Source organism: Papaver somniferum, chromosome 1, assembly GCF_003573695.1.
Source record: "Papaver somniferum cultivar HN1 chromosome 1, ASM357369v1, whole genome shotgun sequence".
In the NCBI taxonomy this organism is placed as follows: Eukaryota; Viridiplantae; Streptophyta; class Magnoliopsida; order Ranunculales; family Papaveraceae; genus Papaver; species Papaver somniferum.
Genome location: NC_039358.1, coordinates 204,122,825 through 204,194,913, shown reverse-complemented (window position 1 = coordinate 204,194,913; position 72,089 = coordinate 204,122,825). Strand labels below are relative to the sequence as shown.

General features: G+C 36.5%; 6 protein-coding genes and 2 pseudogenes across 7 annotated transcripts in view; 1 reads left to right on the top strand and 7 right to left on the bottom strand.

Annotated features, from left to right (window-relative positions):
• Window positions 1-1,278, bottom strand: part of LOC113312914 (putative disease resistance protein RGA1) — a 4,324-nt gene extending 3,046 nt beyond the window's left edge. For both annotated transcript variants that reach the window (XM_026561652.1, XM_026561647.1), the window contains exon 1: window positions 1-1,278. This exon is cut by the window's left edge and continues 2,530 nt beyond it. In XM_026561652.1, coding sequence (XP_026417437.1) covers window positions 1-1,042 — 1,042 coding nt within the window. In that variant the 5' untranslated portion in view covers window positions 1,043-1,278.
• Window positions 1,279-17,984: 16,706 nt separating this feature from the next.
• Window positions 17,985-21,368, bottom strand: LOC113358595 (putative disease resistance protein RGA3). The gene has a single exon (XM_026602197.1). The coding sequence runs from the start codon at window positions 21,366-21,368 to the stop codon at window positions 17,985-17,987; it is 3,384 nt and encodes a 1,127-aa protein (XP_026457982.1).
• Window positions 21,369-23,621: 2,253 nt separating this feature from the next.
• Window positions 23,622-25,350, bottom strand: LOC113312893 (putative disease resistance protein At3g14460). The gene is made up of 2 exons (XM_026561625.1): window positions 24,041-25,350; window positions 23,622-23,896 (listed from the first exon to the last, which is right to left on the bottom strand). Exon 1 carries the CDS (start codon window positions 25,309-25,311, stop codon window positions 24,220-24,222), a length of 1,092 nt encoding a protein of 363 aa, XP_026417410.1. The 5' UTR covers window positions 25,312-25,350; the 3' UTR covers window positions 23,622-23,896; window positions 24,041-24,219.
• Window positions 23,622-27,524, bottom strand: LOC113312907 (putative disease resistance protein RGA4). The gene is made up of 2 exons (XM_026561641.1): window positions 27,186-27,524; window positions 23,622-23,992 (listed from the first exon to the last, which is right to left on the bottom strand). The coding sequence occupies exons 1-2, from the start codon at window positions 27,483-27,485 to the stop codon at window positions 23,945-23,947; spliced, it is 348 nt and encodes a 115-aa protein (XP_026417426.1). The 5' UTR covers window positions 27,486-27,524; the 3' UTR covers window positions 23,622-23,944.
• A 1,650-nt stretch (window positions 27,525-29,174) lies between these two features.
• Window positions 29,175-29,982, top strand: LOC113312900 (polyphenol oxidase, chloroplastic-like). Its single transcript, XM_026561633.1, has one exon. The coding sequence runs from the start codon at window positions 29,259-29,261 to the stop codon at window positions 29,715-29,717; it is 459 nt and encodes a 152-aa protein (XP_026417418.1). The 5' UTR covers window positions 29,175-29,258; the 3' UTR covers window positions 29,718-29,982.
• A 3,634-nt stretch (window positions 29,983-33,616) lies between these two features.
• Window positions 33,617-34,588, bottom strand: LOC113335627. Its single transcript, XM_026581657.1, has one exon. The coding sequence runs from the start codon at window positions 34,487-34,489 to the stop codon at window positions 33,887-33,889; it is 603 nt and encodes a 200-aa protein (XP_026437442.1). The 5' UTR covers window positions 34,490-34,588; the 3' UTR covers window positions 33,617-33,886.
• Window positions 34,589-43,756: 9,168 nt separating this feature from the next.
• LOC113312874 lies at window positions 43,757-45,941 on the bottom strand (annotated as a pseudogene).
• Window positions 45,942-47,777: 1,836 nt separating this feature from the next.
• Window positions 47,778-50,510, bottom strand: LOC113358585 (annotated as a pseudogene).
• Between the last annotated feature and the right edge of the window lie 21,579 nt (window positions 50,511-72,089).

The following is a 72,089-nucleotide window of genomic DNA, read 5'->3' as shown; positions in this document are numbered from 1 at the left end:
CGCCAGGAGAAAAAGCTCTATTCTTAATAATGAACCAGCATTCCCTATTACTTAAGGTTGTTAGATTGTATGGTGGAATTGTACCCCTAACAATAGATGCAACATTTTCTTTACGTGTAGTTACTAATATTTTACTCCCTTGAGCACCCCCACTTAAAAAACCCTTAAGTTTTTCCCAGTCTTCGGCATTCTCGTTCCACAGATCGTCTAGCACTAACAGGTATTTCTTCCCTCTAATCGTTTCATGAAATTTCCTTACTAGTAAATCGACGCTAGACACGTCACATTTTGTTTCTGTGAAGGACTCAATAATATTTTTAAGAATCAGAAAGATGTCAAAATTATCAGAAATACAGACCCAGGCTCTTGGCTCAAAGCTTCTCTCAATCGAGTTGTCTTTGTAAACCAGCTGAGCGAGAGTCGTTTTCCCAAGTCCCCCCATACCCACTATTGAAATAACAGAGATTTTTTCATGTGGAGTAAAACTGTCAGATGATGATGATGATGAAGGGTTCCTCATCATCAACATCTCTACTATACGAGATGTGTCTTTTTCCCTTCCAACAATTTTAGATTCACCTATAAAAGAATGTGTCACCCGGTCTAATGACTCAACATTTTGATCATCTACACTACGTACCAACTGAAACATAACGTTGTGCTTAGTAATTTCATCTAACTCCTGATTAATATTTGTGATTCTTTTCGCCATTTTCAAGCTAAGTTTAATTGTAGAAAGAATTGTTACCTTATTCCCATATTTTTGAGATTGACACATAGCTTCATAAGAAATTTCATCCAAAAGGTCGTCAACATCATATGCAACGTCTTGGAGCCTTCTCAACCATAGCCGCACAACTTTGTCTTTGACCTGCTTCTTTTCAGCATCAGATGTGACAGCAGCGATCATCTCCAGAGTATCCTTGAGCTTTTGGAGATCTTTATCTACAGCCCCAGCCTTTCCAATTTTTTTGGCAGCAACATGAACCAATTTTTTCATGAACCCTGTGGCACCGGTAACAAAGATCTCTTCTAACGCCATAATAACAAGTTTGAAGAACAGATAAGAATTGAACTGAATGGATGGAAAAACAAATGAAATATATATGATCTGTGATTAAATTGAAAAGTTGTGTATTTAATTAAGAGTAAGTGATTGCAGATATTGAAAAGTAGATGCATATAGAAATTAAACAAAATTGGAACTCAACAGCTAGCTGTACACATGGGCTCTTAATTGGAGGTTTAATTACATCATAATTGCATTCAGATGAGATCCCAGATCCAGATACCCACTCCTTCCCAGACAACAACATGTGATGTGAACATGTTAATGGGAGTGGAATATCGTGCTAAGATGTAAATTTCGTTTTAGTAAACTTAAGCGAGAGCAAGACCCGCTGTACTCGATGTAATAAACAACTTAATTCAAAGTTTAATCATCCAAGTTGAATATATTTAAGTCCATCAATTTGGATCAAGCACCTAAATGCATGCATGCCGTTGAACACGGCACCGACTCGATCAGGATTTGAAATCACTAAGAACCACGAGCAGCTACTATGCCAACATCGACTTCTACACGATTATTTTCTTCTAGTATCATAGGCCCGATCTCATCAGAGTGGATATATATGTCTGTCTATGGTGGGCACCATGAGTCATGACACAACAATTTTAGCAAGACTTTTGACTTATTTCTTGGTTAAATAAAGAAAAGGGTCGGGATCCCTCAGCAAAACGTTTTGACAACATTTGTAAACCGTGAGATTCCATATATCTAACGGCTTATGTTTTGATGACATGTCACTTAGTTATGTGTTTGTGTAGTTGCAGGAAATCCTACGACCACATTCCATATGAATTTAGATAAGATTCTAAGTAATCTTCATGAAAATTTTTTATTATTTATTAAGTTTTATAATTGGATACAAAATAATACAATGCCTTTACTTGCTCTCCAAATAAACTTTCTCTCTCCTAGTTTCTTGTCTAATACTCACCTTAGATCTCCCCTTAATACACAGATTCCTTCCCTTTATATAGGGTACTACATAGTGGATGACAACTAATAGATCCCCTATTTTCGGAATCACTATGCGTTACAATCGCTCATGTACATTCACTCAACTTCGCATACTTTACACCTTCGCACAGATTATCACACTTACTTGTGACTATGCTGACATCATTACATACATCATCCTAATTTTTACATGTGCGATGGTCTTCGCTTAAGGTAGATGACCTTTATTTCGCATACATAATGAATGTGCGATATCCCACTCCTACATTTTGCCTCTTCTCATTTCGTTCTCTTTATAAAGTGAGCGATATGAAGAAGCTCCATCTTATAATATCGCACATGCTCAACTTTTCATATTCTGATATGCCGACACATTTCCAGAATTTGAGTCTTCCTTACCTACACGTGTCTTTTTATCCACTCGTTATCTGACACGTCCTTATAACAGTCTATTCCTATCCATTCATTCTTCGCATTAATGAGATAAAATCTCGAAAACCGAGAGTAAATTTTCTTTATATATCTTCTTCCATCTCTTCTTTCTTCTTTTTACGTTCCTCTTTCTTTTCCCCTGTTTCTGCACTTTAACTGTAATTTTCGTCCTTGATCTGATTAAGATACATTTTTTTTTGTGATTTCATTCACCTATATATCCCTCATTCTCATTCTTATAATGGCTCCAGCCGGTAAAAAGATGGAAACTGAATTCACCAGGTTGAAAAGAGAATTTGCCACAAGAGGCTTTTCACTTTCTCTTCCTTCCCATTCTGATTATTCATCCAAACTCAATCTTGAGTTAATAAATTTTGAACAGTGGTCTAATCAAAAGATCATCATTTCATTAGGAAAACTTCTGAATAATCTTCCTATCCCATTGTATAATCCGGAAATTCCTTTATTCTATGAAATTTTATCTGATGAACGCAAGAGGCATATTTCAATTGAGTGGTGATGCTATTAGAATAGCTTTATAATACTCTCGTCGCGCAGCCGGATTAGGAACCTCTTATTCTTATGAAGTGTGAAATGTATCTTATCGTGATAAAGCCATCAACCCTTCAGAGTATACTGTTGATAATTTTTTTCAAAAATTACTATGTTGCGATAATGAAGAATGAATCAACAAAATGGGCCATTCGCTTAAGAAGGAAAGATGATATCACTGAAGATCCAAAAATTATGCGAGATGTTGATTGGAATGGTAATTCTAATAGTACTGCTCGCAGATCTAATGATTCATGCTGGCTTAATTGCCCTGTCATTTTAGTTGGTCCTTATGTATCTGGAAGAACTGTTGATGGTTCTGATCTTCCCCTTGCTGCAAATCTTTCTACTTATCAACCCTGGAAGTTTGTCTTATCTGATACTGAGAATAAGAAGATGGTATGAAATCTTCACATTATTTTTCATAATTTCACATAACCCCGTTTTCTATATTTCTTATCTTCTTACTCCTCTGATTTTAGGCTGCTGAGAAGGCCAAGACGTCTCATAATGCGTCATCTTCGCAGAATAATGAAGTAAGAAACATTCCCTCTTTTATCTTAAACAATATTGTTGCCCCTATTTCTTATCTTAATTATTTGCGTAGGTTGAAGCTTCGGGTGCTAAAGATACTGGGAAAACCAAGAAACGAACCAAAAAACTCGCATCCAAATCTGGGCCCAAAATTTCTTCTTCTGACCTTTCTAGGAAGCGTAAAGAATTCTACTCTTCTTCAAGTTCTGAATCCAGTGATGACGATATTCTTGCTTCCGAAGATCCATTAGTTTCCTCTTCCATGAAAGATTTATCCAGCCTTTTCTCTGATCTATGTCGGCTCTTAATGATGGTGATCTACAACACACTTTTAGTATGATCTCGAAAGTCTGTGATGCTCCTATTTTGGATGATCCATCTTTTCGCGGAGCTTCTTCTGCTATAGACCCAAGCTTCCAATATGCGATTGGTTCTTTGGTAATATCTATACCTTCTTTTATATTCTTTCTAATCTTCCTCTCCGACTCATAACATATTTCTTATAATTTTACAGGTATCTCGTTTATCATATGCGGTTTCTTCGGATTATCAAAGGAAACTTCTCAACTTGGGAAAAGAAAATACCAAACTTAAGGCTGATAATTCTACCAGCGTTGAATTACTTCGCAAGGCTCGAGAAAGAAATGATGAAATTATTGGTATGTAATCTTTGATTTTTTCATTCTCCTTGTTTTAAGTGATAATTAGCATTTCTCATTTCTTCATATTCGCAGATATTTATAACCTTTCCGATGAGGCGTCTAACTTTTCTGACGAGGAAACCCTTTTAGAACATCTTAATTCTTCTTTAAACAATTATCCAACCAAAGGATTTAAGAACCTCAGACTAGAAGAATTAAGGTTGAAGTATACTGCTCTTAGAATGGATCATAGACCCTTACTAACTACACTTAATAACTTCAAACGCCGTCTTCATGAAAATAAGGAGACAATTCAACTTTTGGAAGAAAAGAATAATAAACTCATTACTGAAAAAGATGAGGTCGCTCTCAAGGGTGCGAAAGCATTAGAAAAATTCCAAGAAACTATCCTTGAAGTTCAAAATGAACGTGATTTAGCTTTGAGCGAAATGAACGCACTCATTGAGGAAAGAAATTTAATCCGTCTCGACTTCTCATAGAAAGTGAAGATGAATTTAGTTGGGATGCTAGAGTTCTGAATGATGCTAGGGAAAATTTAGCCGTAAATTTGAGCCTTCAATCTGAACATTCTGCGCTGGTTAAGGATATTATTTCCAATCACGAAGGTTACTTGCCTTTTCTTTCATATTTGTCCCTTCTTGAAGATGACATATCTTTTAAGTCTAACCATTTTGTTTATATTTCGAAGATAAAGAAAATAATTATCTGGAGGAGATTGAAGAGTTAAAGACACAACTTGTTTCTAAAGAAAAGATACGTCTTGAAGAAACCGAGAAGTTATAAATGGAGTTATCTGCTCGCAACTCCAAGTATCAACAGCTAAAGAAGAATTATATCCTCATTGTTTCAAATAATGGTAAGGATGCCATTCGCGCTCGTGATGCAACAGTTAAGAGAGTCTGTGTTGATAATGGATTCCTCTCTCTAAATATAAATTCGCAGATGTTCCTCCCAACGAAGTTGTTCCTGATATTATTGATAGTGAAGAAGAATACGAAGAGTATGAAGAGTATGAAGAAGAAAATAACTCTGAGGACGAACATAATGATGAAGATAATTAGTTATTTTTCACTTGATGTAAATTCTTTTTCTGCCTCTTGTATATCTTCACCTCTTCTGGAATTTCTTCTTTAATATATACCTCTAAAATGTTAACTTTCGTCCCTTAATTATCAGTTCCCTTTAACTTATATTCGCATTCACAAATATCAAAATTCTATTTTTATCGCACATGCATAAGACTATCAAATGGGGCAAATAGCACTCTTTTTATGTTTGCATTCTCATTATTGCCTCTGCTAGTTGTCACAGATTGATAGGATGATGAATATAGTGTTGCTTTCTATTTCAATCACATTTTGTATCATGCGAATCACTTCGCAGGTAACTTATTTCTATCGACCCCTGCAAAACAAAATTAACTTATATCATATGTTCTCATGAGGTCTTATTTTTCCTTCCTAATTAAAGGTCTTATATTGCCCAAAATTTTCTTTGTTCTTGTGCGACGTAACCGCAGGAAGTCTTTATACTGTAGTATATCAACCCATTGATCTCGTCTTATCTTTTTCTTGTATTATTGCCTCTTCAGGTCTATCTTGTGCGTAAATATGACAAGCCTTAATACTCCTGTGAGTAAAAAGCGTCATGACATTTATGTCTTTTGACACAATTCATCTCCCTAAAGGAGGGTGCCGTCCTTATATTCCCCCTGGTTTCCCATTCAAGGAAGCTTACCTCTACCGGGTTAAGGTTGGCTCCTCCCATCCGGTAATACAAAAACCAGTTGATTTCGCAGCCTCTTATCCCTCCACCGATAAGGTTTATGGTTACGAGGCCGCACTCTAAGTGGGGTATCTTTGGACCGACTGTATCATAATCAGGACTTGACAATAATGGAAAAGTACGCTCCAACGCCCCCTGTATTCTTGACTCAACCGTGTACCTCGGCGCCCTGATCGAGTTTCTGCACTCCTTAGAAGAGACTTTTTTACCTTAGTCTCTCAATCTAAGGCAATGAGCTTAGATTCAAAATTTAAGGCACCTCTCCTGGATGGGATTTTTTTTTCTCACCCCAAATCTCCATAACTCAAGTTCCAGGGTCGATGTAGCTTTCCCTTGAGTTATGCTTATCAGGTTTTCCCAAATGTGACGTGTGATAGGTCTTACTTTTTGCCTCTTGCATTTATGCGAACTAGGATGCACGCCGAAGTTGGATACCTCTTTTCTTTGGTTATATACTCTGTTGCCTTATACTAAGGTCTTACATTTTCCTTTTCTTATGAAAATAGAATTTTTTTCATTCCATTCTTATTTGTGAGTTATATGACTCTAGTACATAGAATTCTTACTGATTTCTCATACATGAAGAAAGATATTCATATTACTCTTCTGCTCCTGTCATCTTTTGTATTTCTTTAAGTTCATTGATGATTTTCAGAACATTATTTCGCATGATATCTTCAATTTCCCCTGTGTAAGTAGCATCGCACATGGTACTTTTCTTCTGAGAACACAACTTCTACTTCTGTACTCGCTCTCCTTATTTAGAAGTAATCTTCCTGACTCGCTTGGTGTTATTATTCGCAGAAGATTCTGCTTCAATATCCTTCTTGCCTATCTTCCCAGATTTAGACACTACATCCACCATTAATCTTTCACCCCTTTGGCTATCCTTATCATGCTTCTTCCAATTTCTTCGTTTGTATTCTCGCTCTTCGCACTTATCAATATTTATTTCCTTACAATTTCTACCTTCATTTGTATCTCCTCTTATTATGCCTAGACCTTGAGGTAAAGGAAATTTTATGCATTGGTGAAATGTCGAAGCCACACCCAAGATACTATGCAACCATGGTCTCCCAATCAGAGCATTATATGGTGATTCAACATCAACAACACAAAATACGATTTCTGTTGGCAGACTTCGCAGGGGAATTCTCATTTTGACTTCTCCTTTTGGCTTGTTCGCAGCGCCATTGAATCCATAAATTTTGTAAGTTGAAGGAATTAACTCGTCATCCCTTCCTCCCATAGTCTTGTATGTATGATAAAAGAGAATATCAACAGAACTGCTAGGATCTATGAGTATTCTATTTATAGCCCAAGTATTCGCTTCATCTTCTTCTTCATTGTCATCATCTATTTTTTCTTTCGGATTAATTCCCAACTTCACCACTAATGGGCATTCATGTAATTCTCCTCCTCCCGATGTTTCTTCCGCACTGAACGAAATGGTCTGTTTTTGCCAATTCTTTAATGGCAATATCTTCGCAAGGTTAAGAATTTCTCTTCCATCATTATCTCTCGCATACACACGGCTTAAGATGTTTTCATGAAAATCTTCTATATTTTTGAAATAATGTATAATCGAATTGCAATATAGGTTCTTTTCCTTCACACCTACTTCAATTACAAATGTATTCTTTCCTTTTTCTTCACCATATGTATTTCCTCCTGGTGGTGGTGGCGGTAAATTTGGTGGTTGTTGTACTAAGAAATGGTTCAATTTTCCTTGCTCAATCATTCTCAATATGATTTTCCTCACATTTCTGCAATTATTTGTTGTGTGACCATGAAAGCGATGATATACACAAAGTTCTTTTCTCCTTCTGCCCGGTGGTGGTTCATCTCCTACATTATAAGGTTCAGGAATTTCTTCGATTAGTATAACAACTTCCTAGACTTTGTCTACTGTAGTATTCAACTTTGGCAAGCTTATTTGTTCTCAGATCACCTTTTCATTCCCTTGTCTTCTATTATTATATGGTTGTTGACCTCCATAACCTTCCATGGGGTTATCCATTCTTTGAATCTTGTTATTTTTTCCTCTAGCTTGGGATTGTGCTTCTTTATATTCTCTTTCAAACTCCTCATGATCTGCACTACCCATGGCTACCAGTTTTTGTTCCATCTCTGTATTCTTCTTTCCTTGATTTCCATGCGATGTACTTGCAACGGCATTTGTCATCCTTGGGAGTAACTTGCATTCCCAGTGTTCGCATTAGGCACTGCAACTGAATAAGTTTCCATGTCTCTCTGCTTCTCCTCAAGTACAATATACTCTTCTTGAAATTCACGCAACTTCGACATTGTGATGGTGTCTTTTATCCTGAAAATATGTGTATACAATAAATCTGTAGGAAAAAGAGCATTGACAAAGGCTAGTATAAGAAATCGTTCATCTACTCGTCTTGCCATTTCACTACACATGGTTCTCCAACGTGTTGTTAGATGACGCAAACTTTCATTGACCCTTCTGCGAAGTCCAAAGGCCGTCTCAATTCCTGGTCTTGACATATTATTACTGATATATTGTCCTAAGAAGACCTTTTGTAGATGACGAAATGATCTAATTGTTCCTACTGGTAATCCCTCAAACCACTGCAAGGCTTCTCCAGTCAAGCTCGCAGGAAAATATTTACATAACACCGCATCATTTTCTTCCCACTGCAATAAAGATCGGTTATAGGCTTTTATATATTGTACTGCACATGTACTACCATCAAATATGCTAGTGAATACAGGTAAATTGCATTTTGGTGGTATTATTGCAATTTGAATTTGCCCGCAAAAGGTGTTTTTCCAGCTTCCTCTACTGCTTCCTCTAACTGCTTTCTTCCACCATTTTCTCGCGTAGTCATCATTTGTCTCAATTCAGCCATTTCTCTGAGAATTTCTTCGCTCATAGTTTGGTCTAAATATTGTTGCATAGGTCTTTTTAATCTGGCTTGTCTTAATCTATTCTCATTATTATTCTGACGTATAGCCTTTTCAATCTCTCTTTCTTCAGTTTCTTCTCGTCTTCTTCTACGTCTTTCTCGTTCAAATCTCGCACGTTCGCGAACAGTGTTGTTTCTCTCTTCCTCTTGTTCGCGTGCATATTGATCCCTCAACATTTGTCTACTATGTAATAGAATTCTACCTTGTTCTGGATCATGATCTGCATCATTATCTGATGCGTAACGAGTATGATGACGTTCGGTTGCATCTTCGGTTCCTTTGATCTTCTTGTCTGCGACGACGCTCATGTGGTTGCTCGTATCAGTCATTTACTGTGCGTCTCTCGTCGCGTTGATCTTGTAAATTATCATCTTCTGGCAAATTATCATCAAAATTACCTAATGTTTGCTCTAGCCTGACATCTCTTCGATTTGATCGACTTTGTCTTGATGAACTTCTGCTAGTTCTTGATCTTCATCGTGTAGCGCTTCTTGATATTTGTTTGTGCAATCTGAGATTCTCTTCTCTTAAATCATCATTTTGTCGTATCAAATTCGCACGCTCTTCATCTTCTCTTTGTTGCTCTGCAATCAATCTTTGTCTAAGTTCTTCAAGTGTCATATTTTCTTCATTTCCTTCAATCCTTTCTTCATCTCTAGTTCTCTGTGTTTCATCTTCGGTAGAGTTGGTATGTGCAGTATGAATACTCACTCTATCATAATCAATATCATTATTCTGCTCTTGTGTACGCTGTAAGCCGTTAAGAACATCATTTCTTTGATTTGTTCTTTCTCCTTCCTCTAATTGCTCATGAATTTCTCTTTTTTTTCGTTCTACAATTCTTTTACTTCTTATGGCTCCTGCCGCTTTCTGAACAGTAGATCTAATTCTTACCATTTCCACTTTCTTGTATTATCAAATGAAAATCTCAAATGTTGAAAGAAAAATTCTAGGTTTTTTAATTCTGGAAACTTGATTTTTAAACAGATTCACCAACAGGATATACCACTCCTCCCTGTTTTTAGCGCCAAAATGTAGTTGCAGGAAATCCTACAACCACATCCCATATGAATTTAGACAAGATTCTAAGTAATCTTCATGGAAATCTTTTAGTATTTATTAAGTTTTATAATTGGATACAAGATAATACAATGACTTTACTTGCTCTCCAAATAAACTTTCTCTCTCCTAGTTTGTTGTCTAATACTCACCTTAGATCTCCCATCAATACACAGATTCCTTCCCTTTATATTGGGTACTACATAGTGGATGACAGCTAATAGATCCCCTATTTTCGGAATCACTGTGCATTATAATCGCTCATGTACATTCACTCAACTTCACACACTTTACACCTTCGCACAGATTATCACACTTTACTTATAACTATGCTGACATCATTACATACATCATCCTAATTTTTACATGTGTGATGGTCTCCGCTTAAGGTAGATGACCTTTATTTCCCATACATAATTAATGTGTGGTATTTCACTCCTACAGTTTGGGTAATTTTATCCAAAAGACAAGCTAAACGTGAACATAGGTGCAAATATACAGTTCGAGATTTTAGGAAGAAAAAACAAAATCAATTGTCTCTGAATTAAAGGTTTGATCATATTGTATATGCTAATGATTTTTTAAAGAGTAAATTTTGTTCTTGAAATCGCTGAGTGTAATTGAGTAAACATGTTAACTGACTTTACAATCGGAAAATGAGTCATTTGTCCAAATATATTTAAAACATGGTTCAAATGGACGAGTAAAAATTGGTATGGGTGAAATGGACACCAAAAAAATAGCAAGGATGAAACTGGATTCATCCTGACTTAAACTTAAAAAATAACAAGGATGAAACTGGATGCATCCTGATGTAAATTAAAAATAAGAAAAAGTATTTGAAAATGGGTAGGATGTAATTGTTTACATCCTCACTATTTTCAAATTTTTGTCCATTTAAACAGTATCAAAATCTAAATGTCCTTTTCACCCAGGAATTGTTGATTTTGGTCTTTTTAACCAATTTTGTGCTTTAGAATCATATATATGTATAAAACTAATGGAAAGAAAGACTTGAAAGAAAAAAATAATAATTAAGTAACCCTAGAAAACTACCAGAAAACTATCAGATCGATTGAAGTTCTACTACAATCTAAATCCTACTATAACAAGCTATATATGCTATTTACAAATTCATGAAATAGAGAAGAATTTCAATCTTTTGTACGACAAAACAATCAATCAAGGAGATGCACTTGATGTATTGTAGAGTACGAGAAGAAGATGATGTTCAATCCAATCAACTAGAAGGAGTATATTCATATATGGTCAAAAAAAAGAAAAATGAATCCCTTAAATTATATTAACAAAACGATAACTAAATATGGGTTATGAGATTTGATTTATTGAAACACCATAACTAATCTTTATCGGAACAAATTATATGAAGAGTACCCGAGTAAAATATTTATTGAGAGGCCTTTGATTAATTGAGATACCTTTCTACCATAGCACAGTAAGCTACAGTTTCTATAACATCCGGTGTTGCAAACATCTTGCAGGAGTTTAAACCCCAAGGTTAAAACACCGTTTCATCTAGCTGCAAAATTTGCACCGGTTTATAAAGTCTGCTCAATATGAAATATATAAGAATCCCACCACCGTGAGAAACACTGAAAATCCTATTTTGGGATGGTTTATATATATACCATGTTTAGGGTAAATTTAACAATTCGTCATTGTGGGTGGTCTAGGCATACCTTTTCTTGATTCCCACTCGTAGAGTTGCTGGTTCGGACCTTTGTCACGTACGGGTTAATAATTGTAGCTTCATTAGCATTTCATGCCCCTAGGCATTATCACACAATGTGTAGATTCATACAGTAAATGAAATGTCTCAGTTACACCCAGTTCTTGATTCATGCTGGAAACTTACATTTATCTCCAAGAAATGTTGTTGAAGAATAAACCAAGATACTATGAAGAAGACAGAAGGGATCAACAAGCGTTGTTGATACGGTAGTATGGATCAACTATGAGAGTTGACAGAATTTGGTTGGATCAACTGGTACAGTTGACACGATGTGAATGGATCATCAAGTATTGTTGACACGTAGTACGATATTTAGAAGTTAGCTTGGCTTGCAAGTATTACTAGTTTTAGAGTTTGTTTACGTAGGAATATATTCTAGAAGAATCTTTGTTAGAGTTTGATTAAGTTAGGAAAGTGTTTATTACTTGAGAGTCAAGTTTGTAAACATATAAATAGGCTGTTAAGCCGTGAGTTTTAATTACATCAATTAAGAGAAGTATTGTTTGAGTTTAGTTTTGTGTTCTTTCATTAAGTCTTTGATATCAGATTTTCCACATCTGGTATCAGAGCACTGGTATCAGGTTCTGAGGCTGTGGGTATGAGTGTTTGAGTTGAAAAAGATGACGAGTTTAAGTTCGATTAAGGTACCAGTGTTTGAAGGTAAAAACTTTGAACAATGGAGGTTGCAGATGGAGAATATTTTCATATACCAGGAGGTATGGGATATCGTAAAAGGTGGTTATGTAGAACCAGCATAAGGATTAGTACTTGAAGGAGTTGCGAAAACTCTGTTAACTGAAAACTGAAAGAAGAATTCCAAAGCTACATATATTTTTCATCAGGGTATTCATGAATCTCTCATGGATAGAGTTATCTACATCAAAGAAGTTAAAAGAGCATGTGATGGTTTGATAAGCTACTACGCGGGATCTGACAAGGTCAAGAAGGTTAGGTTACAAACCTTGAAAAGAAAATATGAATTATTACAGATGGAGACAACTGAAACAATTTCAGATTTTTTCTCAAAGACATTGAATCTTGTCAATGAGATGAAGGCCAATGGTGAACTATAGAAGATTCAGCCATTGTAGAGAATATTTTAAGAAGCTTGCCAGAGAAGTTTGAATCAAAGGTTACTGTTATAGAAGAATACAACACAGTTGCAACTATGACTCTTAATGAGTTGTTGGGTTCATTACAAGCTTATGAACAAAGATTGCTAGAGAAAAAAGCTGCTGCAAAACAAGTTGAGGAGGCACTTCTGAGTCAAGTTACTGGAGAAGCAATCAAGGAAAATCTAATGATGGAAGCTATCAAGGAAAATATAACAATGGAGGGAGATCTAACACTGGAGGTTATCAAGGAAGAAAACCAGTTGATAGATCAAAAGTTCAGTTTTACACAACTATGGAGATTTTGGGCACTTTGCTCCAGAATGTCCAAAACCTAGAAAGACTACTGAAAATAATTATAAATCAAATTTCAAAGCTAATATTGCTGAAAGTAAAGAAGCAGAAGACTGAAAACATACTATTAGCATGTCATACAGCAGAAGATCAACCTCAACTTAAGTGGTACTTAGATACAGGTTGCAGCAACCATATGTGTGGTAGAAAATATTTATTTGATAGTCTAGATGAGTCTGTAAGGTCTACAGTGAAGTTTGTGAATAGTTCTACAATTCCAGTTATTGGAAAAGGAAGAATAGGAATTGTTCTTAAGAATAGTTCTAAGGCTTACATCATGGATGTATTCTATGTTCCAGGTTTACATCAAATATTATTGAGTATGGGTCAGTTATCTGAAAGAGGATACTCTATGAATATTTACAATGGTTTGTGCTTCATCAGAGATAGAAGAAGAAAGTTGATAGCTAAAGTACAGATGACCAAAAACAGAATATTTCCTTTGAGCATTCAACATCAAAAGGAAAGTTGTTACAGTAGTAGTGTGTACAATGACTCTTGGTTATGGCATAAGAGGATGAGACATGTGAACTTTAATAGTTTACAAACCTTAGAAAAGAAGGAGATGGTGTCAGGATTACCTTTCAGTGAACTTACAGAATCAAGATGTGAAAATTGCATCTTTGGCAAGCAGCACATAGATCCATTCCCAGTCAACAAAGCAAGAAGAGTTGGTCAACAATTGGAGATTATTCACAGTGATCTGTGTGGTCCTATTGAAGTGAGTTCACATGGAGGTAATAATTATTTTGTAACTTTCATTGATGATTTTAGTAGAAAGGCATGGGTTTATTTTCTTAGGAGAAAGAGTGATGTTTTTCAAGCTTTTAGAAGTTTCAAAGCATATGCTGAGAAAAAGATTGGTAAGAGCATCAAGATATTAAGAACTGATAGAGGAAAAGAGTATACTGTAGTTGATAATTTCATGGAAGAACATGGAATTCAACATCAGTTAGCATCTAGATATACACCACAACAGAATAGTATAGCACAAATAAAGAATATAACTATAATGGAGATGGCAAGAACTATAAGAAGAACATAATATTTACCAAAGAATTTCTGGGGATATGCAGTTAATACATCAGTTTACTTACTCAACAGATGTCCTACAAATAGTTTGAATAATATGACACCATAAGAAGCTTGGAGAGGTTCAATACCAAGTGTAAGACATCTGAAAGTGTTTGGGTGCATTGCATATGCACATGTACCTAAAGAACTTAGAAAGAAGTTGGATGACAAGAGTGAAAGGTGTATTCTTGTTGGTTATGGATCAGTAACCAAAGGATATAAATTGTTTAATCCAGAGACAGGAAAAATAATTACAAGTAGAGATGTGATCTTTGATGAAGACTCACCGTGAAATTGGAATACTGGATCAACAAACAATGATGATCCAAATTCTGGGTCAACAAGGAATGTTGATCCACATACTGGGTCAACAAGGAATGTTGATCCACCTGCTTCTGTCAGAACAGTTCCAATTGTAGTTGAAGAAGAAGTGCAGATTCAAGACAATATTGAAGAACATCATGAAGAAGCAGGAACTGAAGCAGTACCACAATAAGAAACTACAAGACCAAGAAGAAAATATGTTATACCTGCTAGGTTGAATGATTATGTAATATCAAGAAATGATGAAGACATTGATGAGGATGTGGTAAATTTTTCATTATTTGGAGATTGTGATCTTGTAACCTATGAAGAAGTATCAAAAGAACAAGGTTGGATTAAAGCCATGAATGAAGAATTTAAGTCAATTGAGAAGAATGACACGTGGGAATTAACAAAACTTCCACAAGGATAGAAACCTATTGGTGTTAACTGGGTTTATAAAACAAAATACAAGTCAAATGGTGAAGTAGATAGACTAAAATCAAGGTTAGCTGCTAAGGGATATAAACAAAGACAGGGAGTAGATTACTCATAAGTATTTGCACCAGTTACAAGACTTGATACAGTAACAATGATAATTGCTTTAGCTGCACAAAAGCATTGGAAGATTTTTCAGATGGATGTTAAGACAGTATTCTTGAATGGAGTTTTGGAAGAAGAAGTTTATATTGAACAACCAGCAGGTTACATTATGGAAGGGAAGGATAATGAAGTTTACAAGCTAAACAAAGCTTTGTATGGTTTGAAACAAGCACCAAGATCTTGGTATACAAGAATAGATTCTTATTTCATTAAGAAAGGATTTACAAGATGTTCGTCCACATGAGCATACTTTATATTTGAAAGTTGATACTCTTGGAAATCATATTATAGTATGTTTGTATGTGGATGATCTTATCTTTACTGGAAATAGTTCTGAGATGATCAAGAAATTCAGGGAGGATATGGTGAAGGAGTTTGAGATGACAGATCTTGGTTTAATGTCATATTTTCTTGGTATTGAAGTACAACAAACTGAAAAAGTAATTTTTATTAATCAACAAAGATATGCAGAAGGTATATTAAAGCGTTTCAAGATGGATAATTGCAATCCAATCTTAACACCAGTAGAGGAGAGATTGAAGTTGACAAGAGAAGGGTCAGGAGAACTTGTGAATTCAACAGACTTTAAAGGTCTTGTTGGATGTCTTAGATATCTGACCGCTACAAGACCTGACATTATGTATGCAGTTGGTTTGGTTAGTAGATTTATGGAAGAACCCAGACAATCACATACAAGCTGCAAAACGTATTCTGAGATATGTTAGAGGAGCAACTAGTTTGGGAATTCTCTATAATGTTTCAGAAGATCCAAAATTAGTTGGATTTACTGATAGTGATTGGGATGGTGATACATAAGGAAGAAAGAGCACATCAGGTTATGGATTTCAATTAGGAACTGGTTTTTTCTCTTGGTCATCAAAGAAGCAACAAGTTGTTGCTTTATCTAAAACAGAAGCTGAATATATAGCTGCTAGCAACTGTGCTACACAAGTTGTATGGTTAAGAATGATGCTGAAGGCATTGTTCAAGAACAGAAGACACCAACAACAATAGTTTGTGATAACAAATATACAATTTCTTTAACTAAGAACCATGTGCTTCATTGGAAGGAGTAAGCACATTGATATTAAGTTTCATTACATCAGAGAGCTTATAAGTAACAAGGAGATAGCTGTGGAGTTTTGTGAAAGTCAGGAGTAAGTGGCAGATATTTTCACCAAGCCTTTAAAGTCTAACACTTTCATTTACTTGCGTGGAAAATTGGGAATGATTAGCAAAGAGTATCTTGGTTTAAGGGAGGATGTTGAAGAATAAACCAAGATACTATGAAGAAGACAGAAGGGATCAACAAGCGTTGTTGATACAGTAGTATGGATCAACTATGAGAGTTGACAGAATTTGGTTGGATCAACTGGTACAGTTGACACGATGTGAATGGATCAACAAGTATTGTTGACACATAGTACGGTATTTAGAAGTTAGCTTGGGTTGCAAGTATTATTGGTTTTAGAGTTTGTTTACGTAAGAATATTTTAGAAGAGTCAAGTTTGTAAACATATAAATAGGATGTTAAGCCGTGAGTTTAGTTTTGTGTTCTTTCAGTAAATTTTTGATATCAGATTTTCTATAAATGGCAACGATCTATATAACACAGCTGCAGAGGTTGCTAGTCAACGACTCGGTGATTCTGGATAGTATATCCGGAGTTACACGAGCATACGTATAAAGCTCCTAGCATGCTAGTACACGGAGCAAGACTATTAATTTTATTGCTCAAGTTGCAGACCGAATACGTCTTGCCTATTTATAGGCTGCACAGAGTTTTCTTATCTAGAATGCTCGCGTACAGCTGACTGAATAAACTAGTTCACATTATGACTGACTCGCTTAAGTTTTCTAGATTTTTCTTTTCTTTGTTTGGTTAAGCAAACTCCATCTGACTTAACCGACAGTCCAGAGAATCTTGTAGACAAACTTGTAGTTAGACTTGTCATAGACCAGTCCAGACAATTACAAATTATAAATCCAACATTTCTCAAAGATCCAGTTTCTTTGAGTTTTTTTTTTTTTTTAAATATTAGACTACTCATGTAGGATGAACATTTTCTATACCAGAAGGCGGCAGAGCTGAGTTCAAGTTGGTGCCTCGGATGCTTTAGAACAAATGGAGGAGATTGATTTTGTAAAACAATCACCACGACAAGAATAAATTACAACCGAAAGAGAGAGCAAATTTCCAAACATTCATCCCAACTAGGTTGGAACCACAGCCACCACAAATCATTTGCTTAGTTTTTTCTTTTTTTTTTTTTTTTTGCTGAGACAATTTTATATAGTATTAATTGTCAATAGACTCAATCACCCAAAACAAACACCATATATAATAACTGAAATTTAGCTTCAAAACGAGTCGCCCATCCTCCGCGGTGCACTGCTTTGAAATCCGTAATCATCTTCGACCTCTGACAAGTGCCAATCCCATTATATCATCCATAATTATTCTACCCGTGAGTTCTGAAAGCCCCTACCACGATCAATACCAAGAGTAGTAAGTGAACAAATACTGAATTGAGAAATTGGAAAACAAAACAAAAGTACAGAGAGATAATGAGAATTGAAGTGCATATTCAGATCTTTTAGTAATTTCTCAAGGAAAGGAAACGAATGTTAACTAGAACTTGTCCATTAAGTTTTTATTTAGTCGAAAAGAAAAAAAAAACATTGAATTAAGCTAAACCGAATCTTTACCTCGATGGCTTCATGGCTCGTGGTAAGAATTGTAGCAATGCAAGCAGATCTACCCCTCCTCCTCCATCTTGGTAGCAGAGAAAGCAGATCTACTCCTCCTCCTCCTCCACCATCAAATTTTGAAAACCATTAACACGAAGTATTTCAAGAAAGGTAAGGGATTCCCTGAGATCATAAGGTATTGACTCCTCCAACTTGTTGCACTCGGAGATTTCTAATTCTCGGAGAGTAGAAGACCATAATCGTAAATCCGGTATAGATATCAAATTGCTGCAGTAACGGATCCCTAATTCCTCAAGGCAAGGAAAGGAGTTTTGAGGTGGCGAAGGTACAAGCCATTCTTCTAAGGCATCCATCCCATAGATGACTAATTTGTTCAAGGAAGGGAATAATGTTGTCGTTGTATCTGCAGTACCTCCTTTGTTTCCTTCTTCTTCTTCTTGCTGGTAATAAAACTCCTTCCCCAAACACTTAACTGAATTCATACCAACAAGGACAAGACTCCGAAGGCATGGGAGCTGACCCAGGCCAACAATATTTCCACAGTTGCATCCAGAAATCGTTAGTTCCACTAAATTAGGAAGAGAGGAAGTTGAACCCAACCACTTCGGAAGCTTTAAACAGGGGAAACCCCTGATGTGCAATTCCTCCAAATTATGGTGAGGTTGGAGACCTTCCAGCACCATAGTGGCAGTAGCAGCAGAAGCAGCCAATTCCTCAAAATCTAGATGAGGTTGGAGACCTTCAAGTACCATAGAAGCATCGACAGCATCATCTGCGATTTCTTCTTCTTCGTCTTTGAATTTCCATCGCAGATCCAGCTCTTGAATGTTTTGCTTGTCTTTTAACTTTGCCGTCTCTGCCTCCGTTTTACCACCTCTCACATTCTCAAGATTTACAATCAGTAACCTCCGAAGGGAGTTTAGATCTGCTAATTCTCGGATAGAAGAACTTGGATTATTACTGATATCTTCTTCTTTGCTAACGATATAAGGGACTAATTCTTCAATGCAAGTTAGCTTTTCTATACCTCTAGGCATTCTTACACCATCTATCTTTCCCCAGTAAATGAGTTTTCTCAGTTCCACCCAATTCTTGATATCTTTGGGAAACTTAGTTTCTCTGTCAAAGTTCACTACCTCTAATTTGCAGAGGTTGCTAGTCAAAGACTCGGGCAATTCTGTTATTTTAGTAGCAGTAAAATCAAGTGACCTTAGTTGTGTCAAAGCTCCAAAGTTACGGGGTAGTGCTTTTAATTCAAAGCAAGCGATGATGCTTAACTTTTTTAAACTACAGATGAGAGAAATTGAGTCAGGTAAGTCTGTAATTTTAGTAGATGAAATATCAAGGGACGATAGATTTTGAAGAGACCCAATATTTGTGGGCAAGGCAATAACATCCCAACAATCACTGATATCTAGAGTCTTCAGATTAGTTAGCCTTGTAATGGAATCAGGTAAGGCTTTGGTATCTGAAACAGAGAGATCTAAATGTCGCAAATTAGTCAAAGAACCGATTTGGTTGAGAATGTTTTCAACATTTTGGGATAGATGAAGGTTGAGAGTTTGGAGATGGTAGAGGTGATGAATGGACTCAGAATGAACATCTTTAAGATCAGAATAACTGAGGTCAAGGTACCTCATGTGTTTAAACCTAAATCTGGAAGTTAAAGTTTCTAGTTTTTTTCTTAAATTAGAATCAACAAAAGGCGGCTCAAGCTGATTTACTACCCGCAGACACTTGTTACGAAGTGGACTCGTGTAAGAAAAGCTTTTTTCTTGGAAAAAAATTGTCCTTAGTTTTTCTGCATTTTTCAAGACATTGGAAAATATTTCTCCTTCTCCCCCTCCATCTTCTTTCACGGATAGTTGTAGACGACGAATTCGAGACACCTCATTTCCCGTTTCACTTGCGTTCAGAATCGTAACTTCATGACTGTCGACGACACTTAACGCAAGATCATGTACTAAATCATGCATTTTGAACGACGTAATGTCACCTAAGCCATCCTTTTGTACATCTTGAAAGAAAGAGCTAGACAACAAACTAAGGAAATAATAATTACCAATATCTTCGAGTGAGTTTCGATCAACTCCATTAGACGAATGAATGAACCCTTCAGCCATCCACAATCGAATCAATGTTTCTCTGTTGAATTCCCAATCTTTAGGAAATAAACAACAATATGAGAAGCATTGCTTCAAATGAGAGGATAAATTATCATAACTCAATTTCAATATTTGTATTACTCTGTTTGGAGTTTCTGGTGCACTGAAAATTTCATCATCTCTGATCGCCAACCAATCATACTCGTTCTTTTTCGAACGCATAAGACTCCCGAGAAAGTTAGCTGCAAGTGGTAAACCAGCACATTTCTTCGCGATATCCATACCTATATCTGACATACTTGGAGTCTCGAGTGCCCCACCGGGAGAAAAAGCTCTTCTCCTGATAATAGACCAGCATTCGTGTTCGGGTAAGGCTGTTAGATTATAAGGTGGAATCGTACCTCTAACAATAGATGCAACATCGGCTTTGCGTGTAGTTACTAAAATTTTGCTACCTTCCGCACCAACACTTAATATACTCTTGAGCTTCTCCCAGTCTTCGGCGCTCTCGTTCCACAGATCATCTAACACCAACAGATATTTCATCCCTCTAATCTCTTCATGAACTTTTCTTACCAATACATCCACATTAGACACTTCACATCTATTTTCAGTAATGGACTCTAGAATTTTTCTTAAAATTAGAAAGATATCAAAATGCTCTGAAATACAGACCCATGCTCTTGGCTCAAAGCTTCTCTCTATCGAGTTGTCTTTGTATACCATTTGAGCGAGGGTCGTTTTCCCTAATCCCCCCATACCCACTATTGAAATGACTGAGATTTTTTCCTGTGAACTATAATTATCAGATGATGTCGATGAAGGAATATTCTTCATCAATAACTTTTTTACTACTAGAGACTTATCTTTTTCTCTCCCTACAATGTATGAATCGACTACAAAGGATGCTGTCATTCGGTCTAGTTGCTCAGTATAAAAATCATCATCACTATGTTCTAACTGATACATTTGTTTCTGCTTGGCGATTTCATCTAATTCTTGATTAATGGTTTTGATTCTACCAGGCATTTTCAAACCGAATTTAATTTTGGATACGAGTGTTACCTTATCCGTGTTTCCATCTTCTTGGGATTGACGCATAACTTCGTAAGAAATTTCATCCAAAAGGTCGTCAACGTCATATGCAACGTCTTGGAGCCTTCTCAACCAGAGTTGCACGGATTTTTCTTTCACCTGCTTCTTTTCGGCATCAGATGTTACAGCCGCGATCTTCTCCAGAGTATCCTTGAGCTTTTGGAGATCTTTATCTACAGCCCTAGCATTTCCAATTTTTTTGGCCGCAACAGTAACCAATTTTTTCATGAACCCTGTGGCGCCGGTAACAAAGATCTCTTCCAACGCCATAACAAGAAGCAGATGATTTGAAGAAAAGAAAGAAAGAAATTAACTGAATGCAAATGGAAAATATACGATTTGAGTTTTGGTGTGTTGATGATTAAGATTTAAGAGTATGTGATTCCAGTAGTTGCAGGATATTAGCTACTAAAAGATGGAAAAATTTAAACTCAACAAACAAACATATGCACGAAAGTCAGACGTACACATGAGCTCTTAATTAGAAGCATAATTGCATTCAGATCCCAGATCCAGACAACCACTCCTTACCAGACAACAACATGGGAACATGTTATCAATAATCATAAATGTGGATCTCAAAATAATTCTGTGACTCACTGGCGATCGTCATTAAATTAAAGATGGCCAGTTCGTTATACGTAAATTAACAAACATTATAAGTACATCCTTAAACTAACGTCGTATCATTATCCCAATTAATTACATTAGTAATGAAATTCAATTATCTGACTAAGTTGCATTCAGACCCCCGATCCAGACGTCCACTCCATACCATTTGACTATGGTGGGCTTCACGAAATAATAGCTTTAGCAACGATTTGACTTCTGTTTTGCTTTAAAAATAAATCAGAATGGCAGCAGATCCATTAAGAAAAATTGGGTTACTGGATTTTTTGATTTATTCAGTAAATGCAGTACGTTTATTGAGCAAAGTAATGAATCTCTTAAACAAAGGCAGCAGTTTCATGACTGATCTTGATTATACAATATACATCTATACTGCAATACGTTAAGCAGATTTAATGAATCTTGTTAAATAAAGTATTTATGACTTAACTGCATTAAATTAATGAATCTCTCAAATGACATGCATCTACTATATAAGCAAGCAAATCTTGTATTATTTCATATCTTCATCCAACAGAGAAAGAATTAAAACTAGAAGTGCAATGGCAAGTCTTAAAGATATTTCAATGTTGGTGACAATCTTCACAATTGTTTCCGCAACAATATTGATCTCTAATGCAGTATTTGCAAGAGAGTTACAAGATTACAGCGGCTACGATGACTATAATTACTACGGGGATTACCCACCAGGACCACCACTTTCTAAAGCACCTCCAGCTGGACAACCACTTCCTGCTTACGTTAATTTTCCAGCAGCACCTCCATTACCAGACCAATGTCAGACGACTCAGATCTCAGAATCGTGTGGAGATAAATTGCGAAGGCTCATGTTGAGTAAGACCTTACCAGCAGCGGGAGATGCAGGTTGTTGCGGGGAAGTTGTTCAAGGAACCAAATATTGCTGGGATGCAGTAATCAAAACCTTTGAAAGTTTAAATCAAGAAGGATATACTAATCTTCATCCATGGGCAGATAATACATGGAACACATGTCTGAAGCTCACAGTAACCAATTGATATGAGAAATCGTGACGAGTTTACTTCTTTTTGTTTTACCACGGAATATAACATAAGATGAAACATTTCAGTTTCACCTTTTGTTGTCTTCATTTTTTTCACTATATGTGTTTCTTGTTTTCCTTTCTATCATAGAACAGTTATTGTTAATTTCTTGTTCCCAATTTTAGTTCCAAGTTTCCATATCTTTTAACTGCACCTACTCGACGTCCATTTTACCACACCTCTCACATGTGGGTAAAATAACTCGTCCATTTAGACTGTCATTGTTCTTCAATTGCTCCAAGATGATTTGTCCATCCTCCTATTGCACGGCTTTATTGGAATAATAACTTGTCGAAAACCTTGCTCTCAAAATCCATGGAATTTTGTATTGGTATTCCCAATTTAGTTCCAAAGTTTTGCTTGTCTTTGAACTGCTCCCTCTGGCCTCTGGACATCCATTTTACTACGCATCTCACATTTTGGAGATTTGTTTGTTGATTTCTAACACCTGAAGGGAGTCTAGGCATGCTAATCTTTGATTTCTACTCAAAGTCGCGGTTAATTCTGCAAATGCAGTACCTTTCAAATTAAGGGACCATAATTTTGTCAGAGCTCTAAGGTTACTAGGTAATGCTTTAAACCCGTAATTTAAGAGAAGCCAGTAACAAAATCACTTATATCTAAACTCTGCAAATCACCGTGCCCATGAATAGAATCAGGTAATCCCTTTACGTCCAAACCAGAGAGGTTGGGATGAATTTAATTTCTTTTGAGTATTTTCTCAACATTGGACCCCCTGTGAAGATCCATGCCTGTAAATTGTTGTGTAGCTGGCTTATGGACGCAGGATAGTATTTTTATAGGAAGAGCTGAGTTCAAGGTACCTCAGATGTTTAAAACAGAAGGTGTGATACTGATTACCAAGAGAATATATTACAGTTGAAAGAGAAAGCAAATTTCCACCCAACTTGGTTAGCACCACTGCAGCCACCACAATCATTTGCTGAGGCACAATAATACATTAATTGTCAGAACGAACACCATATACAAATACACAAAACTGATATTTAGACTGTCTCCGAGGCACCCTCATATTCGACCTCTGACAATCCCTCATCATCCATTTATTCTTTCGGTGAGTTCCGAATAATACCAAGTGAAGAGATCCTGGAAAAACATATACAGTGAAGAAACAAGTGTAGTAATGAAGAACTTTCACATAGTTGTGCTTGTAATCCAGGAATTTGGTATCTCTGCTGCAGACTGCAGAAAAATAGCAAAAGTTACAGAAATCATTACAGAAAAACGAACCTGTTGGCTGATATGAATTGCTCGAGAGCAAGCAGATGCAGAATATCTACTTCTCCTTGATCATATTATGGTAACAATCAACAGATAGGTATTCAAGAAAAGTGAGTGATAATTATACTGGGTGTTGTTGGCTGATATCAAATTACAGCAAAGAAGATCTACTCCTCCTCTATCAAACTTTAGAAACCATCAAAATAGAGTCTTGCAAGAAAGGTGAGGGATTTTTTGAGATCATAAGGAATTGACTCCTTCACCTTGCACCCTTCGATTTCTAAACGCTTGAGAGAAGAAGCCCATAACCGTAAATCTGGTATAGATGTCAAATTACTGCACCATTTGATCTCTAAATGCTCAAGGCAAGGGAAGGAACTATCAGGCCGCGAAGGTGCAACCCATTCTTCCAAGTTTTCCATATCATACAAGTACAAGCTGGTTAACGAAAGGAATAATGTTGTTGTGAAACCTTCATTTCCCTCTTCTTCCTGCTGGTGATAAAAATCCTTGCCCAAACACTTGACTGATTTCATACCAAACATATGTAGAATCTTAAGACATGGGAGTTGACCCAGGCCTACAGGACTTCCACAGTTGTGGCTGCTGAAAATCTTTAATGTCACTAAATTAGGAATACAAGAAGATGAACTCATCCACTTTGGAGGCTTTAAACCCGGGAAATAATATATAGACAATTTCTCCAAATTAGGATGAGGTTGGAGACCTTCCAACACCATAGTAGCAGTAGCAGCCAATTCGTCTCCTTCTTCTTCTTCCGATTTCCATCGTAGATCCAAATCTTGAATGTTTTGCTTGTCTATTAACTTTGCATTCGCGGCCTCTATTTTACCACCTCTCACATTCTCTAGATGTAGTATCCGCAACCACTGAAGAGAGTTTAGATCTGCTAATTCTTGGATAGAAGAAGAACTTGAATTATGACTGCAGGTATCGATGGAGACATCATCTTCTTTCCTCACGATGAAAGGATATAATACTTCGAGGCGAGTTAGCTTTTCTATACCTCTTGGCATTATTAAACCATCTGTTTTTCGGTCATAATAAGTGAGTTTTCTCAATTCCACCCAATTCCTGATATTTTTGGGAAACTTGCTGCCTCTGAAAAGAATCACAATCTCTAATTTGCACAGGTTGCTAGTCACTGACTCAGGCAGTTCTGTTACTTGTGTATCTGTCAGATCAAGTGACCTTAGTTGTGTTAAAGCTCCAAAGTTACAGGGTAGTGCTTTTAATTTCTTGCACAAGCCAAGTTCCATCCTCTTTTAGATTATAGATAAGAGAGATTGAATCGGGTAATTCTGTGATTCCTGTTCCTGAAATATCAAGGGACGACAGATTTTGGAGAGACCCAATATTTGTTGGTAAGGCAGTAATCCCCCTACAAAAACTAAGATCTGAAGTCTTCAAATTAGTCAGTCTTGTAATGGAATCAGGCACAACTTTGGCATCTGAAGAAGAGAGATCTATGTGTCGCAAGTTGATCAAAAAACCAATTCCTTGGAGAGTGTTGTCAACATTTTTGGATCCACGAAGGTTGAGGGTTTGCAGATTGTAGAGTTGACTAATGGACTCCGAATGAACATCTTTAAGATCGGAATAAATGAGGCCAAGGTACCTCATGTGTTTAAACTTCAAACTGGAAGATATACTTTTCAGACTTCTGTCAACACCAACTAGCCGATGTATTACACGCAGACGCTTGTTACTAGGTGCACCCTGATAAAAAGAACCTTCTTCTTGGAGAAATATTGTCCTCAGTTTTTCTGCTTTGTTTAATAATACATCAGATAATGTTCTTGACGTTCCTTCTTCCATGATTAACCGCAGACGACGTATACGAGACACATCAGCTTCCATCTCACTTGCTTTGAAAATCATGGATTCATGACTGCCAACGACACTTAACGCAAGATCATGTACTAAATCATGCATTTTGAACGTTTTGATCTCACCAAAGTCATCCTTTCGCGGAACAAATATAAGACCGCTAGGCAACAGCGTTTTGATGGCACCAAAGTCATCCTTTCGCCAAACTACGGAAATAATCATCACCAATATCTTCAAGTGAGTCTTGATTTCCTCCAGTAGATGGATGAAGGAATCCTTCAGCCATCCACAGTCGAATTAGTGTTTCTCTATCAAATTTATAATCTTTAGGAAATAAACTGCAATACCAGAAACACTTTTTCAAATGGGAAGATAAATTATCATAGCTCAATTTCAATACTAGTATGATTTTGTTTGGATTTTCAGGTGTATTAAAAACGTCATTGTCTCTGACCGCCAGCCAATCAGACTCCTTGCTTTTCAAGCGCAAGTGGTAAACCAGCACATTTTCTCGATATTTCCTCTCCTATTTTTGACATAGTTATAGTCTGGACTGCTCCACCAGGAGAAAAAACTCTATTCTTAATAATTAACCAGCATTCTTGATTACCTAAGGTTGTTAGATTGTACGGTGGAAGTGTACCCCTAACAATAGATGCAACATTTTCTTTACGTGTAGTTACTAATATTTTACTCCCTTGAGCACCCACGCTCAAACAACCCTTAAGCTTCTCCCAGTCTTCGGCATTCTCGTTCCAAAGATCGTCTAGTACCAACAGATATTTCTTCCCACTAATTTGTTCCCGAACTTTCCTTGCTAGTAAATCGACACTAGACACATCACATATTTTTTCTGTAATGGACTCGAGAATATTTTTTAAAATTAGAAAGATATCAAAATCGTCAGGAATACAGACCCACGCTCTTGGCTCAAAATTTCTCTCAACTGAGTGATCTTGTATACCAATTGAGCTAGGGTCGTTTTCCCAAGTCCCCCCATACCCACTATGAACACGACCGAAATTTTTTCTTGTGGGCTAAAACTATCAGATGATGATGACGAACCTTTCGTCATCAATAACATCTCTACTATGCTAGATCTATCTTTTTCTCTTCCAACAATTTTAGATTCACCTATAAAAGAATGTGTCATTCGGTTTAGTTGCTCAATATTTTCATCATCAACGCTATGTTCCGACTGAAACATAACGATGTGCTTAGCAATTCCATCTAGCTCTTGATTAATGATTTTGATTCTTTTTGCTACTTCTGAACCAAATTTAAATTTAGATAGGACTGTTACCTTATCCGAATCTCCACCTTCTTGGGATTGACGCATAGCTTCGTAAGAAATCTCATTCAAAAGGTCGTCAACATCATATGCAACGTCTTGGAGCCTTCTCAACCAGAGTAGCACGACTTTGTCTTTCACCTGCTTCTTTTCAGCATCACATGTGACAGCCGCGATCATTTCCAGAGTATCCTTTAGCTTTTGCAGATCTTTGTCTACAGCCCCAGTCTTACCAATTTTTTTGGCGGCAACTGAAACCAATTTTTTCATGAACCGGGTGGCACCGTTAACAAAGATCTCTTCCAACGCCATAACAATAAATGATTTGAAGAAAAGAAAAAAACAATTAACAGAACGGATGGAAAACAAAGGAAATGGAATATAAGATCTAGGTTTTGTGTGTTGGTGATTATGAGTAAGTGATTACAGTTGTGGGGAAGTAGCTATATTTACAGAAGATAGAGATTCATTAAACAATATTGAAACTCAACAGACATGTGTATTAAAGTCAAAAACGGCTAGCTGTACACATGACATGAGCTCTCTTAATTGCAGATTTAATAATGGCAGGTTCAAATCACTCTTTTTATTCCCAAGAGGATCATATATAATAAAATAAAATATCTGACTAAGTTGACCTCAAGCCCTGCAAATGAAGGTGCATTCAGATCCCAGATCCAGACATGAGACAACCAGTACTCTTTACCAGACAACAACATGTGCTGTTGGGAGCAAAATATCGTGTTAAGATGTAAATATGTGCAAGTAGATTTTGTTTTAGTACCCAACTAATTAAAGTTGATAAACAACTTAATTATTCAAAATTATTAAAAAGTTTCATGTTTTTCTCCAAATTTTCTACAAACTACAATATAACTTCTTTAAAATAATACTCGATAATATGATATACTCGTTAAAATAATAAAATTTCCAGATCCCGACTCGGACCCTTAGTACTAAAATAATAAATTCGATAAAATCATAAAATAATACATTTCAAAAGCTCGCCTTAAGGATTAATAGGTCCCAGTTAATATATAAAATAATAATGCTACCAGAAAACTAACAAATAATTTTCATAATATTGAATTTCCTCAAAATATGATTTAATAATGGTTGTATTTCGTCCCTAATAGTTCATAGTGCACCCAAAAAACTTGGAGTCATGTTGTTGTAATAAAAAGTGTTGAAGTGTGATTGATACTTAGAATGCTTGTATTTGTATCGTAAGTAGTCAATCATATAATACCTCTACATAATTAGTCCATATTGTACTTGCGACGATAATTATTATTCAACCTCCAGACTAAGAATAATTCTCCAAAATAATAATATATTACTTAGTAATAAAATAATAATTTATTATATTATCGATAATATAATATCTCTTTAATATAATAAATTTTTTTGGTCCCAAACCTATTATTTTATAAAAGTTATATTGTAAATTTTAACTACTGTTCCAATAATAGGGGTATCACTAGTGTTCCTGGGGGCATACACAAGAAGAGCCTTTAATAATCCAAGTTGAAATTTTTTAAGTTAATTGGTTTGAATCAGGGTAGCTAATTGCGTCTGTTTAACAAGGCACCGACCCAACAAATTGCATCCGTTAATTAATTTGAATTTTTTTCAATCACTGATAGCAACAAATTTTGTTATGAATTACTTTGTAGTTAGTACCCAACAAACGCATTTTTTTTTCTTTCTAATTTAAAATTCCAAGCATTGCCTGTTTGATAAATAAATAAACTAAAAAATATTTTTAGCGGATCCTTAGAAGCTATAACCACCGCCTACGAGGCCTAATAATGTCCAACTATGTGCCGACATCATATACCTAATATAATCTTCTTTTACAAAAGACAAAAAGATTAGGTCCCAGGTTTTGTTCAGAATTTGCATCAAAGTCGCACATCCACCAACTAACTTTTAGTTTAGGACTGTTAGGTACGACCTTGTCACTAATAATCTATTGACAATTTGTACGTTTAGAGATTGTTTGAAACAAGAAATCTAAGGTATAAGTATGACGATGTGGTAATTTTATGGATACAAGCAAAACCCAAAACTTCTAAAGCAAGGATGGCCGAGAGGAAAACACTAACAGCAAAGAAGAAATCAGTGGGCGTCACAGAATTCCCGATCATACTCGATAAGACAGTAAAAGTTTTGGTTAAAAGGCCGAACACAAAATCACGAAGCAAGGAAGAAAAGGAAGAGAAAGAAGAAATACTGGTAATAAACGGGATCGAGCTCGAAACTGGCGCTCTTGTCAAATTCGACGTCTTTATCAATGATGAAGACGAAGTTGGTCCAGAATCAAGTGAATTTGCAGGTAGTTTTACAAATATGCCACATATCCATAGAAGGAAAGACGAGAAAATGAAGACTTGTTTGAAGTTAGGAATAACTGATCTTCTTGAAGATTTAGATGCTGAAGATGATGATGATGTTTTAGTTACTATAGTACCAAGAGATTCAGGAAGAGGAAAAGGTAAAGATGTTGTTACAATTGAAAGTATCCAAATCGAGTTTGATTAATGAATCGAGATTGATTAATTATAAGATGTTTGGATTTTCTCTGTTTATTTCCCAGCTACCTGGCTTGTACGTAGAAGACTTCTTCCAGTAAAAGAGGTCTTAAAATAAAATAATAGAAATTTACTTCTGTTTATTAGCTAAATTATCTTTCATCGAAGAAGTGTGTTGTTGTAATAAAATTATTAGTCAAGATGATGTTGCTAGCCTAACTATTTACAAGATGTATAAATCACTTGATCCATGGGTCTATCTTCAACACCTTAAATGTGTTTTTGTGTCTAATAAAATCAATAAGATGTATATTTCTATGTTAAGTGTCTGACTATTTAACTAAAGATCATCTAGAACTTCTTATGAGGTTCAATAAACTACTGAACAGAAGCAATTACTGGGAGTCAGGGACAGACATATGGTGGATAAGGTGCATGAAATTTCCTAACAGGATCAAAAGAGTATGCCAGATCTGACTGTACCGTAACTTCCACAAACTCACAGATTTATACTAGTTCTAATCCACAAACTCACAGATTTATACTAGTTCTAATTAATAGGAAGCCTTTCGCTATAATTTTTTCAAGAATGACGAGTTATGGAATTTTTACGCTATAATATGGACAAAATCAAGTAATCAATTAAATTTCACTAGGTCAATGGGGGCACGTCACATTCATATTTACCGAAATCAAAACTAGAATGAAAGACTTACCTATTGAAACATCATCCCTCGAGCTCACATCTGATGCTATCACAACACGTCAACATTGATTGTCCCCGATGAACAGCCACCGCTATTATTGCATCTCACTCCTTCTAAGGCATGTCTCCATGCCCTGAAAACAGTGAGAGGCTATAGCTAAACATCTTCTCAGTTAGATACCTGCAAGTCATGTTCAAAGACTTAGTAGTATGGAAGCTGACAGAACAACCATATGCTACAACAATTTGTTGCTCAAGAGTAAAAATACCATGTCCTCGTTCCATCTGAAATGTACGCCTATTAGAAATGTTGGGTAAATGCTTGTCACTGGATAATTACTAGGGAAGGAAAAAAGTTCGTTATTAAGAAAAATTGGAAGGCGACTATCATTTGTCTATCCCATAAACCGTGACTGATGTCTCGAATCAAAAGATTGCCCTCATAATGGCAGCTCTATAACTGTTATTCCATCTGAACTACCCCAAGTAAGATCAAACTTAGAATAACCAGATACCCTACTCTAAATGACATTTTATACTAAATGGGATTTGGTCCATTTGAATTCTAGTTTACCCATCACCACGCAGCCGAGGATATAAACTATTCACAATAGCACCATCGCCACACAGCAGATCTTGTGAAGCTAATTTATTCATTATGATGGGTTGACATTTTTTTAAGGGAAACCGTAAGCATTATGTATGACATTTTAAAAATATGTGTCATGTAGAATGCATATATAATGCCCAACGAAGAATTAGAGAGAAACCGTCCAATAGATATCATGTAAATGATGTCTTATTGTCAGTGCACATATGTGTAACAGCTAAAATGGGTATTACTTTCCACCGAAAAAGCCCTAATAACACATGTAAATAAGAGTAGTGTATATGGAGGCCAATCTTAGGCATGATATCCAATTTTGATAGAGCTAGATATCATTAATGGGCCAAAACAATACGAATTAGGTAAACCATGCTCTGACAACATAAAGGACTCCTCAACACCCTAGATTGTATTTTTCATCTATCTGTAAGAAGTCCAAAGGTTTAAATGAAACAAGGTATGCGTGCATAGATCCTCCAGCTTATCTATTCTGGTTTCTATGATTCAGGGTCTAACTGTTTAACCAAGGATCATCAGGAGCTTCTGAGATTCATTAAACTACGAGACGGAAACAATTACCGAGCGTCCGGGACAAAACGAGTGGTGGATAAGGTGCATGAAATCTCCTTCCTAATTGGAGTACAGGAATTTCAACAACAAACGTTCAAACAAAATTACCAATTTTACCATTTTCTAGACAGTACCAGTGGATATTAGATGCCCGACAACAAAATGAAAAAAGTGAGATAAATGGAATACTCAATTTCTCACAATAATGATACTTCATAACAGCTAGGTGTTGAAGTATAAATACTGTAAAATAATTCAGTATTCTATTAATCTCAACTTTTTCATTTTGTTGAGACTAGTGTAGGGCATTTATTTGTTGTAGAAATTCATAAGGTTAATAGTTTGACTAAATTCTCTCATGAGTGACTCAACCTTTTCAACTTCCTCGATCCTGAACGTGTCTATATATAATCCTCAAAGAACCACACTAACCCTACAACTCACACTCAAAGTTCTCAGTAAAAAGGAAATGGAGGAGGACTTTTGATGCAAATAAAGTCCAGTGATCATGCCAGGACAAACAGTACTTGAACCAGCTCGTCAAAAGAATTAGAAAAACACACTCATAGGTAAACTCCATATAACTGAGTTGAAATCCATTAAACTGTACCATGTTATTAAAGACATTAACAGAGCAAGGACTAATAACACTATCTCTAAATTTATAATCATGGAGGTAGGTGACGGTATGTTTGTTTTTGAAAGAGATATGAAATGGGTTATGAATTATGCCAGGGTCTAAGTGTCATACTCCCAAAATTATACTAGTTCGGGAACACCTTCATTACGAGTTATAGAAAGTAATACTATAATGCGGACAAAAGTAAATAATCAATAAAATTTCATTAGGTCGTTGGGTATGTCAAATTCAGATTTACAGACACCTAAACTGGGCCGAAAGACTTACTTGTAGAGCATCATTCCTTCGAGCTCACATCTGTAGCTATCACAACAGGGGTTGTCCTGGATCTGAATTCCATCACCACCACTACTGCATCTCACTCCTCTCCATGCACTGGAGAGACTGTGAGGTACACATCTTCTAAGTTAAGTATCTATCCAATTAACCTGCAGCTGACAGCGAAATGAAATCAGAATATAATAAACTTTTTTTTGTTGTTGAGCATCAACTTTAGCAGTAAGGAAGCAGACAGAACCGCCCAATGTTGCAACTCTTTGTAGCTTACCTTGTCTTATGACTGTTATACCATCTGAGGTGTACGTCGATTCGAGTTGTTGGGTAAATCTGAGTCACTGGATAGTAGTAAAAGAGAAAGTTAGACATTAAGATTCGTTAAATAGCAAAGAAGAAATAACATAACAACAATGTAGATGTGAACTTACAAGTACTGATAAATTCGTTGCCCGAGTTCATAACGTCCTTCTCTCGTTCATATCACAAATTCTGTGTGGTAGTCCAGAAACAACATGAACTCCATTCTCTAACTTTCTCATATTTCACCAACACTTTTACCTCTTACCCATATAGCAAACCCATCCAGAACCAGTAGCCGAAAAGTAGCAATCAAACTCATAAACTGAGTTCAGCAACTGAAGACGACGAACAGTAACATCTGCAGTGAATATGGTGTCCGTCGTGTGTAGCTAATGGGAGTTAATGGGAACGTAAAATGAGGATATACTGATGAGTAGTTAGAAACGAGTATTTCATCATCCATCAGAATAAAAGAGTACGTTACCAACCAATCAGCTAGTACAGGAAATATATGTTAAAAACACGTCTTCAGTAGGCAACAATCATTTGCATATCCCATAAACTGCAATTAGATGTTTCAAACAAAAAATTTGTCCACTTAATGGCAGCTCGATGACTGGTATTTCATCCAAACTACCGCAGGTAAGGTCAAACTAAAAATAACAACATAATACCCTACTCTACTCTAACTGACATTTTACACTAAAAGGGATTTGGTCCATATGGGTTCAAGTTTCCCCATCACCACACACTCTATTCACAATGACACCAAATCAAACAAAAATTCAACTATAATGAAACAATTGTAGGTTCATAGTAACATCTTATAAGTTAAATTTCATAAATTAAGCAACCAAAACAAGTTTCCACAAACTCGAATCCTTCTTCATTTGTCATTGAAATAAAAACTACAAATTTTATACCCTCAAAATCACAAAAGAGCTACAAATTCTTATCAGAACAAACCCCTAATTTGATCCAAGCTAACAACACTACTTAAAAATCAAAACAAAACATAAAAATGTGAACCTGAAATTGAAATTGAAACTGAGCCACTCACTAGCTGAAATTGACCTCTCATCAAGTCCCCCATCTGGTTCCCTTCTTCTCAATCTCACCTTTACTCTTCAAGAACGCTCTTAAACCCAGCAATTTGACATTCTTCCTCTTCATCAACAACTCTTTCAATGTCTTCTTCGGCCTCTGAAGTCTCCCACCTTTCCCTTTCCCCCCTCCTTTATCACCACCACCACCACCTTTCTTCCCTTTCTCATTCCCACCTTTGATAGTATGCCCATGAAAAGTTCTTGTTGGTGCAAATTCCCCCAATTTATGACCAACCATTCTTTCATTAATAGACCTAATTATATGATCTTTACCGTTATGAATAGCCACTGTCATTCCAACCATACATGGTATGATTGTTGTAGCCCTTGCCCATGTTACAATCACTGCTCGTACATTATTATCTTCTCCTCCTCCTCCTTGTTTGTTTGGGACATTACTGGTTGAAAATCCTCTTTGATGAAGAAACCCTGAAATGGGTTTAATCAGATCTTGTTGTTTGATTATTGAAGCAGAAATTCCTCCGTTTGTTGAGACGGAATTGATGATGGATTGATTAAACCCTAGGTTTGGTTTGATCAGTGATGAGAAAATACGATTCAGATGATTTTTCGCCATTGTTGATCTTCTGATGGTGATGATGGAACCCTAGGTTTTTAGAAGAAAATGATTTTTAGAGTGAGACTCTATCTAGTAATGAAGTGGGCTAGTTTAAGCGGGACGGTTCTACTTCTATATCCAACCTTGGCCCAACTTTCTCTTGTTGATTTTTTGTCTGTCTCAACTGACTCATCTGAATAAATCCGACTCGATACAAAAAGTTAATCCCAGCGAATAAACGACTTTCATAGAATAAAGGATGATGTTTTGCGGTGGAAAATAGGGAAAGATAAAGAGGCGCAGAAACAAAGATATTTTATCATTAGTTTTTGTGTGTTACATAGATAGTCATTTATATACAAATAGGAATAGAACCCTAGTTACTATATTGGGCTGCACATTCATGGGCTAAAGCCCTACAGCACTCCCCCTTGTGCGGTCCAATAGAACTCTTTATGCAGTACTTCACATACAGTGCTTCGGATGTAGGTCTTCAAATGTAGTTCTCTCCTTGATGACTATTGTGTCTAAGACAATTGCTCCATTAAAATTTTGACAAGGAAAAACCCAGTGGAACAAAACATTGGTACAACTCTTCACATGTTGCCTCGTATTTTACATGTAGTTCATCACACGTAATACGATCTTCAAAGACCGACTAGTCTAAGTTAATTGCCTCGTTAAAACTTCGACAGGCTAACCCAGAGGGACAATACCTGAACTAAAGAAAAATAGTACAATATTAAGTAAACTTAGAACATAATTGGAAGCGTATACATTGCCTCATTAAAACCATGACAAGGAAAACCCAGTGGGATAAAACCTTGACGGAGGGAAAAGAGTACAACGTCACATATGCAAATAAAGGTGATCCGTTGAAGATGATCACTTGGCTCCGTCGAAGTTGACTAGTTGCTTCGCAACTCCTAAGGAAGAAAATCCTTGTAGGAAAGACAATAGTCTTAGCTGGGAAATTATATTTCCGGTGTTTGTTGTTGTCTCATTAAAAACCTTGCCGAGTAACAAAACCCCGTGGGAAAAAAGTAACCTCGATGAAGGAAAATAGTTTAACACACCATTAGATGTTCCCCCTGATGTCAGACAATTTTCATTAGTCTAATGCAGTCAAAAGGAGTTTATCACACTGTACCTTGGTGACTTGAAAGCTTATAAGACCATGTTGTTGATTCTGGAAGTTACGTTGCTTAACAGACTATCGTGTTCCATTTCTTTGGTTCAGATATTTTTGTTAAAAGTATTGGCAAGGAGACAATAAGATCATACCATACCTAAAGTGATAAATTGATTCTTATTGTTTACAGGGGGAAACTGTATTTTTCTACATTTCCTCCGTTCTTTCAGCTAATTATATTTATTTTTCCAAAAGAACGCACACCTCATAAATAAATAAATTTGCAAGAGTATATTACATTCTATAAACTCTATGAACTTGTAAATAATTATCTGATTTATTTCATGATTCCAATACCTAAATAATAAAAGAATTCATAAACATCACCATCTTCTAAATGACAAAATTAGCAAACGAAACAAGAAACGAAAACAACTTGCAAAGCGTCCACAAAATGAAATCGATAAATCAAACCATATCATCAAAAAAAAAACATATCAAATGAACCGTCCCCCATCTTCAAACAATTCTTCTTGCAATGCTGAGGTGAACCTGATCACTCCAACCAGCAGGCTTGGGCGCCTTGTCATCCTCAGATTTGTCATTTTCTGCTTCATCAGGCTCCACATGCTTGTTAACTTTTGGATTATCTGCCATATCCGGAACATCGGGACAATATTCATCAATAATTTCAATAATAGAAGCAGGAGCATCATCATTTACAGTAGGAACATCAGCATCCTCAACGCTACTGATTACAGCGTCCAGAGGAACACCAGGAATAACATCAGCATAAATAGGAACATCATCATTGTCAACACTACTGACAATATAACTAATTAAAGCGTCGAGAGGAACACCAGGAACAGTAGTTATTCCTTCCACAGTAATGATAATCCTCAATTTACGAGGACCAGCCATCAGTCGAGGACGTTTTTGGATCCTCTCTTCAGTTACATCTCTACATTCCCTCTTAGCAGAACTCATTTTTTCCTCTTAATACTCTATGTTAATTTTTTCTATGCTTGGTGTAATTTATATATATTTCTAAGGAAAACCCTAATTTCTTAGGTTTTCCATCATTATCTTAAATCACATATTCTTTGGTATTTACATCGAATATTCTATCAATATAAGGAGATATGGAATGAATATTTTCATGTTTATCTAATTTCCTTTTTAATCTAATATACATAACGCACATAAAAAACTAAAATAAATTATGATCTCATGAGATATATGGAATGAATATTTTCATATTTATCTAATTTTCTTTTTAATTTAATTACCTAGGTCGGTTGGGGTGGCCCGGCCGGCTGGACCATAGGTGTAACGCAAAAAAAGGAAAAAAACCAAATGTTGTCTAGTTAAACAATGACCCAACATTTAGCGGCAACACTTTCATGTTGATGCACGAAATTGAACATTTCAACATAGAAAAAAATCCAAACACCAAAACAAAAACAAAAAAATACAAGGAAAAAAAAACAACATAAATAACCCAAGGAATAAATTGTACATTTCAGCATAGAAAAAAATCCAAATACCAAAAAAAAAAAAAAAACACAACTGCAAGAAAAAAAGCTACATAGATAAGCCTAGGAATGTGTTAGTGGCATGGACATCATGAGTACACGTTTCCGATTGTCCACCAAAATTCTTCAACGAGACAGCGCTCCTCATGTGAGGAATAATTGCAACCCTTGTTTCCCACGGTATGCCCCCAAATTTCCGTCCAAGTTCTGGTGAGTGTATTGTAACGCAATAAACACCTATTCTGCCAAAATAAGAGTTCCTTGTTATTTATAAAGGCTATCGGGTTATGAGTCGGCCATTCATCCTCTTTAAAGAAAATGCTTATCTCATAATTCCAATTCCATTCCCCGCCAGGTGCCCATGTATGAATATTTTCTTTGGAAATGGGAGCCCAAAAATCTATCCGGGGCCGATCAATTCCCTCATGGATGTAGTAAAATAAAATGCGAACTCCGAACATGACCATCCCAAGTGATGGGTAAGTATTTATCCAAAATTCACTCCCAGGAATATGATGCGGGGGTGGCAAATGTTGATGGAACGTCTCGGTGTCCAAATTGAAAGATATTATGCCAATATCTTGCTGACAACAATCTATCCAAAAAACAACCGTGTGCGTACACACCTGAACTCCGAAAAATAAGGAATCTCCCATGCTATGTTCCTCCATCCCCTCTTGTCTCCTAAAGTGTGTATTTGGACTTTACCATCCATGTGAATTCGAACTACCTTGTACTCATTGGTACGTTGACAGTATCTGAAACCCCCAATTACGTTGTATCGTGGATACCACGAAAGTACTTGATCCGTTGCAATTGGGATGCATAGTTGTGGCAGATGGAGGTGGTCACCAGTTTTGGATTCATAATATATACAGGATCTTGTATGCCGTGGTGTGAAACATAAAAACAAACCAGACCATTGCAAGATCCAACTATTGGGTGCAACATAGTCCAATCATCATGGGTTCCATCATTCGGGCATCATGATTGTTGGCTGTTACGATCGGGCTGAAATCTTCCTCTCTATAAAAGAGTTGGGTAACTTTATCTTTCCCCATTCTTGGTGTGACACCAAAAAGGAATCCAATTATTTTGTCCCCAAGGATAGTATTCCATTCTTTGCATACACATTTGCTTGCTAAAACGATTTCTGTAGTCTAGAGGCGCTGAAGTATCTCGGTAGTTAATTCCGACAACATATCCATCACTATTATACTGATGAAAGATTATCAAAAAAAAAACAAAAATTACAAGCTTTTAGGATTTTCTTATTGTGAATGCTACAAGCAAATACGAGTATAAAGCTTATATGTATATAGACATCCAATATACCTGTTGGCGAATGGTCGCGTCAGTCTAGGAGGTTTTTGGATCCTCTCGTCAATTTCATATCAACAATCCCTCTTAATACTCTATGTTAGTTTTTTTTCTATGCTTGGTGTAATTTGAAAACTCTAATTTTTTAGGTTTTCCATCATTATCTTAAATCACGATTCTTTGGTATTGACACCGAATATTTCAATTTCCATATTACTAAAAAATGAGATATTGTAGCAGTATAATGAGATATGGAATGAATATTTCATGTTTATCTAATTTTCTTTTTAATCTAATATATACATTCCGAACATAACAAACTAAAATAAATCATGATCCCTTAGGAAATACCCAAATAATTATTATACTTTTCGACTAATTACCTAGGTGGGTTGGGGTGTCCCGGACGGCTGGACCATAGGTGTAAGCAAAAAAAGGAAAAAAACCAAAGGTTGTCTAGTTAAACAATGACCCAAACTAAATTGTACATTTCAACATAGAAAATAATCCAAAAAAACAAAAAAACAACTACAAGAGAAAAAAAGCTACATACCCAAGGAATAAATTGTACATAGGAAAAAAATCCAAATCCAAATACAAATACAAAAAAAACAAAAAACAACACAACTACAAGAAAAAAAAAGCTACATAGATAACCCAAGGAATGTGTTAGTGGCATGGACATCATGAGTACATGTTTCCGATTTTCCACCAAAATTCTTCAACGAGACAGCGCTCCTCATATGAGGAATAATTGCCACCTTGCTTGTTTCCCACAGTTGTGTCCCCCAAATTTTTGTCCAAGTTCTGGTGAGTGCATTGTAACGCAATAAACGCCCATTCTGCCACAATAGGAGGTCCTTGTTTTTTCCAAAAGCTATCGGGTAATAGGCCGGCCACCCTTCATCCTCATCCTTTTCCAAGAAAATGCTTATCTTATGATTCCAATTCCATTCCCCGCCAGTTGCCCATGTATGAATATTTTTTTTGGAAATGGGTGCCCAGAAATCTATCCGGGGTTGATTAATCCCCTCATCACAACAGGCCTCATGGATGTAGTAAAATAAAAGGCGAACTCCGAACATAACCATCCAAACTGATGGGAATTCACTCCCAGGAATATGATGCGGTGGTCGCGAATGTTGATGAAATGTCTCAGTGTCCAAATTGAAAGAAACTATGCCACTATCCCACTGAAAACAATCCTTCCAAAAAATACAACCATGTGCGTACACACCTGAACTCCGAAAAATATAAGGAATCTCTCATGCTATGTTCCTCCATCCTTTCTTGTCTCCTAGAGTGTGTATTTGAACTTTACCATCCATGTGAATTCGAACTACCTTGTACTCATCGGTGCGTTGACAGTATCCGAAACCCCCAATTACAGGATACCAAGAAAGTACTTGATCTCGTGCAATAATTGGGATGCATAGTTGTGGCAGATGTAGGTGCTCACCAATTTCTGGATTCATAACATATACAGGATCTTGTATGACGTGGTGTGAAACATAAAAACAGACCAGACCATTGCAAGATCCAACTATTGGGTGCAACTTAGTCAAATATTCATGGGTTCCATCATTCGGGGTCGTGATTGTTGGTTGTTACGATCGGGCTGAAATCTTCCTCTCTATAAAAGAGTTGAGTAACTTCTTTCCCTATTCTTGGTGTGACACCAAAAAGGATTCCACTTATTTTTTCCCCGAGGATAGTATTCCACTCTTTGGAAACACATTTGCTTGCTAAAATGTTTTCTGCAGTTTGGAGGTGCTGCAGTATCTCGGTAGTGAATTCCGACAACATATCCATCACTATAATACTGATGAAAGATTATCAAAAAAAAAAAAAATTTAAAGCATTTAAGAGTTTCTTTATATTGTAGAATGCTACAAGCAGATACGAATAATGCTTATATAGACATCCAATACACCTGTTGGCGAATGGTTGCGTCCTTGATGAGCAGGCATTATTTGAAAGGTTGCGTCTTTAATGAGCAGACAAGTAACACATATTTGCATGTTTTATCTTTGAAAGGTCGCGTCCTTAATGAGCAGGAAAGTAAAGCGTATTTGCCCGTTTTATCTTATAAGCGGTTATAGCTTAAACCTATAACTGAATTTTTATTTAAAAGGAAACAAAATCTAAAGGATAACCATTACGTCATGAAGTAGGTATGGAAAGACACCAATTCACTAATGCTGACCTCCTGGAATTAGAATACCCGTCACGGTAACATCTTAATATTTACAACGACATTGGTTGATAATATAAAACAAGAACTATCCATAAAATACAAAACGTGAATTTATCACTACAAATATGGGCTAATGGTACCATAATTTATGTATCTCTCTTTTTTCCCATTTATGTTCTGGTTTTGTGTTTTGGTGTCAAACACCAGTTTTAAATCAATAATTCGTCTACAAAAAGAATCTTGATTAGTCACAAAATCTTTTTCATTCGTGTGCATTTTCAAGAATATCATCATTGATTTGTCTATCAATCACTTATACCGTTGGCATCTCAAATTCTCACTTCTTTTTACATTTTTCTTTTCCCCTCTCGGATTTTATTATAATTGTTGAAGAATAAACCAAGATACTATGAAGAATAAACCAATATGGTTGAGTCAACTGGTACAGTTGACATGAAGTGAATGGATCAACAACTCTTGTTGACATGGTACGATTTATAGAAGTTTATTTGGGTTGCAAGTATTACTGGTTTTAAGAGTTTAGTTACGTGAGAATTGTCCAGAAGTTTCTTTGTTAGAGTTTGATTATGTTTGGAAAGTTATTTTTCTTGAGAGTCAAGTTTGTTACTCATATAAATAGGTTGTTGAGCCATGAGTCGAAATACATCAATCCATGAGTCGAAATACATCAATCAAGAGAAGTTTGTTTGAGTTTTAGTTCTGTGTTCCTTTCATCAAGTCTTTGATATCATATTTTCTACAATAATGAACACATAAAAGTCTCCCTATAGATTCACAAAATTTATAACCATAAATACAACTGGAATACAGAAATGCCTCTCTATATACCAAATTGACCATCATAAAAGAAAATCCCCCTCTAAATTAGTCGGGAATATGTTTAAAAGCATTAACTCCATTAAATAAAATACCAACCATTATTACCCAAAATAAGACCAACTCTGATTCTTCAGATTTCAAAAACAACTTTTAATCCAAACAAGATACGAAAAAAAAAAGAATCAAAGATGAGAAATAGTACTTTTAAAAAGTATATAGTATATATATATATATATATATATATATTGAACACCAAACTACATTACTCTAATCAAAACAAAAACAAAAACACTACACTCGGAATATGTTTGTGGCATGGTCATCGTCAGTACATGTTTATGATTGTCCTCCAAAATTCCTCAATGAGACGGCGGTCCTCATGTGAGGAATAACTCTAACCTTTGCCCACCTTATCTCCGCAATTTTTGTCAAAGTTCTGGTGAGTTCATTATAACGCGCTAAACAGCGGGTTGTTTTGCAATAGGTCGTCGGATTTGGTTAATAAAATGTGGGATTGCCTGGTTCAATATTGTCATCGAATAATTTTCGGCTTGGTTCTCGTCCGTTGCGTAGTTTGCTAGGCGATATGCCACTTGATTTCCTTCTCGATAATTGTGTTATATGATGCAGAAAGAAATTGGGACATTCTTTATTTTATTTCTGCAATTATTTCTGAAATATATCAAAAAGCTTATTGGGGTCCTTATGAGGTGCATGAGATTATTCTGCTTGCTAATGTCTCTGCCGTGAAAGTATTAGTTATTCCTATGACGCTTGCGTATTCAAATTCTTGCAAATGAACCTATTACCGCTATTCTTGAATGGCCCCTAACAGCTCACTCTAATCTGGTTCAGGTCTGGCTCCTCCTGCTAATATGGTTGTTGTTGTTCGGATGGTGCTTGAAGCAATCCTAGATGGGACAACATGATTTATCCCATACAAACAACATTATAGTACCGCTCATTGGTCAATTTTAGTCAATGGTTGATTCTATTAGCTCTTTGACAGTTCCAAACCCCTTAGATTGCGTCCACGTGCGTCAAGCCATACTCACAGCCGTCCATGACAATCATCTCGCTCAGCTATGCAGACAGTCCTAACTAACGTATGAGCCGTTAGATCGAAAACTATCGACGGTGGAAATTTTAACCCTAATCTAAATGGAAGGTCTTCCGGCCTTTAAATACAGCTCCTCTCTTCTTCTTGCAATTTGGAAAGAAATTGCGGCGGCGAGATTACCCTGGATCTCTTTCATCTGCTGCTACATCAAAAATACATCCTTCAAAGATTAAACACCGGCTGATTTTCCAACTACGGCAATACCAAAAAGCACAATGATTTCTCCTCTCAATCAAACAATTTCTCCGGCTCTTTGAAGAGAAAATCTATCTTCTTTGTATGAAATATCATTAGTTCATTTACTGTTAACGTGTCATGATTCATGACCAGCTGCTGTAACTTCAAGGATCTTAGTGCTACTCTGATTTCACTATGTTTTTTGCAGGTGTTTTTTTTGTCTTTGTAATTTCTTTAGTTCTTCAAACTCTTTGATGAAACAGAAAAGTAGTCATAAACTGTGTTTTGTCATGTGATTGATTGATTAACGAAAATGATTGATTATGCGGTTAGAAAAAAACACTATGAAAACAAATCAATCAAAACTCAATCTGTTTCGTTCTTCTCGAGCAGCGGAATTTGAATTCACAGAAGCTGCAGCTATTTTGGAAAAATCAACGAGTAAAAGTTCATTCCAGAACACTTGCTTGGCATCATAATTCAGACCATCTATATTCATTAGCATCTCATCAATTTGAGTACTGTAGTACTGCTCTATGTCCCTGAGAATCCTGATACCATCACTTCGTACAAAGTTTATAGAAACACCCTGGAGATAAAGGCCAAGACAGTAATATATTATACACTACAATAACAAGAAATTTAATGTCTGAAACTGAGAGCTCAGAGTTTGAAAACCAGAGAGAAATAATTAACTTGAGCCCAAAACGACCAGACCTACCAATCCGATATGTAAAGTTCATAGCAACACCCCGCAGCTAAAAGCCGATACAGTACTATATTTTACAGAACAAAACCAAGAAATATTGTCTGAAAATGAGAGCTCAGAGTTTGATTTGAAAACCACAATTTCATTTTTGATCTATCCGTAAAAGGTTTGAAAGTTTAAATGAAATAAGACCCTGCAAATGTGAGCAAGTACCAATCCCCATGTTAGCTTTTCTGGTCTCTATGTGAAACTGTCTAACCATTAGTAACCAACAATCACCTTAAAGTTTTAAATCTCTAAACTTTTGACAGAGAGATAGCTGGATCAAGCCAACGGTGGATATGGTGCACAATCGGATCTAGAGAAACCCATACTGAAATAACTTACTTGTTAAACATCATTCACACAAGCCAACACATCTATTGTTATCAAGACACGGGTGTCCCCCAATCTGAACTCTTTCATGATTGCATCTCACTCCTTCTGAGGCATGTCTCCATCCTTTGAAGAGACTGTGAAGTTATAGCTGCGCATCTTCTCAGTTAACCAATCAACCTGCTCATGGAAAAATGAAATTAGCATAAGATAACCGCGTATCTTTGTTAGGCATCATGATAAACTTCACAGTAACGAAGCACCTAACATGACATTAACTTGTAAGCTTGTAGATCTTCGACACCCACCAATAAATATGTACTAGTAGAGGGCGCATACGTTGCACCTGTTAATTGAGGTGAACATGTCTCACATAAGTACCATTTAATTTAATTACCAACCGGCATTAGCCCAGTTGGCCAGGGGTTGGGCTCCCAACCTATAGGTTGCGGGTTCAATTCGTTTTTGTCTCTCAGTGTTCCAATTTGACCTCGTACTATTATTACTTCTATTTCGTACATGGGGATATTCAAGTAAAAAGCTACATCAAACACCACCTTGCTTAATATACAGTAGGGATAGAGATGTGCGTTGATGATCTGGTACGAGAGTTAGTTATAACCTCATAGTCTATTGAATGAGACAGAATCAAAATCAAAATCAAAAGAAGTTTTGTTTCCTCTTATCTGTTGTTATCTCTTTGATTCTCTAAATCTCTACCACGTAGAGAGCAATAGAGGTGTTTTTGCCCCTTTTTACCAAAATATCCCCACATACAAAAACGAAGTGAAAAATAATTTGAAGCCGAATTCGTAAAATCTGTATACTTAGAACACTAAAACATACACTCAACTCCAAATAACACGTGAAGCGCATGTCCCCTCTACTAGTAGACTTAGTAAAATAATCTTATCTTTATGACTTTATTATTGCACAGGACAAGGTGACTGACACAAATATGATCATCTGAGATGAAAAATGGTAGGGTAAATAAGTATTTTCGCGTTTCCCTAAGGAATAGCATATCCTAGATATAACTACAGTTGGCAGTGGATCAGAGTCAGTAAAGTTCACACACGCTGCATAAACATACTCCATAAAAGACAGACAGATGTTACCTTCCTCTTCGTTTTACAGAATATAGCAGCTTAAGTGATGGTCAGAGTATCATAAAGATCGCACTAAGTATCAAACTTCCATTCTTCTTTTCAACAGCAACAAAAAATTGTTTGATACCCTAACATAGCAAAATAAAAAACACACAAATTATTAACCAAATAACTAACACACCGATATAATACCCCAGACATACAACGGAAGCATAGCAAAGATAAGTTAGATTACATACCTCCAACGTCAATGTCAATTTTTCACGTTTTAGAAGGATCCTCACAGGTTCCATCATGAACTTGCTAGTGGTCTCCAATATTTCATGAGGAAGTATTGCCGAACTCAAGCATACCTATAAAAATATGATATGAGTATCAAAGGAAATCATCATGAAACCTTTTATAGCATTGCACAGTAAAGAAAAAATAGCTGCAGTGAAATCCTTTATACCTAAAGTTCTAGGGGAAGATATCGATAAACGTCATAGATTTGATATCTTTAAAACCTTTACTCAACATCTCAACAGATTCATCAAGTATTAAAAATTTGATAGCTCGACTACGTAAAGATCTTCTCTTGATAATATCACAAACTCCCCCTGGTGTATCCGAACAACATGAACTCCATCCTCTAATTTCCTTGTATCTTCACACACACTTCGACCTCCAATACAAGCATGAACTTGACTATACATATAATTACCAAAATCAATGCTCGAACCCTGAACGCAAAAGCAACAATTCAAAGTTAATGAGATATTCCAAAATAGAGACCTCAAAACAGAACAAGAGATTCAAACTTATTGAGAAATTCATCAAAAGAGACCTAAAAATATGGAAACTGTCAACCACCAGCACATCCACCCACAACTTTCAACCGTAGGACCCCCACCCAAGACTAACCACCTCAGAACCTCCAACGAGATAAAGGGTAATGATGTCCATAACAAGTCCCCTTCCAAAACCATTCCCATCCACCAGAACCATTCATCATAACAAGATCTGATCCAGAATCTAGAGTGGTCAAGGGTGGCGTGGTGGTTCTGGTTAGTGGCGCAATTGGTGCTGGACCTACTGGTTATTTTTTGGTGGATGTTCATCTTCGGGAGGCAACTATCATCTGTATATCCCATTAACTGTAATTGATGTTTAAAAAGAAGGAACTGTCCGCATAATGGCAGCTCTATGACTGCTGTCCATCCGAACAACCCCAAGTAAGATCAAACTTAGAGCAATCACATAATACCCCACTCTAAAGACATTTTACACTAAAAGGGATTTGGTCCAATTGAATTCTAGTTTCCCCATAACCACACACTGAGCATATACACTATTCACAATGACACCAGCAAACAAAAAAAAAATCAACTATAAACTAAAAATAGTGTAGGCTTATAGTAACATCTTCCAAGTTAAATTTCATATGAACTCGATCTTCATTGTCATTGAAATAAAAAATACAAGTTTATACCCCCAAAATCACAAAAGAGCTACATTTCTTATTAGAATAAACCTGTAATCTGATCCTAACAACATTACTAACTCAATTAAACTCAAAACAAACAAAATGAAATAAAAATTGAACCACTCACTAGCTGAAACTGACCTCGCCATAAGACCTACTCAATTAGGAAATTTAACCTAATTGAGAAGATAATGCGCCCATTTTAGGTACTGAACTACTGTTAAGGCCATGTTTCATAAGTAACCAAATATGTTGAAATCGTTTTAACCGGACAATGTATACAGATATAGATATTAATACGAAAAATGATAAGTATACCGAAAAATAATCCGGAAATATATCTTGTAAGAGAGAGGGAATAGGACCCACTTTACATTTTGCCAATCCCAAGGATAGACTCGTTCCTTGACTCCCCTTGATTTCCTCTTCGGGATATTTCACAGGACAAATTTAGGTAAGTGTAGAATCATATATTAATAAGGCAACTTCTATACAGGTACTGTTACAGTTTAATATATGCATCTACACTACACGTAAAAAGAGACAAACAGAATTGCACGGGTTTCCTCAACTCTAAAATAAAGAGCGGTTAGGGTTGTTTCTACTTTTATTTCTCAGTTCTTTCTCCTTCTTCCTCAAGACCAACTTCTTCAAAATTGTTGCAATTTCTGTCTTTCCCTTTTTAAATGTATATGCATACATCAAAATATTACACGTATAAAAGTTGAATTAATACTATCTATATTTGTATACATCCAACATATTGTGTGCAAACAAAAATGATTGGCTACTCAATGAAACTTCGACCCTAACAATAGCCCAGTAACAACAAAAGGCGGCATGATTTTCCACAAGAAAAAGAAAGACACTTTGACAATCTAGATTTTTATAGTGCTAATGCTCTCATCCTCCAAAACGACCAGATCGACCAATCTGATGAATGTAAAGTTCATCTATTGTTTAAAAGGTCAAAATTAATAATGAAGGACACCTAAAAAACATTAGTGGAAGGAATTAGCAGAAGAATTAAGTGAACAATTATGACTCCAAAAGCATTTGGTTGACGAGAATATCCATACCATTTAATTTTTGATCTATCATCTATCCGTCGGAAGTTTAAATGAAATAAGACCATGGAAATGTGAGTAAGTACTAAGTACCAATCCCCCAGCTTAGCTATTCTGGTTTCTACGTCTATGTCTAACTGTCTAACCAACAAGCACCTAAAAGTTTTAAATCTCTAAACTATTTGACAGAAAGATAGTGGGATCAAACGAATGGCGGATACGGTGCACAATCAAACTTAGAGAAACCGGACTGAAAAAACTTACATGTTGAACATCAATCCACAAGCCCATACATCTGTTGTTATCAGAACACGGTATTCCCCGATCTGAATTCTTTCGTGATTGCATCTCGCTCCTTCTGAGGCATGTTTCCATGCATTGAAGAGACTGTGAAGTTATAGCTGCCCATCATCTCAGTTAACCAATCAACCTACAACAACTACGTATCTTTGTTAGGCATCATGATAAACTTTACATTAGGGAAGCACGTAACATTACATTAACTTGTAGGCTTGTAGATCTTTGGCACCCACCATTTGATACGTACTAGTAGATGGCACGTGCATTCTATGTGTTATTTGAGTTGAACATGTCTCACTAAGTACCACTTAATATATAGAAATAGACAGTAGATTTCTTTTTGCCCCTTTAAGTGATCTAATTTGGCCTGTTTGACCTCGTATTATTTTTACTTTTGTTTTATATGTGGGGATATTTAAGTAAAGAGGTGTTTTTCCCTTTTTTACTAATCCCCACATACAAAGAAGAAGTGAAAATAATTTGAGGTCAAATTAGTATAATCTGTATACTTAAAACACCAAGGGACAAATATAGACATTCAACTCCAAAAAGACACATGCAGCGCACATGCCTCTACTGATCTTTAGAAAAATAATCTTATCTTTATTGCATAGGACAAGGTGACTGACGCCAATATGATCATCTGACATGAAAAATGGTGGCGCAAATACATACTTAGGTATTTAAACACGCTACATAAATATAAACATACACCAGTTGGTGGTGGATCAGAGTTAGTGCAATTCAAACACACTACATAAACATACACCAGAAAAGACAGACAGACGTTACCTTCCTCTTTGTGTTACAGAAAATAACAGCTTCACTGATCATCAGAGCATCATAAAGATCGCACAATGTATCAAACTTCCATTCTTCTTTTTCAACAGCAACAAAGAAATGTTTCATACTCTTACATAGCAAACAAAAAGATACACGAATTCATAACCAAATAATTAACACGCTGATATGATATCTCAGACATGTAACAGCAGCCTAACTAAGATAAGTTATAGACTTCATACCTCCAACGTCAATTCATCACGTTTTACAAGGATCCTCACAGGTCCTTCATGAACTTGCTAGTGATCTCCAGTATTTCATGAGGAAGTGTTGCCGAAATCAAGAAAATCTATACACATGTAACATGGGTATCAATGGCAATCATCATGAGACCTATTGAATACAGAGTGCAGAACAAAGAAAAAAATAGCTACAGAGAAATTCTTTGTACCTGGAGTTCTGGTGGAAGATACAAGCGGTGAACATTATAGATTTGATCTTTAAAACCTCTACGCAACATCTCATCAGATTCATCAAGTACGTAACGATCTTCTCTTAATCATATCACAAACTCTCCCTGGTGTACCAGATACAACATGAACTCCATTCTCTAATTTCCTAATATCTTCACCAACAATTTGACCTCCAATACAAGCATGAGCATGAATATTGCTAATTTTAATTTAACTTTCGCAGTTTGTGTTGGTAATTCTCTTGTTGGTTAAAAAATCAATTCTTGAACCCTAAACACAAAATCAATGATCCAAACTGAATGAGAAATCTAAAGAAAGAAATCTAAAAACAAAATCAAAGAAACTTATAGAGATATCCATATAAAGAGACCAAAAAAATAAATGTATAAGCTGTTTCCAGTAGACCAACAGCATCCACCAAAAACAGCAACACCTACCCAATCACAACCGACAACCACCACAACACCACCCACAACCTACAAATGCCAATCACCAAAACCCCCACCCATAACCGCAAACCAAAATTGTCAACCTCCAACAACTGGCACCTACCAGAACCACCACTAGAACCTAGAGTGGTGATGGTCGGCATGGTGGCATTGGTGCTGACCTGCTGGTAATTTTAGGTGGTCTTAATGGTGTTGGCACTAGCAAATGATGTTACTGGTGCTGGACCAGCTGCTGAAGTGGTAATATTTGGTGAATTTGGTTAGTAAAACTGGTGGTCGTACGGCTATGATGGATGGTGCTAGCGGTGGCTGGTTAAATTCTGGTGGCGGATTATTGAAACACCTTATTTCTAGCATTTACTTCCAAACAAAACCCCAATAAATTAGGGTTTTTGATTCAATTGTCAGTTAAATCCAGAAATCAAAACAATCCCCACAATATAATCCCTTAAAATAAACCAAAACCCCATAGAAAAAGAAAAAAACGATAACAAAATCAAACAAAAACTAGGGTTACAGTTTCAGAAAACTTACTCTCGATTAGAAGTATCAACGATTTGTCTAACAGTAAGAGCAATTAGAAGTTTTCCCAGCGCCAGATTGAGCTTGAGAAATCACATCTCTCCCTTTAATAATAAATCATACAGCTCTCTGCTGAATAGCTACTGCCGTTCGTATGATTAGTGTTGCTCTTGCCCATGTTACAATCACTTCTCTTACATTATTATCTTCTCCTCCTCCTGGTTTGTTTGGGACATTACTGGTTGAAAATCTTCTCTGATGAAGAAAACCTGAAATGGGTTTAATCAGATCAGTGGTGATATTGGAAATTCCTTTGTTTGTTGAGATTGAATTCATGATGATGGATTGATTAAACCCTAATTTTGGTTTGATTAGTGCTTGTAATAGACGATTCAGATGATATTTCGCCATTGTTGAGATTCAGATGGGGATGATGATGGAACCCAGGGTTTTTAGAAGAAAATAATTTTTGGAATGCAACTCTTGTTATACTCGAGTAGTGAAGTGGGCTAGTTTAAGCGGGTTCACCAAACACCACCGAACCATGGTCCTTGTTTGTTTGTCTTTTCTTTTTCCTGACTCAACCGAATCTGACTCGTTGCAGGTGCATCAATTTTTTTAAAATAGAAAATCTATATATTAAAAGAAAAGACTCAACATTAATCCTGAAAAATAAATGACTTTCTTTTCTTTTCTGAAGGAGAAAATGTCATTTATTTATAAACAAATCAATTACTCTTTCAAAGGTTAGTCCACGAGTGAGTTGGAGGGAGTTTAATGTATTTTGAATCTTGGGGATTTTGAGGGAGTGTAAGAGAGTATTGGGAGTTTGAGAGAGTTTGGTGTGTTGAGTGTAGGGAGTTTGAGAGACTCTCCCAAAATCTCTACTTTTTTCAGAGATTTGGAGTGAGGCAAAAATACACTATAAACTCCCTAGAACTCCCCAGAACTCCCAAAAAAAACAAACTCCCTATCATTCTAATTTTTACCACTAACAGGGAGTTTAATAGTTTCTTTCAAACTCCCCCACGAATAACGGGGTTTTCTAGGGAGTTGGGGAGACTCTTCTAAACTCTCCCACGACTAACGGGGATTTTAAGAGACTCCCTCGAACTCCCTCACGACTAACGGGAAAAAACACAACTACACCCAACTCCCCCAACTCCCTTGAGGACTAACACCATGTTCGTTAAGTCATGAGAACAATATTTGAGACAAATGGATTGTGGCAGAAACGGAGCTCTGCGACTCGGAGAAAAACGATTCAACACACTCTTCTTCTTCGAAACCCCAATTCAACACCCAGATCTCTTTTTTACTTCCATGATTCTCTCTTTCTCTACGAGCTAAACCTATTATCCACTGGCCCTCTCACGATGTAGTCTTTAAAAGCAATTGGGATGGGTCTGATTAGATGTTGGTGTTAATTTTAACCCTAATTTCATGGTGATGCATATTTATATTTCAAAACACTGTGGTCTCTTCAATAGAACTATCCTATAATTCTAGCAAGCTATTAAAAGTCTGAAGAACTTGAGTTAACTGATTTGATGGTCCTTCGTGAAGAAATTTCATCATGAACCTCAATTCATCTCTGTTCAGGCGGCAGGTCTTCAGTCTGGCGGGTCCTCACTACAAGTACCAAGGAATCACTGTTCATCCTCTCTGTTCTCTGCTGTCTTCTCAAACCCTATAAAAAAATTCTCTCTTTCAGATGAGATTATGAAGTGGCGATAGGAGAATTAAACAGGTAAGTCTAAGCCTTTTTCTCTGGTTGTAACCATTTTCAATCCGTCTTATGCTTCTCCATGTTTTCCTCTTTGACCATCTTCACAAAATCAAAACCTTTTTAAAGATTTACTTAAAAAAGAAATAAAATTAAATAATCAAACCCTATGTTCTTCTCCTATAAATACTGCTCAAACCATTGCCTTTCTATCCCCTCTACTTTAGTCCATTGCCTATTTTTGGTTCTCTCCTTCTGTTTTTATGTTTCTTATGTTACTATCTCTATGTCTAGGCGTAATGCTAGAGATGTTTCTCACAATGGTTTTAATGAGTTTAATGTTAGGAATGCTCACCTTCCTGTTAGATATTGGCAGCATCAGCTGGTTGGTTGTTTCTTAACAAAAATGAACAAAAACTCTTTCTTTCTTGGAAATGCTCTTAAATATAGATGGAAGCTTTCTAGTGAAATTTCTATTAGCAAGCTTGGTAGAGGTTACTATCTGATTAAATTTTAATCTGGTGATGAAATGTTTTATGTCCTTAGGCAAGGAACTAGAGTGGTTTATGGGGATACTTTCCTTTTTCAACCTTGTAATTTCTCAGTTCTCCCTGAATACTTTGAAATAACTTCTGAAACTTTTGAGATTTCTCTCCACAAACTTTTCCATGAACAAACTAGCATCCCTAGTGTAATTCAAAACACTCAAAATTTTGGAACCCTAGTAGCTTTTGATGACCCTATTCACTACCTCAATGGTTACATCACCATGAAAATAAGGCTTAGAATAAACATTACTCAGCCACTTCAGTCTGGTACAAATGCTCCTAATGATCGAGGGAATACTAATTGGATTGATTTTATCTATCAAGAGCTTCCCAGACTTTTTTGCAGCCACTGTCGCAGGTTAGGGCATGAACGCAAGGACTGCATTGATATTTACCTGCTCAACTTCCAAAATATGTTACTCCAAGCTGCTCCTGAAATTCCTCCTCATCCTGTTCTTCGAGCCTTGGGACCGTTTATAGAACCTGATTATGATGAAGACTACCATCAAGAAATGCTATACAATGTTGATATCGAAGGACCTGATTCGGATTGGAGTGATTGGAGATCAATTCCTTCTGGAACCCCTTCCACCTCTGATCAGGACAAGTATATTGTCTCCTTCTTCGACGGGAAAGGTTACCAGATACAAGGATTTCACTCTGACTCTTCATCAGACCAGTCAAAACCCAATTCAGAAGCATGGATAGTGGAATAAAACAACATTTTTGAGGACTCAAGCACTGAGCTTATCTCTATTACCCCATCTCTTCCTCCGGAGATACAACAGCCTTTCAGTCCCTCAATATTTCTCGTTTCTGACATAGAGGAATCTGAACTTATATCATATTTTCCAATGCCAAGTCCAACAATAAAAAGATAGAACCCTGAGCAACAATCTTACCTCCACAGTGCAGGCATTGGCACCTCTTCAGCTCCAGATTCCTCAAGATCAGTCACTGATGAAGATCTTGCACAATGGATGGACGTCTATCAACCAGCGAAAAGGTTCAAACACGACTCATTGGAACTAAAAGTTGATGCCCCCTCTATCAATTCCATCATCGCCACACTCAGTTCGGCTTCCATTGAATACTACTATACACATCCAACCACTACTGCACCACCAGCAGACTCGTAATTTGATAACACCAACATTCCCCCTCCCTTCAGACTCTCCCAATGCAACAGAGACACATTCAAGGGCCGGTGGATATCTCAATATCTAAATTTTTTGGTTCACTCTCTTTATAATCATCTTCTGAATGTTTGTTTATTATGTGTGCTTGTTTATGTTTAGCTATCTAGGTCGAGCTGGTGGTTACCACCTTTTTTGCTTGCTCATTGTATATATATGTTTCCTATGATAAAATCTGCTTTTGATATAGTCTGCTAAGTTGTGCCTTCAAGCCTTCTTTCTAGTCGGCTTTTGTTAAATTAGGATTCTTATCCTTCTCTAGCATAGTTTGTTAGCTTGTTTATCATATCTGTATGCTTCCTATAATTCTTTTATCTTCATAGTATTCGCTGAACAGTATGTTAAGTTGTGCTTTAGAACCTTAAAGTCTGCATAAATATCCATAACCTTTCTAGCTTACTTGATAGCTTTTATTGTATCTGTGTATTCCCCCTTTTTATTTCTTCTATTAGTATCTGCCTTGTATAATCGTCTAATTTATACAATCGATCCTATAATTTGCATAATTGTTCTGTTAAAATCAGTATCTTTCTTTATTCTAGAATTTCTTATGGTTTGACTTCTGGTTTGTATTCATACACTGTTTTTGTTTACATCAATTCCTCTTAATAGTTCTATTTTAGATTGTAACTCGATTGTTCTGGTGTTTATCACCTTTGTTTGCTCAACTGTCCTTATTTCTTTGAGATCTCTTGGTTATGTATGCATCTACTTAATGTGAAATAGTGTTATATAATCTAATAACATGTTTGCTTAAAATCTCTTAGTATTTATCTCAAGTATGGTGTTTTTGATCCCTTAATTGCCTCTAATATTTTCTCAGAAATTCTTGCTTGAACTCAGCTTTGCTTTAATAATCACAGAGACTAAAATTTAGAAATCCTTTTGACTGCTTTTTCTCTCCTATGTTACTACTCATTTTAATGAACTCTTCTTCCTACCCTCCTGATGATTAAATCCTTTGATTGTATTCTTGTTTCAATCTAGTAATTTAATTCTGTAACAGAATCAGGCATTATTTACCATCTAAACTCATCTTCTACTCTAAAACCATCTGTGTTATTTTCCTCTCCTACTTTGTAGGCCTCATACATCTAGCCCTTTTAAATTTTTACAATACTTCCCACCTCATTCTCCCTTCACCATACTACTTCAAATCCCATTTAATCGACCACTCAATAGTCAATACCTAACACAACAAAGCCCACTTAAAATCTTACACAAAACCTCATAATGACCATCCTAGATTTGAATTGTCGAGGCATAAACCTTCCTCCTTTTATTCAACATCTAATTGGACTGGTTTCTCAATACAAACGTAACATAGTATTCCATTCTGAAACTTTAGCTAAAGAGCAACACATGAAAAAACTATCATCAACCCTTCAATTCAATAACTGCTTCATCGTACCAAAAATTGGAAATCGAGGTGGACTTTGCTTAATGTGGGAAGACAAACTAAATACTCAAATTCTATTCCACTCTCAGAACTACATCCACGCAAAAGTGACACCACCATCCCCACAACAACCATGGTATTGCACGGGTATATATGGCCCATCGCATCCAGATACCAGGAAAAATCTTTGGAAAGAATTTCCAACAATATTCAGCAGTATCAACTCTTCCATACCTTGGCTCTTAATAGGAGACTTCAATGACGTCCTAGATCAATCGGAAAAAAAGGAGGAAGACCGGTAACGTACGCTCAATCTCAACCGTTACTCACTTTAATAGGTCATATGGGGCTTATTGATCTAGGATTCCGGGGAGACCCCTACACATGGACAAACAACCAAATAGGGGAAGATAACATTCTAGAAAGATTAGATAGAGCCCTAGCAAACCAACATTAGAGGACGACAAATCCACATGCAGCAGTTACTCATCTCCCAAGAATCGCATCTGATCACGCACCAATATTAATACAAGAGAAAGTAATAGATTGGCAAGGAGAAAAAAAACTACAAATTCGAACACTTATGGATCTCTCATCCCCAACTCAAGCAAATAGTTGAATCGTCTTGGGAGCAACAACAAGATAGTGAACCTACCCTCGACCTCCAACTCAAACTCATTACAACCGGGCAAACCCTAATGGAATGGAACAAAGTGACTTTTGGTCACTTACGAACTATGATTAAAAACTCGACAACCAAGATAAAGCACGCTCAACATCAATGTGCAACCCAATTAGGACCAGCCCTGGAATATTGGTTACATCAAGAAAAACAACTAAGAATAGCTCATGAAAAATTATTACAATGTCATGCGATTTACTGGCAACAAAGATCTAGAATTCAATGGCTACAATCAGGAGACTTCAACACTACCTTCTTTCACACGAAAGCTACAATACATAGAGCATTTAACAATATACAACAATTACAAGACTCACAAAACAACTGGATTGACAAAAAAGAAGACGTTGTTCAACTCATTTAGATCACTTCTCTCAACAATATACAACGCGACCTACAGTAATAGATGAAGATCTTTTTACAAATATCATACCAAGATTAACGCCCAGACAGTCAGAACTACTTACAAAGGAAGTAACTACAAAAGAAATCAAACAAGCTCTCTTCTCCATAAACTCTGAAAGTGCCCTGGGTCCAGACGGATATACAAGTAAGTTTTTCAAAGTTTTCTGGGAAACAACTCACACCCAACTGATAGAAATGGTTAGAAGTTTTTTTGATAACTTAAGCATGCACCCTCTCATGAAACACACGAACATAACACTAATACCTAAAGTTGGCCACCCTTCAAAACCTTCACAGTTCAGACCCATAGGACTATGCAACGTCACATATAAAATCATATCAAAAATCTTAGTCAACCGAACTAAACCCATTTTACCCTTTATAATAAGCCCCTACCAAAGTGCTTTCGTACCACAAAGATCAATACATGAAAATATAGCAATAGCTGGAGAACTCTTCCACCATATCAAAACATCAAAACTAACTAAAGATCCAAAAATAGCTCTCAAACTAGACATCCAGAAAGCCTATGATAGCTTGGACTGGGAATTCATCAAAACCTCTTTCACAAAACTTGGATTTCCACAGGCATTTATAAACTACATTATGTTATGCGTTACAACAGTTACATACTCAATAAAAATAAATGGTACACCCCATGGATACATCATCCCAAATAGAGGTATAAGACAAGGAGACCCACTTTCCTCCTATATTTTCATCATATGTGCTGAAATCCTATCTACAAACCTAGGAAACCTCCAAAACCAAAAATTAGTTCAAGGCCTTAACATATCAAATAAAGCACCACCAATTCCTCACTTGATGTATGCGGGTGATTTACTGATCACATACAAAGCTTCAAATTGGAGTAATCAACACCTAAAAACCTCCTCCACTCCTATAGCACTTCTGCCAGTCAATTAACAAACACAACCAAATCAGTTATTATCCATCACCCAAACCTAGACCCGATCAAGAGAAATGATCTTCAACATTTATTCAACATGCCAACTACATCAAAACCAACAATCTACCTAGGAGTCCAGTTCAAACATGGAAGGGCCTCCAACCAAACCTTCGCACCCCTCTTACAAAGATTAGCCCGAAAAGCTAAAGGATGGATGACAAAATGCCTAACTCCGGCCGGAAGACTCACATTAATCAAAACATCCCTAATACCCACAACAAATCACATCATGCAAACACAAAACCTACCTAGTAATATTCACAAACAAATATCACCAGAGATTTTTTCTGGGGACACGACTCAACTACCAAAAAACTACACCCTATAGGATATGACAAAATAACAAAACCGGTATCCGAATGAGGATTGGGAATAAGGAAGAGCAGTGATCATAATAGATCTTTACTCATGAAGAGAATATGAAGTCTTCATGAACAACCTAACTCTATCTGCGGAAGTATCCTCAGTGCAAAATATCTTAACCAATAACCAATACTAGAAGGCATTGACTCTATACCCTCCTCTGCCAGTCCTCAAAAGCAACAAAATCAAGGAATGAGCTAGTATACCAACAAAAGCAAACAACTCCGGAAGAAATCCTAGCCTGGGCACAAAAACTACAACAAGAATACTACCAAGCCATTCACTCCACACCACCAGTTTTTCCAGGAGATACACAAAAATTTAATCACCCAATAAGAAATAGGGGACTATCCACAATTTCAGTGAAATGGACAATGTCGAACATCAACTGGATCAAAATTAACACGGATGGAGCAGCCAGAGGTCATCTAGGATTTGCAGGAGCGGGATTCATCTGCAGGGATTCGAACGCACGAACTCTTTTAGCTCTGGCTCAACCGCTGGGAATTACGACTGCTTTAACCTCGGAAACCTGGGCGATGCTCCTAGCTACAAGAACATCATCAGAAAGACTATGGCCAAAAGTTATATTTGAAACCGACTCAGAAAACCTATTGAGTTTCATCACCTCATCTACCCTCCACCTTGGCACATAACAGAAATGATTGAAGAAATAAAAATGAGATTCCAACAGATCCCACAGGAAGCCATCCAACACAACTACAAAGAAGAAAACTAGGCAGCTGACGGATTGGCCAATCATGCAGCAGATGAAAGTCAAACAGGAAACTCATCAACTAAAATATGGGACCAGGCAATCCCATCTTTTATTTCTCAAATCTTATTTTCAGACTCAATGGGTACCACATACCCACGACAAATTATAAACTAATTTCGATTAATAAATTACATGCTTCAAAAAAAAGTCATGAGAAAAGGTAAGATATAAGGAGGAGGGTCATGTGTAGACCAACTCCTAGTTACATTTTCTTCTTTGGAATATTTACATAGAATACGTGCTATTTCATTAATATTTCTTGGAACGGACTTAAAGATAATGTTTTGAAATTCAAAGACACTCTCTTTGCCTCTAATGATCTCCATCTTGATTTTTGCTGGAACTTGGTTGATTGGCCCATTGATTGTAGTGAAAACCCAGCGTCTCCTTCCATAATAACATTCTCCAAGTGGAATCGTCTACCCATATTAATTCCTAAAATGTATGCACGTACTTCAGCTTTCAAAACAGATGTGTCGGAGAAGAAATATGTGATACAACCCAGAAATCTTCCTTCACTATCTTGGACCACTGCTGAAAAAACACCTCTATTCATTCTAAAATCATCATCAACATTAATCTTTACAAAGTGATCAGGAGGAAGTTCCCATATATCTGATTCCTGATGATGAATTTGCTGGTGATCTTCTTGTTGAAAGGAAATCTGTTGGTTACAGTGTTTACGATAATCATCCCAAGTCATCTTCCTAATCATTTCCTTTGAAAATCTCACTTTATTAAATACAATGTCATTTCGCATCTTCCACAGGCACAGTAAACAAGAACCCATAATTAACGTCTTAGTACCATATTCAACTTGCAACCATATAGTGATGATTTGTTTTACATCTTCGACTCCTGTTGTATCCGGTAAAATAAAAGGAAAGTCATGAAAGATATTTTTCAAGACCCGACAATCAAAGAGAAGGTGAAAAACCGATTCCATGCATTCTGAAAAAACGGACATATAGTATCAATGGACAGGTTGAATCTCTCTATGTTTTCCTTTACTGCCACCCCATTGTGAACAATAATATCTTTGGAGAAATATCTTTGATCAGCCAGAATTTCTTCCATGGGAAACTACTTATTGAAGAAGAGGAAGCATTATTATCTGCCATCATTTTGTAGCAAGATTTGGTGGAGAACTTGCCAGAAGGAGTTTTTAGCTACATGAGAGAATCATCCATATAACTTTCATTGGATAAGTACAAATCTGTAATCCTAGCCACAATATCCTGCGGGAATAAATCCTGTAATATTTCTACCTTCCATGTCCTTGTGTTTTGGTCAATGAGATCTGAGATCATCGTGTATTGAGTTGAAAAGAAATCCCGATTCCTTAATTTGTTACCCAAAAGATTTGGCACCCACTGATCATCCCAAATATTCACGTTTTACGTTTTCACCCTTATTTATCAGCAAACAAATATTATTCTCCATATATTCTCTGACTTGCAGCATTCCTCTCCAGGTTGAAGAACTTTGGTTAGCCTCCTTTATATTCCAAAAAGAATCACCCCTGAGATACTTTACAGATAGTAATCGAACCCACATTGCATTTTTTTCAGTAAGGAATCTCCACACGAGTTTACACATTAATGACTTGTTAGCCATCCGCCATCTTCTTTAGATTTACAAATTTTCTCCCAGCTTATAAAGTGCAATTTCTTCACCTCCATCTCGTGACCCCACCAAAAAGAGCATTGGATTCTCTTGATCATGTGCAGAATAAACTTAGGAATCGAACAAGTACCGAAGAAGAAATAGGGATTGAGGAGAGAACTGACTTTGATAGTTTTGTAGTACCTGCCTGGGAGAAAGTAATGCCTCCACCCTTCAAGTCTTGATCTAAATTTATCCACAAGGAAATCAAAACTATGAATTCTTGAGTCTGCTAACAAATGAGAGATACCCATGTACTTTTCGTACTTTCTCATCTCTCTAACACCCAAATCGGACAGAATTGTTACTTTATTGAATTCCTCCACGCCTCCACTAAACACTAGTGCAGATTTGCTGAAATTTATTTGTTGGCATGACCAATCTGAGTATTTTTTGATCAACTTTTTTATATTAATAACATTTACTCTGTCATTTTTCTCGAAAAATAATAAATCATCAGCAAACATTAAATGTGAAATCATTGGTTCCCATCTATTGATTTTTAAACCTTGATATAAACCATCTTCCTCATATTTCTTCATCAACAAAGATAATCCCTGAGAGCATATAATGAAGAGAGCTGGAGAGAACGAACACCCTTGACGCAAACCCCTTTCTCCCACACGTAATCCCTTTGAAGCACCATTTAGAAGTATAGAAAACCTGACAGAAGTAACACATTTCAATGATTAACTGTAAAGAATGCCCATGAATACCAAGTAATGGTAACATCTTCTCCAAAAAAGACTAATTAACTCTTTCATACGCCTTTAACATATCAATTTTACAAGTAAAAAATCCTTCTTTAGATTTAGATTTGTGCATTGAATGTAATAACTCCTTTGCAATCACTATATTGTCTGTGATTTGTCTCCGCTCCACGAACGCATTCTAATACCAAGAAATAAAGTGTGTAGATGTGATTTCAATTTGTTTGATATTAGTTTTGTCACCACCTTGTATAATTGCATAGAGATATAGGCATGTGATCATCAGCAGTGAGGGCATTTGACTTCTTTGTTATCAGAAAAATATTAGTATGATTTAAAGTTTCTGGTAATCTTCCTGATAGAAATATATGCCGAATAAACTTTGTTACTTCATCACCTACAATTTTTCAAGAATGTTTGAAGAATAGAAATGGGTATCCATCAGGACCTGGACATCCCAGAGACTTCATATTAGAAATAATCTTACAAATCTCCTCTTTTTCTGGGACCCTAGAAATTCTGCTGTTTTCTTCATCAGTCATAGTGTAACCGGAGTTAAAGAAATTTTCTTCTAACTTCTCAGATTCTGGTTGTTTAAAAATACCCTCGAAATGGTTGATAAGAGTAACTGCAATGTCTTCCACATTGGTGCACCAAGTTTGATCTTCTCTTTGTAGAAATTAAACTCTATTCTTCTTTCTCCTTTTCTACACATACAAATGGAACTGTCTTGTATTTTTGTCTCCATGTCTGGCCCAATTAATATTCATCCTTTGTTCCCAGTAACAAGCCTCCATAGCAATGTACTCATTGAGGTTATCCAAGATTTCTTTCTCCCTTCAAAATGTAATATTATTAGGTATTAACGATTGAACATAAAGTAGTTCTTTTTTTAGTTTTCTGATTTTTTCTTTAATACATCATATCTTTTTCTTACACCAAACTACAAGAAAAGAACCTAGTTGTTAAAGCAATGCTCGGTTGAACCCACCAAGCGTTGGTATGTCAAGATTGGTTGTCGTATTTAGTTCCAAAACTCGAGTCGTTATTATGTAAACTACAGTCAACTTCGATAGGTTAGACAAGAAAGTATTGTGCTTCAGTTACTCACAAAGATCTGAAGATGGATTGAAGACAACAAAGACATTATCCTTCAGCTTGAGGTTAATAACTATGACTTGACTTGTTCAATATCTATCTTGTGTCTTTCAAGTCGTGTATACTGAAAACAAAACTTCAAAGCATGATTACACTCTAGTTAGACATAATATTAATCAATACAATACGAGGTTTATTGCTTAACCATTAAACTTTGTATATAAGACATCGCCATAATCATTTGAATGTTATTGTGATTATGTATGGGTATGAGGTGAGGATTTCATCCTAGAGAACAATGTTTACATGTGTTCTAAGGAAGTACGTTCATAAACTTGTTTGTGAACCGAAAAGGAAATTTCCAGGTGTTACTAGTTTTTTTATTCATTGCATATCTTATGAACAACCAATATGTGTGATAGAGTATAATAGCTCACAAATTGTTGTGTTCTTGTTAGAACTATTCACAAAGGCCTGACTTATGTATTGGTATAACTTTTATTATTAAAACCGAGCTTAAGTAATCACCTGTGGTAAGATCGTGTTTGTGTGTCTGACCAATTTTTTGGGAGAGGGGAACCGATCCTAGTACAGGGTGTAGTACATCACAAGGGGAACCGATCCTTGTATGAGGTGCAACAAGGTTTATAGCAGAAAGGGGAACCGATCCTATGGACATGTGCAACACGTTTTTAGGAAAAGGGGAACGGATCCTATGGACATGTGCAACACATATAACTTAGATACCATATATATGTGGGGAACTGATACTAGTACCTAGTCGACCGAATTTTGGAACGCTAGTGTGACTATGCACAGTACTCACATGGAGGTAGAACCGAAACTTGTTTTGATAGAACCGTTAAACCCATGATTGTGATTGAATGTTGGTTTGATCAATCACATAGTTCTTGAAAGTCATATGAACCAATTCTAAACTTGTTTGGAAGTGTGGCAAATCGGTTTCAAGGTTGTAAGTGTGAAAGAGAACTTACAAAGTAAAGATGTCGACAAACTTTGAACATATGCAATGAATGTTTATTTCTTTAATTGTTCAAAGATATTCCTTAACGGCTAAGGGAAGAGAAACCCAGGATCGAAACATAAGTAAGTTGAGAATATTTTAATTAAGGTTATTAATTTCATTTTGTAGGGAAATTCCATAATTAGTAATGTGCATTTACTAATTAGATTTTTCGAGAGATTTCGATCATTATTTTTGGACAGAGCATTTCCAGGAATGATGGAAACCGAATTTGTGCCTTAATGAATATCTTGAGAATATTTTCGGTTTTGGAAATTCCTTGGTGTCTAAACTTCCTTGTCTATAAATACTTGAAGTTTGCCTTTCTAGCAAACTAATCCTTCGTGACAGTAAACTTCCTCTGTTGTACTGTTACTGGTGAAGCCCCCTATTCGGAGAGGAGAGTAACCTAATTAGGCGAAATCTCTTACGTCAGTTTAAATTCTTCTTTGGTATTGAGAAGATCTAGCGTGTACCGTTGGTGGGAAACTAGATAATTGCAGTTTATCTTTTGTTTTCAATTGATTTGATTGACTAACGGTTGTTGAATCTTTGATTTCACCTAGTTTGTTTATTCTTGAGAACCTTCTCTTCTGATATAAGGCTCACTCAAACTAGATCAAAGATCAACGTTTCTATGGATCTAAGTCTTTCTAGATCCGTAAGATAGATTCATTGATTTGTCATTGTTAACAGACTCCGCTCTTTGTGACAAATCAATAAGGAATCAAGTTTGTTTTTGCAGGTTGTTACTTTGAAGATTAAATCGAAGATTTGAAGAAGAAGTTGTTGTGAATCATTAAGAAGATATACTAGATCTAGTCCTAAAGAGAACCTTTGTTCTGCTAGGATATTGGGTACTAATATCTATTGAGAACTTCGGTTCTGCTGGATATTATCAAAACAAGAATACAGCTGAAGCTGAGTAACTAGGATTTTAGTTTACTTAGTATAGTCTACACGAAGTTGCAAGTTTACTTTTTGTGGCGTCTTAATTCATTGAGTATTCAAATCTTGACTAGGTCCCGGGGTTTTTCTACAAGATTGTAGTTTTCTTCGTTAACAAAATTCTGGTGTGTGCTTTACTTTATTTCCGCATTATAATTGTTTTATATTATAATTAAAGTAATTACACTTGTATGTTAACTAGGCACTTGATATTTATATTATAAGGTTTTACTATTATCAAGTGAACACTTTGTTGTTGTATTGTCTCGATTTCATATCCATAGACGATTACACAAAGTGTATTGGATTTCTCCACTTGTCTAATATAATTATTCACGTGTTAGGCCAGTTCGGACTAACCCTATTTCAAGTGGACATTGTGTTGAAATATTTCTTGAGTGATTGTTGCTCCAAGAGGTTTATACACATTGGGTCTTGTATAGGTTGTGATCAAAATAAAAGATTGTGGTGTATTTGGGTACCCTCGTATTTTCAATTGGTATCAGAGCAGGCAAACACGAAAAGATCTAACAATCTGTGTTTGGTGTGATGCAACCTATAAAGTTTTGAATCAAATGTTAATTGATTCGGTTGACGTACCTCCAGGGTTTGATGGCTCAAACTATCTATGGTGGAAAATGCCTATACAGTCTTTTCTTCAAGCTCATGACTTTAACACTTGGGTTTTAGTTATTGATGGGTATGTACACCCAAAAGTACTGGTCGACAACTCAACCACTGAGTTTAGACTAAAGGAATTGAAAGAATTCAATAATGAAGAAAAATTGCTTTCGAAGCAAAATTCTTATGGATTAAACGCCATTATACATGATGTAACTCGAGACCTCCATCATCATATAACCAAGTGTAAAACATCAAAGGAGGCTTGGGATATTCTTAATATCGTATTTGAAGGGAATGCATCTGAAAAAGAAGCTAGGCTTCTAACCCTATCTTCTAGATAGGAAATTGAAGACGATACCTTTGATGATTTTGATAAAAAAACTTTCTGAAATAGTGAATGCCTCTTATGCTTTAGGAAAAACTATTTCAGATAAAGATATTGTGTGTAAAATTCTAAGGTCTTTACCACCAAGATACGAATCTAAAAAGCATGCCATCATGGAAGCTAATGACCTTTCCACACTATCTAGAAACACTCTAGCTGGTAAATTAAAGATCTTTGACCTTGAATACCAATTCAAGAATGAAGAGGTTATTACCCTCAAAGCTGTAACCAAGACTTGTTCTTAGGATACAAAAACTGAGAATTACAGTGTTGATACGACTGCACAACAATTTAGAAAGTTATTAAGACAAAATAAAAGGAATTCTTCTCCTTCTCAAAAATCACAGAAGTGTGTAGAGAATAAAGAACAAAATAATTCTGATATCTCTAATTTTTCCGAGGATCAAGAGAACAAAGCTTTTTATGCAACTGTTGAATGCACATCTGGAAAGGATATTGAAATAACTTCAGAATCAAAAACACTTGAATGTGATAAACTCTGCAAAGAGAATGAAAATCTTAAAAGGGAACTTAATATTCTATATAAGGATATAGAACGTGTAAGCAATGGTGAGACTTATCTTGAAGTCTTGGAAAAATACAGAAAACAAAAAAAGTGATGATCGAGAAGCCCTAGAGCCAAAGGCACTCGACTGTGATCTTCGTGAAGAGAATGAAAGATTGAAAAAGGAACTTGATGTTCTGTATAACGATATAGAGATTATTGGTGGTGGTCATTATCGTGAATGCGTGAAACAGAGAGAAAATCGAAGAAAGTCATGGTCGAGAAGTGAAGTTATACACAGAGTTGGAGAACCTGAAGAACACTAAGGTAAGTAATTCTACCGAAACTGAAATAGATTATAAAGTTCAAACTGATAAATTTAAGGTTGATCTAGATAATGCTCTTGAAAAAATAAAAACATTGGAAAAAGAGAATATGAGTCTAAAAACGGACTTGAAAAAGTTCGATAGTAGCACAAAACAACTTGACTCAATGTTGAATTCAACTAGAGTTCCGCGTGACACGCGAGGATTGGGATACAAAGGTAAACACACTTTGAATGCTAAACATGAGACAAAGTTTGTAAAGCCTAAAGACTCTGCTGAAGAAGTTGCTTCAAAAGTTGCCACAAAAGATTGCTGATAGACGCATTTATGTGTCTAATATAGCTCATTTGTATATATTGTTAGTACTCGATATTGTACTTATTTGATTATTTTATGTATTTGTAGGTGTTTTTGGAAAATAATCACTTGCGGCGAATTTGGCTAAAAATGTGGCATTTGGACCTCCGTTGATAACGTACCGGAAGCGCCTCAGAAGTGTACCGGAAGTATCCCAGAAATACCCCGGAGGAACCCCGAAAAAAGTGCGGAAAATGCCCAAGAGGACACTTGCTATACGGATCCTTGATTTTGGATAAGGGGTAACCTAATTACTAAGGGGTGACCCATTTCCAGGCAGCTTCTAAAGGGACACCAGAACTGGATAGGGGGAGGTCTTCTTCAAATTTCAAATACTGGTTTTGGCGGGAAAGGCCATGCATTTCGCTGTTGATTTTTGGTCCGATTGTTGGAGCTGTTTTAGGGAGATTAAACACCGGAAATTGATTGGGATGGACGTGATATGGATATAAAATTCTAGTATGGATGATTTCATGGGCTTAATTGGGCTAGAATATCCGGGAGAAGCAATCAAAGTTAAAACAGAGAGACGTGTCCTGTTGTGCACTTTCAAAGATTTTTGAGAGATTTCTGGAGGAATTTTACGATGGATTAACATGTACATGGTCTTATTCAAGTCTAGGGAAGAGTTTGGTAGCTATTTTATAGCTAACAACACGTGAAAAAGCTCAACAGAAGGGATTATTCTCTCAACAGCGCAGAGAAGAAAAAGTCGGAATTTATACGAGTTATTTGGGATTTGAGGGCTATATAAGAGTGGTTTCAAGTCATATAAAAGGTTAGAAACCCTTAGGAGAGAGTTAGGAGGAGTTTAGAGGCGAGTAGAGGAAGTTACAGAGAATTGGTGCTGCTGCTGCTGCTGCCATTGAAGAACCTGAAGAACACGAAGAACAGACTCGCAGAGTCCGTCGTTCTTCAGCAGTCTTATTTCAAAACCAACTGTCGTTGTTTTACAGCAGTTAGTGCTACTATCGTTGTTTTTAAGACCCTTCCACTTTGTAACAGTGACGCTGTAACATTTATACAGCGTTGCAAACTTCTTTTTACACCATTTTCATCAATAAAAACACATTATTAAGCCATGAATACATCTTATGATCATGTTTTTGGGATGAGGAGCTAAACCCAATCCAAGGGGTGACAGAGGAAGCCATTCTCACAATAATTATGTGGTAATCTCTATTTTATTAATTTATGCAATATTTTTATATGATTAATTGCATTGATAAAAATGATTTAAATGGTTTTTATTAATCAACTGTGTTTTCCCTTGATAATGCATGCTTAGTTTTAGACTCTTGATGCATTATACTTGTGATTAACATTTGATATTTTGGAAAATCTGCTCTTGGCAATTTTTAGAATCAACCCAATTATTTAAATTGCATAGTAAAAAAATATTAGATCACATAAGTATTGTTGATTGGTGGAATCTTAACCCCTATTTCTCCATAAAATTTTACTTCAGTTTGCTATTTTTCCTAAATTTTATTTAAATCTAGAAATTTTGTTACCTTCACAAGTCTGAAAAGACCCAGTTTTTACCACTACTACAATCACTTTTGATAAACCATCAAATTTTTGGCGCCGCCGACGCGGACCTGTGTTTAGTTAGCATTTTTTTTAGATTTTTATTATTTTTGTTCTTCTTTACGTTTTTGGTTTTTTTTTGTTTCCTTGCAGATTTTTGAAGATTGGAGCGAAAGACAATTTTGCCAAAGCTTGTGGTGATTTACTTAAAGTTTGGGAGCGAAAAGCAAAGCTAAAGGAGCGAAAGAAGAAGAATTTTATTTATTTATTTTGATAAAAAGAGAGAAAAAAAAAGAGAGACATTTTTTTTTGTAATTTTTTTTATTAGACTTTCTTTTCTTTTGTATTTTTTTTTATGGACTTTGGACATTAATTTTGGGACATTTTATTTTTATTTTTTAAACCCTACGGAAGGGTATCCTTAAATATAAACTGTTTGCAGGGAAGGACGACGATTACGATATCGTCTCGGCCCCTCGGGTTCGCACACGGCATAAGAGTCGTGGCCCGAGTCGACTTCAGCGGTTCTTCGCCCGTCTGGTACGGGAGGTAAAATTCTAAACACCCGCGAATCTCCTGCAAGCGGGTTACTGGACTCCTTAAGGTGAATATATGTTGAGGACTTGAATATGGACTGTTTTTAAATTCCTAGTAAAGGGCAAGGACTGGACCATATAAGATAAGGGTTCGGATTTCATCACCGCTCCCTTCTTGCCCGCCTTAGGAAAACGAAACCTAAAGCGAACCTAAGCCTAAAATTTGGACTAGAAAGAGACCTATAGGGTATCGAGCTTAACAGGACAATCATTCGAAAAATATTGGTTACTCTTTTAAGCACACCTCGAAGTTCTTGACGGTTTCTGCGAGTTGAATGCGTGACTGCGCCGCATTGGATCGGTGAGGTTTTGGGTATCAAAGCTCCACTGAGCTTCCCTCGCCTCGATTCAACTTGTTTTAACTCGGATTGATTCTAGAGGGGTTTGCTCAAATTGTAACGAATTCCCTTTCGAAGGATTAGAAGCTGGTCTAGAAACAATCTAAGTGGAGCCATCATGCTTGTTGTTTGCTAGAAATCTTTAGGTTTGCTGTGGTAAAGTCGAGTCAGCCTGCTGTGTGATTGCTAGAACCTTCTTGTTAGGATTTTTATTTCTTTTTGAATTTTTTTTAGTGTATGCCCGATTTTGTTAGGGCTTGGAAAAGAGATACTCTAGGTCGATTGATTAGCGAAAAACCTAGTAGTTCTTCTGATTTAAGCAGGGAGCTCGAAGACTTTTCTTTGGAGAGCCCTGTTTTTGGAAACTTTTGTTTTGAGAATCTGTCTCTTTGTGAGGATAGTACCCCTAGTACTTCTGTTGTGCCAGCGATGGCAACTTTGAAAGATTACATGTTCCCAACTAGGACCAACCGAGCTTCATGCATTAAATTGCCAGCCACTACGGCTAATTTCGAGATAAAACCTAATATTCTTCATATGATCCATATATTCTTAGGAAAAGATGATGAGAACCCTTATTTTCATATTAGGGACTTTGAGGAAATCTGTGGGACAATTAGGATAAAGGACCTTACCGATGAAGTCTTGAAACTTAAGATGTTTCCCTTTTCTTTGAGAGACAAAGCCAAGACCTGGCTGAACAACCTACCATCTGAATCCATTGAAACATGGCAGGAACTTATTGCTGCCTTCTATATGAAATTCTACCCTAAGCATAAAACTGCAGCTGTTAGGAAGAAAATTAGTGCTAGTGTGCAACAAGAGGGAGAGTCTCTTTATAGGTTTTTAGAGCGATTCAATGATCTCCTATCTCAGTGTCCTCACCATGGATTTGATAATATGAAACTTGTACAGATTATTTATGATGGTTTAGACTATTCGACCAAAGCCATGGTTGAGTCTATGTGCGCTGGTGAGTTCACTAGTAAAAATGCTGATGATGCTTTTTCCTTCTTAGGAGCTATCGCTGAAAAATCCCAACAGTGGGAATCTTGTGTTGAACCCCCTAAAAGACTCTTGGTCAATAGAAGTAGCACCAATATGGTAGATACGAGTTTTGCGTCAGATGCTAAGTTTGCTGCTTTATCCAGAATGTTAGAAGCTTTAGAAATGGGTCAGACTAAAAATAGGTCCCTTGTTGAACCTAATAGAGCCTCTCAAGTCTCTAGTTGTGGAATAGATCCCGATAATTCGTTTTGGGAAGGTCAGGTTAGTGAAGAGCAAGCCCATGCTATCTATAACAACTCTAGGTTTGAGAACCGTCAGAAGTTTGACCCATACTCAGAAACCTACAACCCTGGTTGGAGAAACCATCCTAATTTCTCTTGGTCTAAGGGCCAGAATCAAGGCCAGTCTAGCAATTCTCAGCCTCCCCCAGGATTTGGTTTTAAGAACTCTTCAGGTCAAACCCAGTTTCAGAACACTTCCGAGAAAAAGATCTCTACTTTAGAGGAAGCCATCACTATGTTAGTAAGTAACCATGACATGCTATCAAAGAACCACATGAGCTTTCAACAAGAAACTAGGCAAGAATTGAAGAATAATTCCCAGAGTCTTGCCAAGTTAGAACTTCAAGTAGGACAAATAGCTAAGTTTATAAGTGAGAGAGAAAATGGAAAGTTCCCTAGTCATACTGATCCTAACCCTAGAGGAGAGAAATCGTACAATCATGTGAATGCTGTCACAACCCTAAGAAGTGGAAAGAAAGTTGACAACAAGGTCGCCATGTCTGATAGTGAACATGTTGTAGTTCACCCTGCTGAGCCAGAAAATGAGGAGACTGATAGAGTCTCCAAAGAAACCAATGAGGGTCTTGTTGAGCCTCACTTTGTTCCCAGAGCCCCGTTTCCCCAGCTGCTAGTTCCGACTAAGAGGGAGTACAACTTTAATGATATATTGGAGGTTTTTAAGCAGGTTAATATCAACCTTCCATTATTAGATGCAATTAGGCAGATTCCCTCTTATGCCAAGTTCCTTAAGGACTTGTGTACGCGAAAGCGTAAGCTCAGTGTCCAGAAGAAAGCCTTCATAGCTAGTCATGTGAGTTCTATTATTCAGAATACCACTACTCCTAAGTATAAAGACCCAGGGTCCCCTACCATTTCTTGTACAATAGGTAAGTACCGTGTTGAGAAAGCGTTGCTTGACTTAGGAGCCAGTGTGAACTTACTGCCATACCATGTGTACCTTAAGCTAGGACTTGGTGAGATGAAACCTACCCAGATAACACTCCAGTTAGCTGATAGGTCCGTTAAAATCCCTCGTGGTGTGATCGAGGATGTTCTTATTGAGGTCGACAAGTTTATTTATCCAGTGGATTTCGTGGTCCTAGATACCCAACCTGTCCCCGACCCAGAGAACCAAATACCTGTGATTTTAGGTCGCCCATTCTTAGCTACGTCTAATGCGATCATAAACTGTCGAAATGGTATTATGAATCTATCTTTTGGTAATATGACTATTGAGCTGAATATTTTTAATGTAAACAAGCTACATTCTGAGCTAGATAGCACATGTATTGAAGAGGTGAACATGATAGGAACCTTAGTTCAGGAGTCATTACCAAACATCGTACCGGAAAATACATTGGAGAGTTGTTTATCCCATTTTAGCCTGGATTTCGACGATGATAGTAACATTGAACAAGTAAATGCTCTGTTGGATTCTGTTCCTATGTTAGATATTGATATATGGAAAGATAGGTTCGAACCATTACTAGCTTCTGAGTCTATCTTAATACCTTATTTAAAAGAGCCTCCTGAGTTGGAGTCTAATTATACATTTTTAGGCCCACCCGAGTCTTTCCCTGTGATTATAGCCTCCGATTTGGATAGTGATCAGGAAAGTAGTCCAGAGACCGTGCTTCAAGAAAATAAGGAAGCCTTAGAGTGGACCATAGAAGATATGAAGCAAGCTGAGGATGAACCACCTGATTATGACTTAGAGAAAGCAATTGACCTTTTTCAAGAACCCGATGGTCTAGAAATTAGGAACATTGTGACTAGTCATTGTAGAGGCACCCAAAATTCTAAGTTTGGGGGTAGAGATTGTCAATTATCCCCAATAGAAGTCCCTAACTTGGGACTCAAGCCTAGTGCATCTGAGGTATCGCTTGAGTGTATTCAGACTCCACAACCTGATCCGCCTGATAATGTCCAGGAGAAAATCCAAATGTTAGAGACCCGTTTTTCGGATGAATCTGTTTGCCGAGACACTCATATGAAGCCCAAGTGGGCACCTCAGATAAATCCAGTTGTCTTGCGAGAAACTTTAGATCAGGTTGTGCTCTATCTGCTCATTTTTCTGATCTTGAGCATTTGTCTCCTATTTGTGGCAGTTCTATTTGGTCTTATGGACCCACAATTATTTCGACTATTGGTATACGACTTTGGAAGGTGAAAATTCTTTTTGAGGTATTTGATGTCTAGCTAATGACTATAAATTTAGCATTTACTGGGAGGCTCCCGCGTTCATGTGATACGGTAATATCCTTCCTTATTTCTTTTCCCTCCAGTGGTAATAGTTTCTCCTTGTTCATGCTTTTATTTCATCTTAGAACATTGAGGACAATGTAAGATTTAAGTTTGGGGGTGGGGAAGAAACACTTTTTGTTAGCTTTTTTGCAATAAATAAACTCCAGAGCCTAGAAATTTATGCCTATTGAGGATTGCACTAACTAATCTAAGTGGATGGAAGCATTTTGATTGTAGGAGTTTGAGGAACCAATCTGATTAGATGGAAACATCTAAAGAGTCTATTCATAAAAGCACAGAGCTCAGGTGTTAGAAATAACATGATAGTTTCACCATATC

What these genes read in the sequence shown, in the direction of transcription:
- LOC113358595 (XM_026602197.1), bottom strand. Translation starts at nt 21,368, where the DNA reads ATGGCGTTGGAAGAGATCTTTGTTACCGGCGCCACAGGGTTCATGAAA.
- LOC113312893 (XM_026561625.1), bottom strand. Translation starts at nt 25,311, where the DNA reads ATGGAACTTGGCTTGTGCAAGAAATTAAAAGCACTACCCTGTAACTTT.
- LOC113312907 (XM_026561641.1), bottom strand. Translation starts at nt 27,485, where the DNA reads ATGGCGTTGGAAGAGATCTTTGTTAACGGTGCCACCCGGTTCATGAAA. An exon ending in AAGGTGGAGATTCGGATAAG is followed by an intron (nt 23,993 to 27,185) that starts GTAACAGTCCTA and finishes ATTTTTCTGCAG; the next exon opens with TCTGCAGCAGAGATACCAAA.
- LOC113312900 (XM_026561633.1), top strand. Translation starts at nt 29,259, where the DNA reads ATGGCCGAGAGGAAAACACTAACAGCAAAGAAGAAATCAGTGGGCGTC.
- LOC113335627 (XM_026581657.1), bottom strand. Translation starts at nt 34,489, where the DNA reads ATGGCGAAAAATCATCTGAATCGTATTTTCTCATCACTGATCAAACCA.